At 50.0% G+C, this 71573-nt stretch overlaps 1 long non-coding RNA gene across 1 annotated transcript; it reads left to right on the top strand.

Moving 5' to 3' along the window:
• The first annotated feature begins 28636 nt into the window (after positions 1 to 28636).
• On the top strand, positions 28637 to 56257 carry LOC135978388 (uncharacterized). The gene is made up of 4 exons (XR_010595790.1): positions 28637 to 29477; positions 32124 to 32144; positions 32531 to 32563; positions 54166 to 56257. It is a non-coding gene; the product is annotated as an uncharacterized LOC135978388 (long non-coding RNA).
• Positions 56258 to 71573: the final 15316 nt, after the last annotated feature.

The following is a 71573-nucleotide window of genomic DNA, read 5'->3' as shown; positions in this document are numbered from 1 at the left end:
CTACATTGTGGGGGGGGGATCGATCCAAGATACGCAACTTCAGCTACGCGAATATCTTGGATCGAAGTATCTTGGATCAAATTACCTGGAGTCCAGACAGCGCGGGATCGACGGCCGCGGCTCCCCCGTCGACTGCGCTATCGCCGCTCGCTCTGGTGGAGTTCCGGAGTCGACGGTGAGCGCGTTTGGGGATCGATATATCGCGTCTTAACGAGACGCGATATATCGATCCCGGATAAATCAATTGCTACCCACCAATACGGCGGGTAGTGAAGACGTACCTTTAGGAGAGGAGACTAAAAGAACTGAGCTTGATTTACCTAGCAAAGGAAGGGCTGAGAGGGGATGTGCTAGCTCTGTGTAAATGTACTGGGGAAGAGAACACCAGAGAGGGAGAGGAGGAACTGGAGTTAATGAACAAATTTGTCAAAAGAATAAATGGAGTATAACTGGCCCTGAATGAAATTCAGGCTGGAAACTGAAGCTTTGTGCCCATCTAGAAAGCTGGCTAGATCGTCGGGCTCAACAGGTAGTGATCAACGGCTCCATGTCGGTCCTGGGGCAGGTTTTGTTCAATATCTTCATTAATGGTCTGGAGGATGGCATGGACTGCACTCTCAGCAAGTTTGCAGATGACACTAAACTGGGAGGAGTGGTAGATAAGCTGGAGGGTAGGGATAGGATACAGAGGGACCTAGACAAATTAGAGGATTGGGCCAAAAGAAACCTGATGAGGTTCAACAAGGACAAGTGCAGAGTCCTGCACTTAGGACGGAAGAATCCCATGCACTGCTACAGACTAGGAACTGAGTGGCTAGGCAGCAGTTCTGCAGAAAAGGACCTAAGGGTTACAGTGGACAAAAAGCTGGATATGAGTCAACAGTGTGCCCTTGTTGCCAAGAAGGCTAACGGCATTTTGGGCTGTATAAGTAGGGGCATTGCCAGCAGATCGAGGAACGTGATCGTTCCCCTCTATTCGACATTGGTGAGGCCTCATCTCGAGTACTGTGTCCAGTTTTGGGCCCCACACTACAAGAAGGATGTGGAAAAATTGGAAAGAGTCCAGCGGAGGGCAACAAAAATGATTAGGGGGCTGGAGCACATGACTTATGAGGAAAGGCTGAGGGAACTGGGATTGCTTAGTCTGCAGAAGAGAAGAATGAGGGGGGATTTGATAGCAGCCTTCAACTACCTGAAGGGGGGTTCCAAAGAGGATGGAGCTCGGCTGTTCTCAGTGGTGGCAGATGACAGAACAAGGAGCAATGGTCTCAAGTTGCAGTTGGGGAGGTTTAGGTTGGATATTAGGAAACACTATTTCACTAGGAGGGTGGTGAAGCACTGGAATGGGTTACCTAGGGAGGTGGTGGAATCTCCTTCATTAGAGGTTTTTAAGGTTAGGCTTGACAAAGCCCTGGCTGGGATGATTTAGTTGGGAATTGGTCCTGCTTTGAGCAAGGGGTTGGACTAGATGACCTTCTGAGGTCCCTTCCAACCCTGATATTCTAGGATTCTATGATCAGAGGAGGGAGATTCTGGAGCAGCGTCCCCGCAGGAGTTGTGGGGTAAGCAACAGAATGAGTTGGAAAATGGAATTTGATAAGTTTCTGAGCATGGTTATCATAGAATCATAGAAGATTAGGGTTGGAAGAAACCTCAGGAGGTCATCTAGTCCAACTCCCTGCTCAAAGCAGGACCAACACTAACTAAATCATCCCAGCCAGGGCTTTGTCAAGGCGGAACTTAAAAACCTCTAAGGAAGCAGATTCCACCACCTCCCTTGGTAATCCATTCCAGTGCTTCACCACCTTCCTAGTGAAACAGTGTTTCCTAATATCCAACCTAAACCTCCTCCACTGCAACTTGAGACCATTGCTCCTTGTTCTGTCATCTACCACCCCTGAAAATAGCCTAGTTCCATCCTCTTTGGAACCCCCCCTTCAGATAGTTGAAGGCTGCTATCAAATCCCCCTCACTCTTCTCTTCTGCAGATTAAACAAGCCCAGGTCCCTTAGCCTCTCCTCGTAAGTCATGTGCCCCAGCTCTCTGATTCTTTTTGTTGCCCTCTCCAGGACTCTTTCCAATTTGTCCACATCCTTCTTGTGGTGTGGGGCTGAAAACTGGACACAGTATTCCAGATGAGGCCTCATCAATGCTGAATAGAGGGGAATGATCGCATCCCTCAATCTGCTGGCAATGCTCCTAGTTATACAGCCCAAAATGCTGTTAGCCTTCTTGGCAACAAGGGCACATTGTGGACTCAATTCCAGTTTCTCGTCCACTGTAACCCCTAGGTCCTTTTCTGCTGAACTGCTGTCTAGCCATTCGGTCCCTAGTCTGTAGCAGTGCTTGGTATTCTTCCGTCCTAAGTGCAGGACTCTGCACTTGTCATTGTTGAACCTCATCAGATTTCTTTTGGTCCAATCCTCCAATATCTCTAGGTCCTTCTGTATCCTATCCCTACCCTCCAGAGTATCTACCTATCCCCCCAGGTTAGTGTCATCCATGAACTTGCTGAGTGTGCAATCCAGACCATCATCCATATCATTAATGAGGATACTAAACAAAACCTGCCCCAGGACCAACCCCTGGGGCACTCCACATTTGCTACCGGCTGCCAAATAGACACTACCTGTTAAGCCCGACAATCCAGCCAGCTTTCTATCCACCTTATTGTCCATATATCCAATCCATACTTTTTTAACTTGCTGGCAAGACTACTGTGGGAGACTGTATCAAAAGCTTTGCTAAAGTCAAGCTATATCACGTCCACTGATTTCCCCATATCCACAGAGCCATTTATCTTATCATAGAAGGCAATCAGGTTGACTTGCCTTTGGTGAATCTATGTTGACTGTTCCTGATAACCTTCCTCTCCTCCAAGTGCTTCAAAATTGATTCCTTCAGGACCTACTCCATGATTTTTCCAGGTAGTGAGGTGAGACTGACCACCTGTAGTTCCCCGGGTTCTCCTTCTTCCCTTTTTTAAAGATGGGCACTATAGTTGCCTTTTTCCAATCATTCTAATCACTGAGGAGGAGGCGGTGCCCCTCTGATCACTGATAGCCCAGTTAATAAGTCACTCAGAAGAACTGCAGGCAGCCCAGCTTTGAATCCCTCCTCTCCCCTTTCCTAGGCAAGTGACCTAACTGCAGGGCTGCTGGCTCTTCTAAGGGGGTGCTTTGCAATCTCTCCTGTCGAAGCTATCCTTGTATAAATAATTAAATAGCCATATGCACAGAGTCTGAGACCCAGATGTGCAGCCCTCCCCGGTGAGCATCCTAGTCCCTGGCCTACAGAGCCATTTGCACTTGCTTTCTGGCCCAATTAGTATTAAATATTAGGGTTTTCGGTATTTTTGTAAGTCTTCTCTAAAATATATTAAGTATTTAAGTATACAAGTGTGATATCCATGCTATAGTTAAGGTTCAGGTTTCAGTTACCTGCTGAACCCTGAAAAACTGTTTTGAGCAGTTTCAGAGACTCTGAGGGGCTCTCAGTTCTCTAATAGTCCATTACTTAAGGAGAGTCTGTTTTCAGTTGACAGTTTTAACTTCTGTATCCAGCTTCACTTTCTGAAGCTGTCTCATCGCATAGCAGTAGATCTTGATATTAAACTGTCCATAAGTTGTTTTCTTTTTTAATTTAATGCATTTAACTGAACTGAAATATCCTCCCTTGTGCTGCTTTCACCTATTCCTGGAATGAGAGCAGAAGAATACTGGAGAGTTATACTAATGTAAATCCATACCAAGTGCTGACTACAGGGCGGAGATCAAAATCCCCTTAAAGAATAATAAACACACAGTGTTGTTAAAAAGGCAGCATTAGTGCTAACAGACTCAGTTCTTCAGGTCTGATAGGCTGGCAGTGAACAGTTTCAAGTTTGAAGACTCTTGGACCTGATTCTCATCTTCTCATATACAGCTCTGATAATGGGAATTAGGTGCCCAGGTTCTTTTGAAAATCTTGCTATGCACCGAGCTGCATGTTTAGGCACCTAAATATATTTGAAAATCTGGCTCTTAGGCACTTTTGAAAACTTTACTCAATGTTGAAGACGTTTTTTTCTAGCAATAAAAACACAAGTATTTGCTTTGGTTGTTATAAGAATGGAAGGATTTATTAATCAGCTATAGTTATATGATTGTTCAAAGGGCAAGCAAACAGGTACTGCAGTGACTCTGAAAAGGATTCAGCTGGTGACAGTGGCCAAATAACTTAACATGATCTCCCACTGTAATGCTGTTTCAAAAAGAGCTAATGTGACCCTGGGGTGTAAAACAGGGGGGTAGTGATTTTTACTTCTGTATCCAGCCTTGGAGAGACTGATATTGAAATACTGCATCCAATTCTGGGGTCCACATTTTAAAAAGGATTATGAAAAATTGGAGAGGGCACAGAAAAGAGCTGGAACTATAATTCAAGGGCAGGAGAAAATGACTGAAAAGGACACATTTAAAGAGCTGAATCTGTTGCGCTTATCGAAAAGAAGATTGAGAGGTGATGTGAATACAGTGTGAATACACTGCACAAGAACATTTGTGGGGAGAAAATACTGCGTATTAAAGAGCTCTTTAATCTAGCAGAGAAAGTCCTAACAACGACCAATGACTAGAAGTAAAAGCCAGAACAATTCAGATTAGAAATAATAGCTCACATTTTTAACAGTGAGGGTGATTAACCATTGGAACAAACTACTAAAGGAAGTGGTGGTTTTTCAATCTCTTGATGTCGTCAAATCAAGCCTAGATTCCTTTCTGAAAGACGCTTTAGTCAAACACAAATTATTGGGTTCCATACAGAGCTAACTTGGTGAAATTTAATGGTATGGGATTGATAGAAGGGAGGTCAGAATAGATGATGTAATGTTCTGTTGGGACCTTAACATCTATGAATAGCTCACAGACTGATATATTTTATCACAAGTATAGAAACCACACAATTCAATTACCACACGATAATTATGAAAACACAGTGCTTTTCCCAGCCATCCAACATTAATGTCCGTGAATTTGCTCCAGTGATCCAATGAGGGCTGCAAAACCATGGAGAATTACCCCATCTTGTTCATGGACAAATGCTTGATGAGATAGGCAAAGAATGGGCAAAGTGATCACAACGCTAGCCTCACCGCAGCTGGAAAACCTGAGCTACTTGGTTTGAATATTACCTAGCCTGATCACCTTATGCAACAGCATATATGGAGGGAAGAGCTTTGCACACCTCCATCAACTTCCCTCACTGTGGATTTCCCCACACCAAACTGGTTCACCACCAAGTGGCAGCAATCTGAAGAGATAAGCTCCACACTGCAATTGCCACGCATGTCTCCATGCTAATTGGTGTTCTAGCACTGCAGGTCAAGACAATGTTTGGCTCACAGCTCCAGGAAGGTGACTTTCTGCATCCTAAAGTTTTAGGACCATTGCTGGTCATGCCAAGACTTAAGAGCTATTTGATCCCATGACTGTGCTCACTGGCTAGGCCCAGAAGTGTCACTCCATCGAGAGAAGCTGCTCTAGGAATATATGACAGAGACAGAAAGGCCAGTGCAAATTCAAAGGATGGTTCTTCTTCTACCAATTTAATTTAAAAATCCAATTGCTATCTAAAATTAACCGACAGCTAAGCACAATATTTTATTATTTTTTTATTATATATATTATATATTTATTATATAATGGGGCCTAACTGGTATATAAGGGCAGTCAGCAGCAAACCAGCTGAGCGGCGAACAGCAGAGGCTAACAGAGGAAGTTTGCCTGGGAGCTGTCCGAGAGGAGGTACGCTAAGTGCTGCATTAGGGGGGCTGTGTTGGTGAGTATCTGAGTGTCTGCTGCTGGGACAGTTGGTCAGTTTGACCGTGTGCTTGATTGCTTGCTTGGTTGTTTGAAAAGTGTGAATTGGGAGTGCTTTGTTCCAGGTGGGCCTTGAGGGGGCCTGACTGGTATATAAGGCCAGTCAGCAGCGAACCAGCTGAGCGGCGAACAGCAGAGGCTAAAAGCGGGAGTTTGCCTGGGCAGAGCCCACTGAGGCTTTCATCTATGGGTTTCTCTGAGTAGTTCCTGCAACAGTTGAGGAAGCTCTTAAGAGGACGGTGATATGGAAGGTGAGCGATCAGCTGTTGTCACCTGCACAGGTTGTGCCATGTTTGTCTTTCTTCCACAGGACAGAAGCGACTTTGTCTGTACGAAGGGCAAGCTGGTCTCCATATTGGAAGAGAAGGTTCGAGGCCTGGAGAAACGAGTATCGACTCTGCGTTGCATAAGGGAAAATGAAGATTTCCTGGACAGACGTCAGGAGATGCTTCTACGGCCACAATGTTCTGAAGATTCAGAACAGGCGCAGCAGGGACAGAAGGATTGTGAAGAGGTTTGGCAGCATGTGACCTCCAGAAGAAGAAAGAGGAGCGTCCATGCACCAGCAATGGAGATACAGGTGAGCAATCGTTTCCATGTTCTCTCTACAGGTACTAATGCGGAGAGTGGACTAGATGACCCATCTGAGGGAAGGGAGCAGAAGGAGACTCCACCGATTGGAAGGCAAAAGATGCACTGTCCTAGGGATGGGGGTTCCACGACCACCACTCCCAAGAGGAGGAGGAGGGTGGTGGTGGTCGGGGACTCCCTCCTCAGGGGGACTGAGTCATCTATCTGCCGCCCCGACCGGGAAAACCGAGAGGTCTGCTGCTTGCCAGGAGCTAGGATACACGATGTGACGGAGAGACTGCCGAGACTCATCAAACCTTCGGATCGCTACCCCTTCCTGCTTCTCCACGTGGGCACCAATGATACTGCCAAGAATGACCTTGAGCGGATCACTGCAGACTACGTGGCTCTGGGAAGAAGGATAAAGGAGTTTGAGGCGCAAGTGGCGTTCTCGTCCATCCTCCCTGTGCAAGGAAAAGGCCTGGGTAGAGACCGTCGAATCATGGAACTCAACGAATGGCTACGCAGGTGGTGTTGGAGAGAAGGCTTTGGATTCTTTGACCATGGGATGGTGTTCCAAGAACGAGGAGTGCTAGGCAGAGACGGGCTCCACCTAACGACGAGAGGGAAGAGCATCTTCGCCAGCAGGCTGGCTAACCTAGTGAGGAGGGCTTTAAACTAGGTTCACCGGGGGAAGGAGACCAAAGCCCTGAGGTAAGTGGGGAAATGGGATCCTGGGAGGAAGCACGAGTAGGAGAGCGCAAGAGGGGAGGACTCCTGTCTCATGCTGAGAAAGAGGGACGATCGATGAGTTATCTTAAGTGCCTATACACAAATGCAAGAAGCCTGGGAAACAAGCAGGGAGAACTGGAAGTCCTGGCACAGTCAGGGAACTATGATGCGATTGGAATAACAGAGACTTGGTGGGATAACTCACATGACTGGAGTACTGTCATGGATGGATATAAACTGTTCAGGAAGGACAGGCAGGGCAGAAAAGGTGGGGGAGTTGCGTTGTATGTAAGAGAGGAGTATGACTGCTCAGAGCTCCTGTATGAAACTGCAGAAAAACCTGAGAGTCTCTGGATAAAGTTGAGAAGTGTGAGTAACAAGGGTGATGTCATGGTTGGAGTCTGCTATAGACCACCAGACCAGGGGGATGAGGTGGACGAGGCTTTCTTCTGGCAACTAGCAGAAGTTGCTAGATCGCAGGCCCTGGTTCTCATGGGAGACTTTAATCACCCTGATATCTGCTGGGAGAGCAATACAGCGGTGCACAGGCAATCCAGGAAATTTTTGGAAAGTGTAGGGGACAATTTCCTGGTGCAAGTGCTGGAGGAACCAACTAGGGGCAGAGCTTTTCTTGACCTGCTGCTCACAAACAGGGAAGAATTAGTAGGGGAAGCAAAAGTGGATGGGAACCTGGGAGGCAGTGACCATGAGATGGTCGAGTTCAGGATCCTGACACAAGGAAGAAAGGAGATCAGCACAATACGGACCCTGGACTTCAGAAAAGCAGACTTTGACTCCCTCAGGGAACAGATGGGCAGGATCCCCTGGGAGAATAACATGAAGGGCAAAGGGGTCCAGGAGAGCTGGCTGTATTTTAAAGAATCCTTATTGCGGTCGCAGGAACAAACCATCCCGATGTGTAGAAAGAATAGTAAATATGGCAGGCGACCAGCTTGGCTAAACAGTGAAATCCTTGCTGATCTTAAACGCAAAAAAGAAGCTTACAAGAAGTGGAAGATTGGACAAGTGACCAGGGAGGAGTATAAAAATATTGCTCAGGCATGCAGGAGTGAAATCAGGAAGGCCAAATCACTCTTGGAGTTGCAGTTAGCAAGAGATGTTAAGAGTAACAAGAAGGGTTTCTACAGGTATGTTAGCAACAAGAAGAAAGTCAAGGAAAGTGTGGGCCCCTTACTGAATGAGGGAGGCAACCTAGTGACCGAGGATGTGGAAAAAGCTAATGTACTCAATGATTTTTTTGCCTCTGTCTTCACGAACTAGGTCAGCTCCCAGACTGCTGCACTGGGCAGCACAATATGGGGAGAAGGTGACCAGCCCTCTGTGGAGAAAGAAGTGGTTCAGGACTATTTAGAAAAACTGGACGTGCACAAGTCCATGGGGCCGGATGCGCTGCATCCGAGGGTGCTAAAGGAGTAGGCGGGTGAGATTGCAGAGCCATTAGCCATTATTTTTGAAAACTCATGGCGATCGAGGGATAGAAAGCTGGCTAGATCGTCGGGCTCAACGGGAAGTGATCAATGACTCCATGTCTAGCTGGCAGCCGGTTTCAAGCGGAGTGCCCCAAGGGTCGGTCCTGGGGCCGGTTTTGTTTAATATCTTTATTAATGATCTGGAGGATGGTGTGGACTGCACTCTCAGCAAGTTTGCAGATGACACTAAACTAGGAGGCGTGGTAGATACATTAGAGGGTAGGGATCGGATACAGCGGGACCTAGACAAATTAGAGGATTGGGCCAAAAAAAACCTGATGAGGTTCAACAAGGACAAGAGCAGAGTCCTGCACTTAGGACGGAAGAATCCCACGCACTGCTACAGACTAGGGACCAAATGGCTAGGTAGCAGTTCTGCAGAAAAGGACCTAGGGGTCACAGTGGACGAGAAGCTGGATATGAGTCAACAGTGTGCTCTTGTTGCCAAGAAGGCTAATGGCATTTTGGGATGTATAAGTAGGGGCATTGCCAGCAGATCGAGGAACGTGATCGTTCCCCTTTATTCGACATTGGTGAGGCCTCATCTGGAATACTGTGTCCAGTTTTGGGCCCCACATTACAAGAAGGATGTGGAAAAATTGGAAAGAGTCCAATGGAGGGCAACAAAAATGATTAGGGATCTGGAGCACATGACTTATGAGGAAAGGCTGAGGGAACTGGGATTGTTTAGTCTGCAGAAGAGAAGAATGAGGGGGGATTTGATAGCAGCCTTCAACTACCTGAAGGGGGGTTCCAAAGAGGATGGAGTTCGGCTGTTCTCAGTGGTGGCAGATGACAGAACAAGGAGCAATGGTCTCAAGTTGCAGTGGGGGAGGTCCAGGTTGGATATTAGGAAACACTATTTCACTAGAAGGGTGGTGAAGCACTGGAATGCGTTACCTAGGGAGGTGGTGGAGTCTCCTTTCTTGGAGGTTTTTAAGGCCCGGCTTGACAAAGCCCTGGCTGGGATGATTTAGCTGGGAATTGGTCCTGCTTTGAGCAGGAGGTAGGACTAGATGACCTCTTGAGGTCCCTTCCAACCCTGATATTCTAGGATTCTATATTCATTTTAATATCATAATTAATATGAGAACTTCTAGTACTAATATTCATATTGTAATTTCTTATTCCAAAAATATTGTTCTAGACTTTCAATGGGACTTAGACACTGAAATCACTTAGATACTTTTGAAAATGTTACTCTTAGTGTCTAAAATTAGGCACCTAAATCTTTACTTAGGTATCAAAGTAAGTGGCTTTATTCTCAGAGGTGCTGAGAACCTACAGTCCCCATTGATTTCAGAAGTAATGATGGGAGCTTGGCATCTCCGAAAATCAGCCCACTCATTTAGCCATCACATCTTGAAAGATGTCCTGACCAGACAAGAGGAAGCAACCAGACAAGATCACTGTGACAAACGTGAGACCTTGCAAGCATGGAAACTTCAAAGACTGTTCTACTGAGATGTGATAGCCACTGTGGGCACAGGGGATGTTCACAGACTGCTGTATCAATAATCGGTATATGCAGCTGTGTGTTTCTGGCTCGCTGAGTGAGTTTTCAGCAGAATCTGGACTCACTGCGGGGTGGGGAGGGTAATGAATGCAAGTCCCAATGCCAGTTACTCAGACACCCAGCACCTTTGAAGCTTTGGTCCTGGGGAGAAGTAGCACTGATTGGTTTTACCTGGTCCTGGAGGCCTGACGACAAAGGCCCCAAATAGTATAAGGATTCAGCCTGATCTGACTTAGGTCAGACTCACTCTGGACCAGTGTATGGACCTACCAGGACTCCCTGTGGATGATGGGTGACACTGGCTAAGGTTAATATCTGTGCTGTCTATTGTTTTAGGATAGGTTTTCTTTGACATACACTTGTACTAAATCAAGATACTGTGTTCTGTGAAAGCTGGCTAGTCACTGGTAACCCTGTCATTATCCCTGGGGGAGAGCAGAACTGCAGGTGCTAACCTAAAGTCAGACCTGCTAGGGTAGTCACAGGGAATTGCCGGGGGACTGCAGCCCTAAAATTGTGGTCTGGAGGGAGAGGGACAGGGGTTATAGAATCATAGAATATCAGGATTGGAAGGACCTCAGGAGGTCATCTAGTCCAACCCCCTGCTCAAAGCAGGACCAACCCCAACTAAATCATCCTGCTCATAGTGGGATGATGGCTGGAGGCCAGGAAGGGGGAACAGGTGCAGTTAACCCCAAAACTGGGACAATCTCCATTGGGTTCAGCTGAATCCTGGGCAATGCCTGGGATGATGAGAACCTGAAGTTCCTAATATCACCCATGCTCTAGCACATCATTTTTCCTTCCCACACAGGAGCACTCCACATTACGCTTCCTCTTTTTCTTGTTTTGCCTTCCGTCTCATGAGAGTCTAGCTTAGGCAGCCAGAAAAACTCCACCTTTGCAACTCTGCTGTACTGAAAGAGACAACCTGAGAGCCATGCTTTCACCCCAGCCAGTAACAGCTAAATCTCAGGTTAATAAGTAGAGCTGCGTGAAACCTTTTGTCTGAACCTCTTTTTCCAGTAAAAAATGCAGATTTAGGCTGACTAAAACATTTTGCGAATTCATGTTAATTTTGCAGAATTATTTTGGTGAAAAACAAACCAACAAACATGCAGAAAAAAGGAAATTGTTTTGTTTTGACATTGTTGAATGGAAACATTTGATTTCTCAATTCAAAATGACTTTTTTTTTAAATTTTCTTCAATTTTATTTAAAATATATAAAAACATTTTAAAAGCTCCAAAACAAAATGAAATGTTACATTTCATGTCAAACACTTCATGTCACTGAAAAATTTTTTTTATAGGCCAAAATTTTGAATTTTTTTTCATTCAGGGTTACCTAAAACATTCCCCCCCGCCAAATTTTTTGGAACTGCCAGCAAAATTAAAAGTCAGTTCTTTGCACTGCTCTACTAATAAAACTCTTGGAATTTGCAGCTGCTAAATGGCAAATAATAGGGACAGAAGCTGGGCCTTCTTATATTTCTTCTCCTGTGTGTGTCTGCTTTGTTTTGTCTGGTCTTTAAAAGAAACAGGACTGGAATTCAACACCCCCAAAGCAACCATCTTACTGTATCTACCTCATGTCCCCAACAAGGTCATTCAATCCTTCTTCAGCACCAGAGCCCAAGGATAGTCCAGCCAGGAACAAACATTTCTAGAGTGTCTAGATGACCATTTACACCCCTGCTATAGCTGGCAAACAAGTCACTTGTCTGATATGGCCAAAATCTCTAGTTTAGACAAAGGTGAGGAGATTTTCCACTAAAGAAAATGCTGTACAGAGAAAGGGAGTATGGGAAGCAGCCACAATGAAAGTCTTATTTAGTTCTTTCAGTTGTAAATGCTTTAAGAGTTTTCCTTCCCCTTCTCCTTCCCCTGTGTTTTTAATAGAAGGTTAAAAGGATTTATGTTCTCTCCCCGCCCTTTAATGGAAAAGGGGCAGTGATCAGTAATAATTCTGACACAAACCCGCTTACCATAAGTAAGTGTTTAGTGCTGCAACTATATACAAGAGCCTTCAATCTCCTCAACCATTGCTGGCCCCAACATACACCCTCTATCAATGCAACAGGGAAAATGAATCTCACAGCTTTGTTGACAAAGATTTTTTATATGAGCTACATTTTCCTCACCGGGAATCATAGGTAGTGTTTCAAATAATGGCAATTTCAGCATCCTTTTAATATTCTCATCATTAAAACCAGCCACCTGCTTGAGCCAGTGCTAAAACTGTCCAATTTCATGGCATAACGTGATTTTTTTTCTGGAGCAGAGGGAGGGAAATAACCATTAGATACTTTTCAGTTTCTTAGATGAGCCATTTTAAAGGCTTTTAATCTGTAAATTGATGATAATTACTCCCTGACCTCCTTTGTAGGACACTTTGAGTATGTCTACACTGCAATAAATAATTCCCGGCACCAAGTCTGAGAGCCATGGTCAATTGACTAGGGCTCGGACTGTGGAGCTAAATACTGCTGTGTAAACATTTGGGATCAGACTAGACCCCAGGCTCTGAGACCCTCCCTCCTTGTGGGCTTTCACAGCCTGGATTCCAGACGAAGCCAAAACGTCTGCCCTGCAATTTGTAATCCTGGAGATAGAGCCCTGTGAGCTGATTTGTGCCTCCTGCTGCCCTGCCGTGGGTCTTTTGTTGCCGTGTAAATGTTCCCTTTGAGATCTAGTGATGGGAATTGCTATATAAGAACTATTTCCTCTTTTGTGTAGGTGTGACACTCTGTATCTCGGGGGAACACCCTGCAACCCCATGTTCATCCTTGTAATATAATTGCGTGGTATCCAATGCAAAGTTTGTCATGTCGGGTGTCTTCAGAAGGTTTATGATGCACTGAGCATTGTTGTTACAATAATGTTATAGGTAGTAATTTCATCTATATAGTTGTGAGGCTGAAAATGTGTCCTCATGGCTTAAAACAAGCCCAGGCAAAACTCTCCAGGAACAGAGGGGCAGTTCACACCTCATCGAGGCATATATGGGATGAACCCAGCCCAGCCTCACAGGAACAAAGGACACTGGCCTAGGCAGCAACAAAGGATCTGTTGGACTCTCAAGTGAGTCACCCCCTTTCCCTTCCTTTGGTCAGTTTGGGACTACGATGAGGTAATGCTCACCTGACTCTGAAGGGGGGGTGGGGGCAAAGCCAAGGGCTGGTCTACACTGGGGGGGGATCGATCCAAGATACGGAACTTCAGCTACGCGAATAGCATAGCTGAAGTCGAAGTATCTTGGATCGAATTACCTGGGGTCCAGACGGCGCGGGATCGACGGCCGCGGCTCCCCCGTCGACTGCGCTACCGCCGCTCGCTCTGGTGGAGTTCCGGAGTCCACGGTGAGCGCGTTCGGGGATCGATATATCGCGTCTTAACGAGATGTGATATATCGATCCCAGATAAATCGATTGCTACCCACCAATACAGCGGGTAGTGAAGACGTACCCCCAGAGGGAAGAAAGAACATGATAATGAGGTGCTTTTGCATCAGTACCCTGTACAATTCCTTACAGAAATAGAACTGTTAAATAACAAGTCGAAGTTATTGATAAATATATTCAAGACCACCAAGATCATGAAATTCTTAACATTTGACAGATTTCCCCCCCTTAACTATAATGATCTTGTCAGGATTTTTACCTTGAAATTAATTATATTTATTCTCACTTTTGCCTTCAACATAGAGGGTTTTTTTTTGCCTGTGTACTATGAAGACATAGCAAAATAGATTTAAAAAATAGAATTATGACTAGAAATAGATATAACAACAGTGAACATATTAAAGTCAGTAAACATCAACAGCCTTCGAGTTGAATTCAATACATTACCTTGACGCTGAATGATTGCAGATCAGTGTTTCTCCCTTTCTTTCAGTCCATGGATCACTTCACCAGAGAATCCCTCATGGACCAGCCTCTCTCTAAAGCTACTGGTCCCAAGTGCTTGGGTCATCAACTGTTTTATTCTTGGATTCTGGAGAATCACTAGTGTATTGGAATATAAAAATGAAACTAAGTTATGACTTACATAACTAAGGTCTGACTCTTTGCCTAATTGTACTGCCACTAGTTCTCACATTTTTATCATAGTGTTTACAGCAATGAAGCCCATTTCTGCTGGGTTCATTCAGTGTCTGAAGTAGCATGTTACCATCAATGTGCAGCAATTCCTGCTTACTAATTAATCATTGAATAATTGAATAACCAATACTTCAGTGATTAATAGGGGTCATGAGCTATACTGGTGAATGAATAGTATCTTTGCTATAAAACGTCAGTGTTCGGCATTCAGATTTTGTTTTATATCTTTCATGCAAACATTTGTAAATAAAAATACAATTTTATATATTTTAAATAAATGGGATGGAGGACTCACCACATTCACAAATTAAAGAGGGAAGCAAATATTCTTTTTTTCATACAAAAAGCCATTTTTGGGGATAAACAGTATCAATTCCTGATTTTCTGTTCCTCCTTTGCACTTTGGTGCACCCAGTGAGCATTGTGCTATGGCTGATGTTTATGTTTAAGAATCGTTGGCAGACTGGTCATTTGAAATGAAAAGGTGCCTGGGCTCAAGCAATTTTTTTAATTTCATAACTGATGCGGCCAGCCTAGAGGTGCTGGGGCTCAATCCTGGCAAGCCCTGGCACAAATGAATCCCTGGGAGAGACCCCACTGCACCTGGGTTCCACAGCCCACTGGCAACATGAGCTGGAGGCTCCTTCATGGAGCCCTGAGGTGTTCACAGACAGCAGTGGCCTGCCTCTCACACATCCCTGCCCCTTCTGCAGCTGGGGTTCAGCACCTCGACCATCCCCTTCAGATCTGGCTTCTCTTCTCCCCTCCCCTGGTTATTTATGGTCACCCTGCCCAAAGCCTCAGGAAGCCCAGGGACCTCTTCATAAGCTTGGCCTGGCATTGGCCCAGCTCAGCCTATGCAGCTCTCTCCTTTTCCTCATTCCCTCACAAGTCCAGGCAGAGCTCCCCAGGCAGCATCCAGTCACTCCCCAGACATCTCCTCAGAGCAGCAGGCATAATTCATGGTTCTCTGCCTGATGACCCCACTGGCACTCTCTGGCTTAGCCCTATCCTTCTTGTGTTCTCCCCAGTAATTAGTTGATCTCTGTTCCTTTTTTCTCACCCTTCCCTTCCTCTGGGGGGGGGGGGAGTGGGCACTGCTGTCTGGCAGGCTCAGGCCAAGGGAGGGGAAGAATGAAGGCCCCAGGAAGAGACCTAGCCTGGGAGGGATTTTTCAATCTGTGCTGCATCATTTTTCCTTCAGAGTCCAGCTCCTGCCCCTCAGCAAGTGAGCCAGGGCAGCCATGGGCAAGGGGAGCCCTGGCAGTACGGCTCCAATGGACTGATGCTGCTATGGAGCTAGGATGGGCATCAGGGAGCAGAGTCAGTGTAGAACATACGAACGTAAGAACGGCCATACTGGGTCAGACCAAGGGTCCATCCAGCCCAGCATCCTGCCTGCTGATAGTGGCCAATGCCAGGTGCCCCAGAGGGAGTGAACCTAATAGGCAATGATCAAGTGATCAAGCCCAGGGGCTCTGCACAGATGGCTAGGATCAGTGCAGGTGCCTGAGGCTTTCACTGGTTTGTGGATAGGTCCTGCAGCCTTTTCACAAAGGGCCAACCCTGCCCACTCCCCCCATGCGATGATGTGGGGAAAGGTCTAGGAGGAGCCCAAACAGACCTGCTCTGCGCCACAAAGTGAACAACAGAGCGAGCTAACACAATGTCACCGGCTCCTGCGATTTTATTGGGAGTCTCGTGATACTTGGTGTTTGACAGAGAACCCCAGCTCCTGGAGTCAGGTGACTAGGTGAGAGATTCAGTTTTTATTTAAACAAAAAAAGTCAGTTTTTAAGCCCTCCTGGTTGCAGACAGAAGCTTGAAAGTGAGTGCGGCCAGAAGTCTTGGGAGAAAATGTGTTTTGTTTCGGTTTTTTTAAATAAATTTCATGGTGTTTTGGGGGCCAGGTTCATGACTTTCTAACATTTGGGGTCAGCAATCCTGGTAACATGATGCCAACCATAACTGATCCTGGTCCAAATAGCCAGTCCACCATATCATCTATTTACCAGTTGGCTTGCCTGGTTTCTCCTGCCAGGGGGCAAATGCAAGGGGTCTCCTCAGGGGATGGATGTGGCTGGGAACATCAGGGGCTGGATAGGGGACGGAGTGGAGGAGTAGGAGTTCAAAAATCCCCAAGCAGACCAGAAGGCATGATTTATTTTTTATCTTTTGGGGGCCAGGCTCATGATTTTCTGTGCTCCTATGCTTGTGGTTGGCTATACTGGTATTTCAAATCCCTCTTCTACAACCAGAATGCTGCTGAGTATCTTCCTATGGGGGTAGGCAGGGTGGTAGGAGGATTTGGGGCTGTCAGCCGGACAGAGGGGAGGGGAGTGGAGGGGAGGAGACTGTGCAAAGCAGAGGGAAATTGTCCTTTTGAGAAATTGCTGATTTCTGCCTGTCTGTCTTGTTAGTGATTGCAAGGGGCGCAGTATGGCAGTGAAGCCGTTTCATTACAATAGCTAGAATGACTAGACCAACTCACCACAGGCTGCTTGCCCCACACAGCATCCCGCATGGGCACGTACAATTTATGGCTTCAACTTTGTTTTTAATTGTATAAAATGGCAGCAAAATTTCAGACTGTCCTAGTGGAGCAGACCTAGGTGCCCTCATTTTAGCGTCTCCCCCACAGCCTCCCAGAGCCTCCCAGCAGGGTCAGCTGTAAGCTAGGTTTGAAGAGATAGCCAGGTCACCTCAGGGCCATTAACTGCCTGATCTGACGCCCAAAAGAAGCCAGTCCCAACGCCTCGGCATTTACTGTCCTAGGGACTCTGTGCCCATGGCAAGGAGTGAAACGGCACAGGAGGCAGGTGTGAGAGCACCAGGCTCTGCTGCAAGGGCTGCTCTGTGCTGCAGACTCAGCCTTGTGAGAGGAGCTGGTCTCAGTGTGATGGAGGGGTAGGGTTACCATACGTCCGGATTTTCCCGGACACGTCCGGCTTTTTGGGCTCCAAATTCCCGTCCGGGGGGAAATCCCCAAAAGCCAGACATGTCTGGGAAAATCGGGACATGCGGGCCGGCGGTCAGCGGTGCCGGGCCGGGGGCTCGGGGGCTCGGGAGCCAGTGGTGCCGGGCCGGGGACTCGGGGGCCGGCGGCTCGGGGGACGGAGGTCGGCCGGGCCGGGCCGGGGGCTCGGGGGCCGGCGGTGCCGGGCCGGGGGGCCGGCGGTCGGCGGTGCCGGGCCGGGGGCTCGGGGGCCGGCGGTGCCGGGCCGGGGGCTCGGGGGCCGGCGGTCGGCGAGGCTGGGCCGCGGGTGCTCGGCCGGGGGCCCAGGGGCCGGCAGTGCTGGGCGGGCCGGAGGTGCTCGGCCGGGGGCCGGGCCGGGGACTGGCAGTGCTGGGCGGGCCGACCCGGTCTAGGGTTACCATATTTTGAGCCTCCAAAAGGAGGACACTCCACGGGGCCCCACCCATGCCCCCCGCCCCAACTCCGCCCCTTCTCCAAAGTCCCCGCCCCAACTCCGCCCCCTCCCCTGCTTCCCACGAATATTTGATTCGCGGGAAGCCTGAAGCAGGTAAGGAGGGTGTGGGGGGAGGAGGCGCGTCTCCAGCCTGGGTCGGCTAGGGTTACCATTCGTCCGGATTTACCCGGACATGTCCTCCTTTTTGTGCTAAAAATAGCGTCCGGGGGGAATTTGTAAATCACTCAAAATGTCCGGGATTTCCCCCCCCCCCCGGCAGAGCAGAGCGAGCGGCTGGGAGGGCTGCAGGAAAGTCACGGGCTGGACTCCGGAGCAGCTGTAGAGGAGCTCCTCCTCCTCCCTCCCTCCCTGCATTCTGAGCCGGCAGCTCCTCCCCGGCAGCCCCGCGCCCGGCTCCAGCAGCACTGTGCAGGGCCAGGGACCGTGTTGTGTGTTGTGCTGGGGAGCGCAGCCACATGTCCGGCTCGCACAGAGCCCAACACCCTGTTCTGAGCAGCAGGGTAAGGGGGCCAGGGGGCAGGAGAAGGGGCAGGGAGGTTCTGGAGGGGGCAGTCAAGAAACGGGGGGGGGGGGTCGGGAGTTCGGGGGGGGCTTTTTGGGGGGAGTGGAGAAAGTTTTGGGCAGTCAGGGTACAGGTAGGGGCTAGGGTCCTGGGGGGCAGTTGGGGGGGGTCTTAGGAAGGAGCAGTTAGGGGATAAGGAACAGGGAGGCTTAGGTAGGAGGTGGGGTTCTGGAGGGCAGTTAGGAGCAGGGGTCCCAGGAGGGGGCAGTCAGGGGACAAGGAGCGGGAGGGGTGGGGGGTTGGGAGTTCTGGGGGGGAGCTGTCAGGGAGCAGGAGTGGGGAGAGGGATCAGAGCAGTCAGGGGACAGGGAGCAGAGGGGTTTAGATGGGTTGGGAGTTCTGGGGGGGCTGTCAGGGGTGGGGAGTGGTTGGATGGGGCGTGGGAGTCCCAGGGGTCTGTCTGGGGGTGGGGGTGTGGATAAGGGTTGGGGCAGTCAGGGGACAAGAGGCAGGGAGGCTTAGATAGGGGGTGGAGTCCTGGGGTGCAGTTAGGGGCAGAGGTCCCAGGAGGGGGCAGTCAGGGGACAAGGAACGGGGGGAGGGTTGAGGGTTCTGGGGGGGTGGGAAGTGGGAGGGGCGGGGCTAGGGCGGGGCTCCTCCCGTCCTCTTTTTTGCTTGCTGAAATATGGTAACCCTATGGAGGGGGAATGGGGAGAGCTGGGGAAGGGGATCTGGTAGCTGGGCCAGGGGAAGGGGAGTGAGCCCCCTGCCCCAGGACTGTGTGAGCAATAGGCCCTGGCTGGGTGAAGGAAACCCACTCACAGGAAGGAGCCATGCAGCTTTTTGCCCCTCTCCATGTTAGCTCCACCCCAGCCTCTTGCCTACCCCTTCTATCTTTGCACCTTCCTCCATGCCTGGAACGCCCACCCTGACCTACTGCCCCAGGCCTGCAGACTTCTCCTCCTCCTCCTTGCTTACACCCATTAGTGAGCCCCTAAACCCAGCCCAGCCTGGAAGCTCCCAGGACAGGGACCATACGACATGCCCAGGGCACTGAGGGGGCTACAGAAATAACATGGGAGTAACCCCAGTAATTCTTCAGACAGAGCGAAGGGGTAAATAAACCAAGACCCAGAGAGTGTGGGGGTGGGGGAGAGACAGAAGGGCTGAAAGCGGAGCTGGGGGAAATAATGTACTGCATGTGTTGTATCCAGTGAGCTCAGCTTCTGTTCCAGTTTCTCAGCTGCCCACAAACTGACCACAATTTTTTCAGATTTATTTGTTATTCAAAAATATTTGCTAAATACATTTGTCAAATACATTGATCTGCATGGGTTAGTTCTGATTGGACACACAGGTCACATGGGATTGTTTCTGAGTCCTGAATGGATGAATTTAATTCTTATAAACAGGATTTGGGTGCAAATATTTGTGATTCAGGCTTTGGTGGGTTTCCTTGCATTGTGAGAGTTATGCATATGCTTGTTAGATTAGGGCCTTAATTTTCAAACATTGCTTCCCATGAATATTTTATAACATTCAGCAGAAATCCCTGGTTTGCATGGCCATTCCTACCAGGAAGCGCCTTCGACTGATTATACCTGGGGCGAATAGAGAAGGGGCAGGATCACAGCTGAAGGGAGTTCATGGGAGCCAGGCACCTCACTCACACAGGCACTCTTGAAAATACCACTCGGCTTCTGTCTGAATCTTTAAGTGCCTAAATAGCTTTACAAACCTGGGACAGAGACTAAGGGCAGAGTTTGGAAGGTCTGTGGGCACCTAAAGATGCAGTTGGGTGTCTAGTGGGATTTTCAACAGCATCGAGGTGCCTAACTCCCATTGGAAGCTCAGTGCCCAGACACCTTTGAAAATCCCACTAGATACCTATCTGCATCTTTAGACATCAAAACACCTTTGAAACTTTGGGCCCAAGTGACTTGCCTAAGGCCACCCAGGGCGTCTGTAGCAGGGCAAGGAATTGTGCAGCCTGACACTGGAACTTCTTTCAGAGCTGCACCTGAAGCATCTCAGAGCCCCTGAGCTCTGTCAGCACAGGCAGTGGAGTGTTTAATTATCATTTCCTATCAGTGTTTTCTGGAGCACATGGGCTCAGCCTTGCTATTACCCCAACTCAGGGCCTCTCTGTCAGATAAGAGTTCAATGATGTGCAATAAAAAAGGAGACTCTGACCCCCAGAGGCTCCCACTGGACATCGCTCCCCTCTGCAGCTCAATCAACTGATGCTTATTGTTACCCTTTGTCCCTGATGCTCGTCACTTGCCCCTTTCTGCTGCTGTTACCCAAGGTCATCATCTCAGCTGGATTGTAAATGATGGGGGAGGGGAGAATGCCCTGAGTAATGATCGGGAACAGTTGGACAGTAACTAGGGTGTCTTGATAGCTTTTCCCCTTAATTTTTAAATAGGATTTTTCTCTCCCATTCTCACCTCTTTCCTTGGAAACAATAATATGGCCACATAAAAGAACAGCTGATAAAATCACATTGTTAGTTTCTCTTTGCTCCTTCCTCTTCAGGAACTTGGGGTTTGCCACATTCAAAGTGAAAGCTGCACCTGAGTCTTATCTGAGCCTGGATTGGGCTGGGCTGTGAACGTCAGACTCTGGACCACCGTGTCCCTGCAGAATCACTCGGGTCAGCGCAAGGGCTGTTGTTACTTTCTGACATTTTCATTTTCAGGGACAGGGTGGCGGAAACCCAGAGGAGATTTCACAGAGGAGACAGAACTTTGTGAGCTCAGCTCAGTGCCCCCCTGTAACAATAGCCCAGGGGTTGCTAGGACCCTAACAATGCACATAGCAATACACAGGTGATGAGCTGTGCGCTAGGGTCAGTTCCAAGGCCCAGAGAGTCTCAGATACGTCAGAGCCCACTGATAAGAAATGTCATAAGAACATAAAACTGGCCACTTTGGGTCAGACCGGTGGTCCATCTAGCCCAGTATCCTGTCTTCCAACAGTGGCCAATGCCAGGTGTCCCAGAGCGAATGAACAGAACAGGTAATCATCAAGTGATCCATCCCCTGTTGCCCATTCCCAGCCTCTGGCAAACAGAGGCTAGGGACACTTCAAGAGCATGGTTTTGTATCCCTGCCCACCCTGGCTAATAGCCATTGATGGATCTATCCTCCATTAACTTATCTAGTTCTTTTCTGAACCCTGTTATAGTCTTGGCCTTTACAATATCCTCTGGCAAGGAGTTCCACAGGTTGATTGTGCATTGTGTGAAGAAATACTTCCTTATATTAGTTTTAAACCTGCTGCCTATTAATTTCATTTGGTGACCACTAGTTCCAAATGTGGGATTGGAAGGGCCCTGGAGATGTCAACAAGTCCCAGGGCCGCCCAGAGGATTCAGGGAGCCTTGGGCAAAGCGGGGGAGCTGCAGCACTTGTACTCACCCGGCGGCGGTCCGGGTCTTCAGTGGCATTTCGGCGGCGGGGGGCCCTTCAGTCGCTCCGCGTCTTCGGCAGCACTGAAGGACCCCCCACCGCCGAAATGCCACCAAAGACCTGGACCACCACCGGGCCAGGGCTCGCGGGGCCCTTGCAGGGCCTGGGGCAAATTGCCCCACTTCTCCCCCACCCCGGGTGGCCCTGCCAAGTCCAGCCCCCTGCACTGAGGCAAGGTCCAATAAACTGACAGGGGTTCACCCTTGTCTCTGGGTGCAGTGGGGGAGGGGCATCCTCAGACAAGGCTTTGTGCAGACCTCATTTTGCTGCTCACAGGAGGCAATGCTGGGTAAGCCGAGGGCAGCAGAGAACAGCAGGAGGGAAGGGAGAGGGACTCAGCAGGGAGCCCAGCAGGGACATGGGGTGCTGGGCACACAGGTACTATTGCTGAGATGTAACGTGTTTGTCTATAATGCAGCTGCCACATTCAATAGGAGCAAGGCAGAGTATAGCACAGGGGAAGAGGGGTATGTGTGTGTGTGGTGGGGGGGGAGGGGGCAGCCAGAGTTGGTGTGCCAGGCTGGGCTGTCACCATGTGCATTTTCGGTGAGACCTTGCTAGAAAGGGATTAGGCAGAGGCAGCAGGCCCAGTAGTTAGAGCAGGAGATCTCTGGGAAGGATCCACTGCTGCAGGAAATCTGTGGGGGCGTGGGGGTGGCTGAAGGCAGAAGCCAGCAGAGCCATGTGCCAGGAATCTGCCCAGGCAATAACTCCAGGCCTGCCTGGCTCTGGGGCATGTCTACACTGGCTGTACTGCCGAGTTTGGCCAGCCAGGCTGGGGGGAAGCAGCCAGGCCTACGGCCCTTCTCTGGGTGGGGAGGAGAGGGGGCAGTGGCTGCAGGCAGGAGAGGGGGTGGCTGAAGAATCCACATGTGACACAAAGGTATTATATCTCTCCCCTCCCCGAAATCCCACTGCCTCCTGCTTCTCATTTAGGTGTTGGCCCTCACTCATTTGCTGGCCCCAAATACAGTGTGTGTGTGTGTGTGGTGTGCGTATGTCATGTGAGGAGGGCAAGGGTTGTACTGGTACCGCGGGGCTGTATGGGACCCCAATGTCTCTGGGCCCCCTAGAGCACACACTGGTCAGTAACCCTGGCCCAGATCAGCAGCCTCTTGTATCGCCTCTTGTGTCACCCTCTTGTAATGTCAGAGGCGGCAGCTCCCCTCCCGTGAGAACGGCTTCGGGATGCTGGGGGAGGGGAAGGGGAGCTCTTCCTGTGGCAGCCCTGATCAACTGTTCAGCCCCAGGATGTGGGAAGAGCAGCGTGGTGGAGGGATGGAGCTTCCTGTATTATCAAGGGACAGGTTCCAGACTGTCCAGAATCACATCACCGTGAGAACATCGTGTGCTAGTTGCTGACACGGCCTGGCTGTGGATTGGAGCTGCGCAGGGAGCCCCATGTACCTGTATGCAAGGGAGCGCCTGTGGGGGGCAGCTGCTGCAATGGGTAGGCTGGGAGGCTGTGGGCTGAGGAGATGGTTCAGCCTCGTCTATGCAGCAAGATGAGCAGCAGCCCCTCCTGCCAAGTGGAGATGCAGCGGATAGTAGCAGAGAATGCTTTCCCCAGGAGAGATGACACCAGCTCCCTGACGGGAACAAATTGTACCAACAAAAGGGCCACAGGGCGGCTTTTTCTGGCATACCTATGTGGGCTGGGGGTGAGGCGGGTTCAAACTCCTAAGCAAGCTAGCTTTGCCAACACAACATTTATCTGTAGACCAAGCCACAATCTCTCGGGGCCTCCATAACACTGACACTGTCCATTGTAAGGGACTCGGTACAGTGGTGAGGCCCTTTCAGAACAAGAACGACTAGGCCAGCTCAACGCAGGCTGCCCCCCCACACACACACTCACAGAGTCCCACATGGGCACTTGCAATTTTTGTCCTCAATTTTTTTTTAAATCGTATAAAATTCAGAGAATTGCAGCAGGATTTCAGAATGTCCTGGGGCCTAGGGCCCCTCATTTTAGCACCTCCCACACAATCTCCAAGAGCATCCCAGTGGCATCAGCTCCAAGTCAGGGGGATTCCCAGATTCCCTCAGGGCCACTCCCAAAGGAAGCCAGTCCCGGGGGCCCAGTGAGTGCGACGTGGCCAGTGAGTGTTAGGGAACGTCCTGCCATTTACTGCCCTAGGGACTCTTTGCTCATGAGGAGGAGTGAAACAGCCACAGGGAGCAGGACTGAGACCACCAAAGCGTTGCTGTACCCATCATGGAATCATAGAATATCAGGGTTGGAAGAGACCTCAGGAAGTCATCTAGTCCAACCCCCTGCTCAAAATAGGACCAACACCAAATAAATCATCCCAGCCAAGGCTTTGTCAAGCTGGGCCTTAAAAGGATGGTGTCATGAATATAAAGGGAAGGGTGACCACCTTTCTGTATACAGTGCTATGGGGTCCCTCCTGGCCAGAGGCACAAAATCCTCTTACCTGTAAAGGGTTAAGAAGCTCAAGCTGGCACCTGACCAAAAGGATCAATAAAGGGACAAGATACTTTCAAATCTGGGTGGGGGGGAAGGCTTTGTCTGTCTGTTCTGTGTGCTTGCTGGAGTCAGATCAAGGAAGCAAGCAATCCAACTCCTATAGAGTTAGTAAGTATTTAGCAAGGAAATGTGTTAGTTTACTTTTATTTTGGCTTGTGTTTTCCTTTGTGTAAGAGGAGGTTTATGCCTGGTTTTGCATCTGAAGAAGTGAGGTTCTTACCCACGAAAGCTTATGCTCCCAATACTTCTGTTAGTCTCAAAGGTGCCACAGGACCCTCTGTTGCTTTTTACAGATTCAGACTAACACGGCTACCCCTCTGATACTATGCCTGGTTTTGTAACTTTAAGGTTTTGCTTAGAGGGGAGATCCTCTGTGTTCTTGAGTCTTTTGTTATTCTGTAAAGTACTTACCATCCTGATTTTACAGAGGTAATTCTTTTACCTTTTCTTTAATTAAAATCCTTCTTTTAAGAACCTGATTGATTTTTCATTGTTTTAAGATCCTAGGGTTTGGGTCTGTGTTCACCTGTACCAATTGGTGAGGATATATTCTCAAGCCTGCCCAGGAAAAGGGGTGTAGGGGCTTGGGGAGATATTTGGGGAAGGTAGGTCTCCAAGTGGCCCTCCCTAAATCTTTGTTTAAATCACTTGGTGGTGGCAGCGTTACCTAATCCAAGGTACAAGGAAGGATTTGTGCCTTGGGGAGTTTTTAACCTAAGCTGGTAGAAATAAGCTTAGGGGGTCTTCATGCGGGTCCCCATGTCTGTCCCCTAGAGTTCAGCGTGGGGAGGGAACCCTGACAGATGGAGATTCCACCATCTCCCTAGATAACCCAGTCCAGTGCTTCACCACCCTCCTAGTGAAATAGTGTTTCCTAATATCCAACCCAGACCTCCCCCACTGCAACTTGAGACCATTGCTTCTTGTTCTGTCATCTGCCACCATTGAGAACAGCCTAGCTCCATTCTCTATGGAACCCCCCTTCAGATAGTTGAAGGCTGCTATCAAATCCCCCCTCACTCTTCTCTTCTGCAGACTAAACAAGCCCAGTTCCCTCAGCCTCTCCTCATAAGTCATGTGCACTAGCACCCTAATCATTTTCATTGCCCTCCGCTGGACTGTCTCCAATTTGTCCACATCTCTTCTGTAGTGGAGGGACCAAAACTGGACACAATACTCCAGGTGCGGCGTCACCAGTGTCGAATAGATGGTCTGCTCTGTGCTGCAGACTCAGCCGTGTGAGGGGAGTTGGTCCCAGCACAATAGAGAGGGGATGGGGAATGGGGAGAGCTGGGGAAGGGAATCTGGTAGCTGGGCCAGGGGAAGGGGATAGAGGAAAGAACCCAGGAAGCTTTTTGCCCCTCACCCTATGTGTTAGTCCATGCCAGCCTCTTGCCTGCCCCTGCCCAATGTCCTTCTATCTTTGCATCTTCCTCCATGCCTGGAACACCCACCCTGACCTACTGCCCTGGGCCTGCAGACGTCTCCTCCTCCTCCCTGCTTACACCCATTAGTGAGCCCCTAAACCCAGCCCAGCCTGGAAGCTCCCAGGGCAGGAACCATAGAACATGCCCAGGGCACTGAGGGGGCTACAGAAATAACATGGGAGTAACCCTAGTAATTCCTCAGGCAGAGCTAAGGGGTAAATACAAGTCAGGAGACCAAGACCCAGAGAGTGTATGTGTGTGGGGGGGGGGCAGGGGGGATTGTGGGGGAGGGACAGAAGGGCTGAAAAGCAGAGCTGGGGGAATAATGTGCAGCATGTGATGTGTCCAGTGAGCTCAACCTCCATTCTGGTTTGTCAGCTGCCCAAGAACTGATCATAAATAGTTGCTAAATACGTTTGTCAAATACATTGATCTATGTTGTTACTTTCTGACAATTTCATTTTCAGGGGCAGGATAGCAAAACCCAGAGGAGATGTCACAGAGGAGACAGAACTCTGTGAGCTCAGCTCAGTGGCCCCCATAACAATAACCCAGGGGTCTCTAGGACCCTAACAACACACACTGCAATACACAGGGTGATGAGATGTGCCCTAGGGACAAACCCAGCAGCCAATGGGAATCTCACCATTGATTGCAATTGGTCAGGCTCCAAGTCCCAGAGCGTCTCAAACAGAGCAGAGCTCATGGATAGAAATCTCCAGGGCCTATCCAGCCTGACAAGTCACCAAGTCCAGCCCCCTGCGCTAAAGCAGGGTCCAGTAAACCTGACTGGCAGGGCTTCACCCTGGTCTCTGGGTGGGGCAGAGGCATACTCAGACCATGCTTCATGCAGACCTCGTTTTGCTTCTAACCCGAGGCGATGCTGGGCAAGCCAAGGGCAGCAGAGAACAGTGGAAGGGAAGGGAGAGGGGCTGAGTGGGGAGCCCAGCAGGGACACGTGGTGCTGGGCACACAGGCGATATTGCTAAGCTGTAACGTGTGTCTATAACGCAACTGCCACATTCAATAGGAGCGAGGCCGAGCAGTGTGTGGGGGAAGGGGTGGCAGCCAGAGTGGGTGTGCCAGGCTGGGCTGTCACCATGTGTGTTGTCTGTGTAACTTTGCTAGAAAGGATTAGGCAGAGGCAGCAGGCCCAGTGGTAACAGCAGGAGATCTCTGGCCCTATTTACAGCTGAGCTAATGGCTCCCTGCCCTTTACTGGTCCCCCCGATATGCTGAGCTGGATGGGCCTGTCTCCAGTAATTCCCTCTAATACCTTCCCTCTGCCCAACCCCGCTCCCTTGTCCACATCTGTACTGGTGGCCCCTCTCTGGGAAGTTCAGGAGGGGTGGGTGGTGCTGTATTACTCTGAGGTGGGTTAGTGATGAAGGAGCGATGAAGGCCACAGTATAGTCAGCACATTTGTTTATTCCCCTGTTCGCTGTTAATGGTTATCAGTATCAGTGATGGTGTGTTAGTGCCTAGGAACCCCAGTCACAGATGTGTAACAAGAGACTCCCTGGCCCAGAGAGCTCACAATCTACACAACAGACACAACAGGAGTGAGGCCTGGTCTACACTACGAGTTTAGGTCGAATTTAGTAGCATTAAATTGAATTAAGCCTGGACACGTTCACACGGCTAAGTCCCTTTTTTCGACTTAAAGGGCCCTTTAAACCGATTTCTTTACTCCACCTCCAACGAGGGGATTAGCAATAAAATCGGCCTTAGCAGGTCGGAATTGGGGTAGTGTGAACGGAATTCGACGTTATTGGCCTCCAGGAGCTATCCCACAGTGCTTCATTGTGACTGTCTGGACAGCACTCTCAACTCAGATGCACTGACCAGGTAGATAGGAAAAGCCCCGCGAATGTTTGAATTTCATTTCCTGTTTGCCCAGTGTGGAGAGCACAGGTGACCATGCAGAGCTCATCAGCACAGGTAACCATGGATGGAGTCCTAGGATCGCAAAAGAGCTCCATCATGGACTGAACGGGAGGTACGGGATCTGCTCGCCATATGGGGAGATGAATCAGTGCTAGCTGAACTCCGTAGCAGTAAACGAAATGGCAAAATATTAGAAAAGGTCTCCAAGGCCATGAAGGACAGAGGCCATAACAGGGATGCACAGCAGTGCCGCGTGAAAATTAAGGAGCTAAGACAAGCCTACCACAAAGCCAGAGAGGCAAACAGAAGGTCCGGGGCAGAGCCGCAAACATGCCGCTTCTACGCAGAGCTGCATGCCATGCTAGGGGGTGCAGCCACCACTACCCCAACCATGTGCTTTGACTCCTTCAATGGAGAAACACACAGGTAAGCAGGTTCGGGCTATGAGGAAGATGAGGATGAAGATAATGTAGATAGCTCACAGCAGCAAGGAAGCGGAGAAACCGGTTTCCCCAACAGCCAGGATATGTTTATCACCCTGGACCTGGAACCAGTAACCCCCGAACTCACCCAAGGCGTGGTCCCAGACCCTGAGGGCACACAGGGGACCTCTGGTGAGTGTACCTTTGTAAATATTACACATGGTTTAAAAGCAAGCGTGTTTAATGATTAATGATTAATTTGCCCTGGCAATCGCGGCCAGTACAGCTACTGGAAAAGTCTGTTAACGTGTATGAGGATGGAGCGGAAATCCTCCAGGGACATCTCCAGAAAGCTCTCCTTCATGTACTCCCAAAGCCTTTGCAAAAGGTTTTTTGGGGAGGGCTGCCTTATCCCGTCCGCCATGGTAGGACACTTTACCACGCCAGGCCAGTAGCACATAGTCTGGAATCATTGCATAACAAAGCATGGCAGCATATGTTCTCGGTGTTTGCTGGCATGCAAACATCCATTCCTTATCGCTCTTTGTTATCCTCAGGAGAGTGATATCATTCACGGTCACCTGGTTGAAATGGGGCGATTTTATTAAGGGGACATTCAGAGGTGCCCGTTCCTGCTCTGCTGAACAGAAATGTTCCCCACTGTTAGCCACGCCGTGGGGGGGAGGGGTGAAGTGATCATCCCAGAGATTTGGGGGGGGGTGTTAGTTGGGTTTGTGCTGCATGTTAACCCGGAAACCGCAGCCCCTTTTAAATGGCCAACCCAACGGGTGCTTGGTATGGGAAAGGAGGGTGCTACTGTTTGAAACCATTCCCACATGTTAAGAAGGTTAAAAAAGCCAAAAGACTGTGGCTTACCATGGCTGCCTGCAAGCCGAAATCTGTTGCCTGGCACTGCGTGAGTGATCTCTCACACCAAACCGGCAGGCCCTCAATATAAGAGGAAAAATGTGACCTTGTAACGAAAGTACATGTGCTGTGTAATGTGAACAGCAAAATTTAACGTGAAAGAGTGTACCCATTGTTCTCTAAAATGTGTCTTTTTTAACCACCTCTCCCTTCTCCTCCACCAGCTGCAAATGTTTCTCCTTCACAGAGGCTAGTGAAGATTAGAAGGAGAAAACGGCAGACTCGGGATGATATGTTCTCGGAGCTCCAGATGTCCTCCCACGCTGACAGAGCACAGCAGAACGCATGGAGGCAGTCAATGTCAGACTACAGAAAAGCACAATATGAACGAGAGGAGAGGTGGCGGGCTGAATCGCGGGATGAACAGAGCAAGTGGCGGGCTGAAGATGATAGGTGGCGTCAGCTTGCAGACAGAAGGCAAGAGTCAATGCTCCGTCTACTGGAGCATCAAACTGATGTGCTCCAGCGTATGGTTGAGCTGCAGGAAAGGCAGCAGGAGCAGAGACCGCCGCTACAGCCCCTGTGTAACCAACAGCCCACCTCCCCAAGTTCCATAGCCTCCTCAACCAGACGCCCAAGAACACGGTGGGGGGGGGGGCCTCCGGCCACCCAGTCACTCCACCCCAGATGATTGCCCGAGCATCAGAAGGTTGGCCTTCAATAAGAGTTAAAGTTTTAAACTATAGTGTGTCCTTTTCCTTCCCTACTCCCCCACCCATCCCGGGCTACCTTGGCAATTATCCCCCTAGTTGTGTGATGAATTCATAAAGAATGCATGAATGTGAAGTAACCATGACTTTATTGCCTCTGCATGTGCTGCTCGAGGGTGGGAGGGGAGGGTGGGGTGGTTGGTTTACAGGGAAGTAGAGTGAACCGGGTGGGGTGGGGGCGGACGGTTCATCAAGGAGAAACAAACAGAAGTTTCACTCCGTAGTCTGGCCAGTCACAAAACTCATTTTCAAAGCTTCTCTGATGCGCACCGCGCCCTGCTGTGCTCTTCTAACCATCCTGGTGTCTGGCTGCACGTAATCAGCAGCCAGGCGATTTGCCTCAATCTCTCACTCCGACATAAATGTCTCCCCCTTACTCTCACAGATATTGTGGAGTGCACAGCAAGCAGCAATAACAATGGGGATATTCTTTTCGCTGAGGTCTGAGCGAGTCAGTAAGCTGCGCCAGCGCGCTTTTAAACATCCAAATGCACATTCTGGAAAAGACCTTTCCAACACTCAGCTGGACAGCATAGCAGAGTTCATCAAACAACTGGGGTTAAAACCAGGAAAAAGGGGGAGGGAAGGGAATGTCTGTGGGGAACATGGCAAGGAGCTCACATGGTTCTGTAAGGAGATTGCCAAAGCTCTTTGTGAAGATTGCAAAGGATCCCCGACTCACCGCTCTCACGCTGTGATTCCCATGGCAAAGGCTGCTCATGGGTCCAAGGTAGGGGTGTTTTGCTAGCTAATTAAATCACTTCAAGGCCCTGTGTCACCCCCTCTCTGGACTGACGCCAGTCTGCTGTGGGTGGGCCTAACCCCAGGATCCCATGTGCTTCTGGGCCTCTCAGACACACTCCCAGCTGCAGACCCCATGTCTGCCACCCTGCTTTGTGGAGTGCTCCTGCACAGCCCAGCTGCCTTAACCCCACGAACCAGTGCTGCTGCCCTGCCAAGCTCCAAGTCACATACACACGCTCCACACACTGTGCAGATTTCCAGCTTGCTGTGCGCACGCTGAGTTCTCAACTGACCCTTTCAGGGACAATGTGTCAGCCGAGTCGAGAACACTGGCCTAGGAAAGGGATTTCTGAACCATGGGCCTTTGTACCAAAAAAAAAAAAAAAAAAAAGCCGCAATCGCGATCTGCGGCGGCAATTCGGCGGGAGGTCCTTCACTCCCAGGCAGAGTGACGGACCCTCCACCGAATTGCCGCCGAATACCTGGAACTGCCGCCCCTGTCCGGAACGGCCGCCCCAAGCACCTGCTTGAGAAGCTGGTGCCTGGAGCCGGCCCTGATTCAGATGTACCAATAGTCAAAAAGGCTATTAGCTGTAATCTGTGCAATTTAAATGAACAAGTCTACAATCCATGATCCCATGGTCCTACACCACTCCGAGCCTAAGACGGGTTGACATATTTTAAGGACAATGAAGCCATCAAAGCCAGATGGAAGGAGCATTTTGAGTCACTCCTGAATCGTGAGTCAACCGTCTCTAATGCCACCATCGAATCTATACCTCAGTGACATGAAAGAGAATCTCTTGCTGATCCTCCTGCCCTCGAAGAAGTAACATGATCCATCATGCAAATGAAGAACAGCAAGGCAGCAGGGCCAGATGCTGATGACATCCTCGTGCACACTAAGACTGACCTTCAGTCCACACTGGATTTTTTTGCACAAGCTCATCGAAGCCTAGGACTCTGACTCAATATTCGGAAGACTAAAGTGCTCCATCAGCCTGCCTCAGGCCTTTTACATAACCCATAAGACAAATATGACTCCTACACTCCTTTAGGGATGCAAACCCAACTGTCTGGAGAGGTACCACCGACAATGCTTCTGGAAGATCCTTCGCATCAAATGGGAAGATTGCTACGCTAACGCCAGCATCCTCACTGAAGCCAATGTCACCAGCACTAAGCAATGATTCTCATGAACCAGCTTCATTGGGCTGAACATTGTGTGCGGATGCCATACTCTCGCCTCCCAAAACAAGCCATCTACTCTCAGATCACCCATGGTCAGAGATCCCGTGGTGGTCAGAGGAAACGCTACAAATAGACACTGAAAATGTATCTCAAGAAAACTGATGTGGACATCACAAGCTGGGAGGAGCAAGCCACCAACTGACCTCAGTGGTCAGCCTCCATCAGGTAGTGGCCCGCTTCGAGGAGAAGCGCCTTTCCCTCAAAGCTGAAGGAAGGAAAAAGAACTTTCTCACAATGGGGAGCTGACCCGCTAGGAAATGTCTGTACCTACTGCGGGCAGATCTGTGGTTCCAGGATTGGACTCCTGAGATATCTCAGGACCCATAAGTAAATCTGTGGTAGAGATCATCCGCGAACCAAGGAACTGCCGATGATGATGATTTCAGCTGAAAAATGTTGCCCAACTCTAGTGATAAAAAACGTCACAAGCGAGCATGCCCAAAACAGGAAACAAACAAACAAAAACTGCCTGTGTTTGACTTTGCAAACATAACAAAATGGATGAAGGTAGCAGGGGTGGGGAGAGAACCACTGTACTAAAATTTTTAACAGCTATTACACATTATTAATTCCTCTTTTTTGTCTTTTAGAAGAAATTCTTGCTGAACTTGGTAAGTTCAATTTTTCCTATTCCTTGTTTCTGGAGTCCCCTGAAACCTCTCCCACTAAGGGATGAGGCTTTCCTGACCTGTGCATCCCCCCAAAAAAACAACAGTCCTACATCTCCTTCCTTTCCTCATCTTTCCCCTCCCAATTCTGCCAGATCATCACACCTCTCTGCCCCCAAGTTCTATCCTCATCCCACATAGCCGACTCCTCCCTGCCTTCACTTGACCCCACTTGACCCCACGGTGCATTTGAGACAGGTGTGTTTTAAACCACTAACTGTAAATCTGTCCCTCTCTTTCACAAGCACAACACATTGTGTTCAACCGTTGGAATATCACCATAACCATGGCAGAACGAAAGCTCATAATTTGCCTTTTTCTCCTTCTAGCAACCTTGCGATCTGAAATGAAGAAAGACAAAGGTAATTTCTGGGACCAGTGGGGTGTATTCAAAAGACTAGCAAAGGGGAAATAAACACAGCTTCTGCTCTTCCTTTAAGATGAAAGAAGAAGGGCTGAAACACTGTTTTTTAGAATGTGATTGTTCAATATATTAGCAATTCAGGTCCTGCCTAGGACCATGGAGGGCAGAGGGAGGCAGGGAGCGGAGCAGAGCAAAGAGGAAACCAGCAAACTGAAAAGGCCAGAGGCTGTCTGGGCAGCAGGCTATTGCTGCTTTGCCGGCTACTGCTGGAGGAATCCTGGCTGCAGGGGCTTGGAACACCTCTAAGTTTTCCTGCTGTCATTTCCCCCATCGCCATGTGGCTGGGCAAGGAGGTTACATGGGGCTGGTTCCCCTGTGGTCAGGGGGACTCTGGTTGGGTCTCAGCCCTGGCACCAGGTGCTTTTGTTGCTTCTCAAGCTCTTCTCTCCCACCAGAGACATGAAGAGCCTGATCGAACATTGTGCCAGCAAAATCAGCTGCCTCAATTGTTCTCCAACCATGTCGTCCGCTCCCTACTCAAATCCCTCCCCTGGCTCCTCTTCTACTTCTGCAGCAAATTGTAGCTTCTCCTCAATGCCAAGGATCAGCACCCAGGAGCTGGATATTTTGTAAGAGGGGCTGCTCTCCTGTCCTGGCATCTGTGGGGTGTCCCACAACCTCAGCCAGAGGTGGATGAATTTCAGGTTCAGAGATGGGCTCCCAGGATGATCAGGGTCATGGAGGGCCTGCCGTAAGAGAGGAGACTAAAAAAACTGAGCTTGTTTTGGGTAGCAAAGGGAAGGCTGAGAGGGGATGTGATTGCTCTTTGCGAATGCATCAGGGGAGTAAACAACATGGAGAGAGATGAACTGTTGAAGCTAACAATCAAATCGACCAAGAAGAAATGGGGATTATCTGGCCTTGAATTCAATTCAGGCTGGGAACTAAAGGTTTCTACCCATCAGAGGAGTGAGGTTCTGGAGCAGACTGCCAGGAAGTGTTGTGAGAGAAAACAACAGGTATTTAAAGGTATTTTCAGGTATTTAAAAGGGTGTCATAAGGAGGAGGGAGAAAACTTGTTCACCTTAGACTCTAAGGATAGAACAAGAAGCAATGGGTTTAAACTGCAGCAAGGGAGGTCTAGGTTGGACACGAGGAAAAAGTTCCTAACGGTCAGGGTGGTTAAACACTGGAATAAATTGCCGAGGGAGGTTGTGGAATCTCCATCTCTGGAGATATTTAAGAGTAGGTTAGATAAATGTCTATCAGGGATGGTCTAGACAGTATTTGGTCCTGCCATGCGGGCAGGGGACTGGACTCTATGACCTCTCGAGGTCCCTTCCAGTCCTAGAATCTATGAATCTATGAAACAGAACTAATGTTAAAATGGAACTTGCTAAGTTTTTTAATAGGATTTTATGAAGGGGCTGTGATGGGGATCCCAGGATGTCACCTGGACTGGGGGACTGCTGAGCCCTCTGTCCCACCACTGGGTGGTTGTTGGCAAGCTACAGACCTCTGGCAGGTTCTGCATTTACACGGATATCCACAGGAAGGGACACACCTAGCTGAGTTACATGAATGCTTCTCCCAGCCACTCATGAATCGTCAGCAGAGAGGCTCCAGCCAATCCTCACAGCTCCCCAGCCTAGGACCCCAGAGCTGAAGTGTCTTGCGCTGGTCAGAAGCCTGAGCAATGTAAGTTCATTACCCAGTCTGCCCCTCCCTCAATGTGGAGAGGACACACACTAACCTTTGTATCCTGAGCTGAGATTTTCCAAGCACTTCAACTATTTTATGTAAAATATAAAACAGATTTAATAACTACAGAAAGATAGATTTTAAGTTATTATAAGTAGCAGACATAGAGATCAAAGTTGGTTACCTAAGAAAGAAAAGTAAATTTGCAATCTGAGTTCTATAAACTAAACAGGATTTGAATCAAGCAGTGTCTCACCCTGACAGATGGTACAAACAGGTCACAGATCTTCAATACAGTGGCTGGGTCTCTCCTCCAGCACCGGACCACCCTCCACAGTTCAAAGTCTTTGTCCGCTAGATGTTTCTTCCAGGTGTTGAGTTGTGGCAGGAGTGAAGCCAATCACGATGTCACATCCCTTCTTTTATAGTTTCTTCCAGTTTGCTGCAAAGATCTATGCTTGCGAGGTGGGGGTCTGCCTCCATTGGTCAAGTAATCTCCATTGTCTACGTGACCTCTCTGAGAAATCTTCTGGGATGGCTGCTGGGAAAGTGAATTCCCTTTAATGGCCCATCAGCACATCTGGCTACTCCATTGTTGCACCTGAAAGGCTGGTTGTGGATGTTTCCAACCTCACAACATATTTCAGTAACACACACCTAGCAAAACTTCATAACTTCACATACAATCATAGCACATACAATCCAACAGGATATTAATGTTAAACAGATCAAGAATTTTAAAATGATACTTTACAATGGATACTTTGTAGGAAACATCTCATAATTATATGATGGGGTGAATATAGGGATTTCAGGGGGCTGCTTTGAGGTACAAAGTGCCACAGGAGCTGTCTGTGAGAGCAGGGGACTGGAGTAAGTGCAGGCTTCACTAGGGAAAAGGTCCAGGTGTATATCAAGGTAGGCTGCATGGATGTAGCTAACAGTGAAGTCTGATAATGGAGCAGCAACTCTGCTGTAGTTAGGATTGAGACTCGCAGTTTAAAAGATAACTTTTCTCACTGAGCTAAAACTGATTGAAAACTGCTCTGCCTGATGGGAATGGTATGTTGTGGACATGGTGGGACACAGCTTAAAAGGGGCAGAACTAAGGATGTTTTGAACAGGTGGCATGTAACTTAACTTTGTATTTCCTGGATTTCAGAGGTGTTAGCGCAGTGTACAGTCCAGCCCAAGGTGTGCACCATCATCTCTGACACAGCTGTCATTTCAAATAGCAGCAAAGCAGGGTACAATGGATTTACTGAGTACATGTTGTCGTTTTCAGTCAGACAGTGGAAGAGAGAAAATTTTCCATCGAATGGAGGAAATCTGTTTCCCTGCTGTATATTCAAAGCAACGTGCTGTAATTTCAGACAAGAAAGTTTACTTCACACCTTTTGAAATTCAGGAGAATAGCAATGGTTGAGCATCAGAGAGCACAGTTATTTTATAACAGTGCCATTGCTTAGTCAAAGAGCTGAGGTATTCAGATGTAACAAAGGTCAAAAAGTCTATCAGCTACAACCTCTCCAACTTAACGCCTCTGCTCCCTGGTCTGTGCAGGCAGACTGGTTGGTGAATGACAGAGTCAGAGAAAGAGCTGTTGAAATAATTGATTTTTTTGTTTGTCTGGTAGTTATAAAAACTTCAAAACTATTTCATTGTGATTTGGGGCTTTTGAAAACATTGTTTAAATTAAAAGCTAAGTCAGTTTGGAAATGAAGGGCTAGATTTAAAGAGGTGGTCAGTGATAGCAGGGGACTGGCTCAATGATTCAGGTGGTTCCTTCCAGTCCTATGTTGTTAGGTTTCACAAGGTGCCTTAGGCCAGATCTACACCACAAACATCTCGGTATAACTACGTCACTCAGGGATGTGAAAAATTATACCGACCTAACCCTGGTGTAGACAGCGCTTTGTTGACGAGAGAGCTTCTTCATCTCTGCAGTGCTGTACATGTAGACAAGCCATGACGCGTCATTCTAAAAACTAAGGAGCACCTCCTTAGTTTTTCGAATGATGCGTCATGGCTTGTCTACATGTACAGCACTGCAGAGATGATGTCCCTCTGATCACCGATAGCCCAGTTATTAAGTCACTCAGACGAACTGCGGCGGCCCAGCTTTGAATCCCTGCTCTCCCCTTTCCTAGGTGAGTGCCCTAACTGCAGGGCTGCTGGCTATTCTAAGTGGGTCTCTCTCAATCTCTCTGTCGAAGCTGTTCTAGGTGGTATAAATCATTAAATAGTCTTAGGCACAGAGACTGAAACCCAGGAGCTCACCCCTCCCCAGTGACCCTCCTAATCCCTACCCTACAGAGCCTACACTTGCTTTCTGGGCCAATGAGTATTAAATATTAAGGTACATAAGTATTTTCATAAATATTCTCTAAGGTATATGAAGTATTAAACATATAAAGGTGACAGCCCTGCCAGAGTTAAGGTTTAGATCAGGCCTGTGTTTGAAGCTGGTCTTTCCTAACTGCTCTAAAATCAGCGTGGTTCCTTGGATTGCCCTGACATATGATGTGGCTCCTGGGAACACAGGTTTCTATTACTGATCCATATTTGACCATTTGACTTTGCAAAAATACAAAAAAGGACAGGGGAGAAAAAATACCTCTATTATGAAACATCTTAACAACTATCATCATTTTCATACATTATTTATTTTTCTTTATTTGTCTTTTAGAGGAAATTCTTGCTAAATCTGGTAAGTTCCATTTTCCCTCTTCCTTCTACCTGGAGTACAGAGAAACACCTCCCACTAAGGGATGGGAGTTGTATGATCTTTTGAAAATTGTTTTTAATGTGGAACCTTAACATTTTATTTCTACACATTTAAGAATCTGATTAAAAAACTAGAAATAAATAAGTTAAAAGGTCTTGTTAGAAATGTTTGCTGACACCTCTTCTTGCTGACACCTCCACAAGCTGTTTTGTTTTCAAATATAGCAATATTTGAAATGTATTCATTGTTATGTTTTTTAAATGTGTGAGAGATTGAAGAGATGAATGAAAAGCATAGTTCCACTTTTTCTACAATGAACTGGAAAAAGTATAGCTATATATATAGCACCACTTAAGAGCTTAAAATAAGAGTCTAGCTAAGGCTTGGTCTACACATGAAAATTCTATCAGTGGAGCTACATTGGTCAGGGGTATGAAAGTCTTCCAGGCCAGTGGAAGAGTGCTTCCATCACCTTAGCTAACATCATTCCCCCTTGTGCTCCGGGGGGAAAGGGGGCTGCACACTCCGGCAGATCAAAGCAAGTTCGATATAACGCGGTTTCACCTATAACGCGGTAAGATTTTTTTCGCTCCCGAGGACAGCATTATATCGAGGTAGAGGTGTATCTGACTGATTTGCAGAATATTGGCTAAATCAGCTAGGGAGAGAAACCTTTCTCTAGACATTGCCCTTCCAGAGATCTGCTTTGTTGGTGGAAGAAACTGTTGTTCTGAGATTATTTATTATTATACCCAGGGATTTCAAAGGAGTTTGAATCCTCCTTTTATCTCTGGCACTAAGTTCACTTTGAAGCTCAGAAGCAAACTCTGAGTGCACCTCAGACTGCTGTAGGAAACAAACAGGATGGTGGGGAAAAGGTCTGGGATAAGTTTAAAGAATTATCATTAGTGCAGCCCTGTGGGTTTGGGTGAAATATAACACACCCAGAGCCTTCTGCACTCAGGCCCAGATCCACAAAGGAACTTGGGCACTATGCCTAACTTTCAGCTAGCCCCTCCCCTCCCCCCCCGTGGCATCTACAAAGCCTCAGTCAGGCACCTAGGCCCCTGATACCATGTGTGGGGAGACGTGAGGCCTATGAATGTGATTCACACAAACTAGGCAATGAGAGATGCTCAGAAGTGGAGTGTGACCCTTGCTGGAGAAACACAGCCCAGCCCTGGACAGTGCTGCAGCGGCGTGGCTCCAGCAGGGCCTGAGCTCCCGCCGCTCGGCCGCAACTCGCAATCCCGCCCCTTACCTCGCGGCTCTGAGCGGGAGGAGCTCAGGCCCCGCCCGAGCCATGCCGCTGCAGCGCTGTCCAGGGCTGCTCCTGGATGCGGCGCGCCGTGGCGCTGGGGGATGGGGGAAGGCAGAGGCGGGGGGGAGCCTATGACGTTCTCGTGGGGGCCCCTGCGGGGCCTGGGGCAAATTGCCCCACTTGCCCCCCCAGGCAGCCCTGGCTATAGGAAAGAGAAGACGTGAGGGAGGAAGAGGACACAGGAAGTGAGGGGCAAAGTCTCACATCCCAGGTGGTGGTGGGTTTTAGCCAGACCCAATGGAGGTAGTGATGTCATCTGGGTCCCACATTCTGGCCTGGTCTGGTCAGGTGCCTTTCAGGCTCAGGATGACAAAGATCCAACGGTGTCATGGGGGATCCCGGGGTTCCAGGGGACAGTGGGGGTGGCAGCCATGATGATGCAGCTCACTCCATTCAGTCACCCCTCCCCCCATCAGCAGTGAGTCTCAGACTCTCCTGCCACAGGCTTTTCTTTCAAGAACCCCAAAGGGAAGGGAGAGGTGGAATAGCTCTGTTCACTCATTATATTGTCCACCAATTACACCCAGTTTCTGACACACCAATTTTGGTCTCCTTAGTACCAGTCCCACACGTCGCTTGTTCACCAGGCATGAGCTTAACTCAATCCTTGAGTTATAGCAGGAGGTCTCTTTGTCTGGGCTATTTCAGTCTGTTTCACTCCCCTTTCAACCCCTTTCCTCTCAACTAGGGTGACCAGATGTCCCGATTTTATAGGGACAGTCCTGATTTTTGGGACATTTTCTTATATAGGCTCCTATTACCCCCCACCCCTGGTCCCGTTTTTCACATTTGCTCTCTGGTCACCCTACTTTCAACATTTATTACCATGGGTTACTGTGACTTTTGATGAGCTCTCACTCACGTCTGCCAGCGGCGCTCACAGTCAGGGTCAGCCTGTAGGGACAGTTATCACAACGGGGGTTGAAGGGAGGGGGGGTTTCTGCCTTCACCCCTTGGTGAGAAGACGAATATGGGGAATGAAGGGACGGCAAGGGGGACCCACCTGTCACTGAAAGGGGGGTTCATGACAAGTACAGTTATAATAGTTTTCAGTCTTATAACACATTTACGATCTTTTCAACTTAAAATTACCTATCCCCTCCCCATTCTCTGCCCCCTATTTCAGCTCCTACTGTCCTCTACTGCAGTCCTTCCCCTTCCCCCCACTCCCTACCCCCCCCTTCAGCTGCTGTCCCCCTTCCTGTCCCGAGGTTTTTTAACCCATTCCCTTGAATTCCCCACAGTGCATGTGACTCTGGATCCAGACACAGCTCATCCTGAACTCATCCTGTCTGAGGATCGGCGGGGTGGGAGATGGGGAGACACACGGCAGGACCTGCCCAACAATCCTGAGCGATTTGATCGTTGGCACTGTGTGCTGGGCTCTCCAGGGTTCACCACGGGGAGTTGGTACTGGGAGGTGGAGGTGGGGGATGAGGAATTCTGGGCCATCGGGGTGGCCAGGGAGTCTGTTTGGAGGAAAGGCTGGATCGGCATTTCCCCTGAGGAGGGGATCTGGGCCATGAATTGGTGGGGATGGGTGTCTAAGGTTCAACCTGCCCCTCAGAGCACCCTGCCCCAGAGCAGCTGGCACCGGCAGGTTCGGGTCTGTCTGGACTATGAACAGGGGCAGGTGGCATTTTTCAGTGCTGATAATGAGGCCCCGATCTTCACTTTCACTGAGGCCTCCTTCGCTGGGGAGAGAATCCGTCCTTTCTTTCAGATGAACTCCCAGCTCAGACGGTGTCCCTGAGATGGAGGGACGGGGGTGACATTCACCCAGGGCCGTCCTTAGGCATACTCAGCATACACAGCTGTGTAGGGCACCGGAAAATTCGGGGCACCTCCTGGGTCTTAGTGTCCACCCCCCACCTTCCTATCCCTGTTCTGACCCTTCCTGCAGGCTCCCACAGCTGGCTGCTGCAGCGTGGTGTCTCTTACTCCGGAAGGGATCTAGTAACTTAAAAGTGAAAAAGCCTCCAGCCTGCCAATCCTATTAGCACAACATTGAAACTGTTAAAGAGCCATTCGAGTGGTAATGAAGCCATTTAACAGGCATTTGCCAACCCCTAGGTATATGCTGTCAGGGTACGTCTATACTTACTTCCTGGTCCGGATGTAAGCGATCGATCTTCTGGGATCGATCCCGGAAGTGCTTGCCGTCGACGCCGGTACTCCAGCTCGGCGAGAGGAGTACGTGGCATCGACAGGGGAGCCTGCCTGCCGCGTCTGGACCCGCGGTAAGTTCGGACTAAGGTACTTCGAATTCAGCTACGTTATTAGCGTACCTTAGTCCGAAGTGGGGGGGTTAGTGTGGACCAGGTCTCAGTTTCTGAATTTACTGACAAAAACAGTTGTGCATTACTGTAATATTTACTCAGAATATGTTAGTCTACGGGACCTTATTTTTAAAGCAAATTTTAAACTATTTCATTAGAAGATTGCTGAAGATTATGAAATCACATCTCTAAAAAATCCTTGCATAGAGTTTTAGATCCCCGATCTGAGTATTCACCTTTAGCCTCACATGCTTGGCTCTTCAGACATATAGTTTTTAAAATAAATCCTTCAAAAGACCACTCTTATCTAAAATACATATTTTAATTTTAGTTACTATAGTACAAAAAACTTGCTTCCAAAGTCTCCCTGTCCTTTCTGTCCATCCCTTTCTCCCTTCACCCCCCTGTTGAAGAGAGGCTAGCCCTTAAAGGGACAACGCTTTCCTTCCAGATAGCTGGACAAACAAGTTTCCCTTTCTTTACCTCTGAACTATTTGATGAACTAGTTTTAAGAGAACCCTCCAGCACAATCAGTACCTTAGTAAGATTTAAAATCCTTTGTTATGCCTAAAATCTTTGGAAACATAAAGTTGGTGAAATTTCATAAACATGTCTGGTTATGGAGATAACACAAAATAAATTAGTGTTCCCTTTTTCTAAAAGCAATGAACATTGTTATGAACATACTAAACCTCTGTGACTGATTAATTTAAAATAATGTCTTTGTTTCAGTCAATTAAAAATGTAGTAATCTAGAACGATTACTTTATGATCTGTTGAACCGTAATATCCTGTTGGATTGTCTCTGCTATCATTGTGTGTGAAGTTATGAGGTATTGCCTTTTGTGTTACTGAAATATGTCATGGGGTTGGGAGATGCCCAAAGCCAGCCTTTCAGTAGGGACAAAGGAGCAGCCATCAGTGGCCAGACAGGAGTTAAGGGCTCATCAACACTCAATCCACTATCCCAGAGACTTTTCGGAGAAGGCACGTATGCCATGGGGATACGCTAACCCACGTCACAGCAAGAATCTTTCGAGCAGCCGGAAAAAAGTATAAAAGAGGAAGAGTGACATCATTACTTGGCCTCTCTCCCCGCTCAGCTCAACACCTGGAAGATTGTCTGAAAGACAAAGGCTTTGTCAACACCACTTCTGTTGGTAAAATTTCTGTCGGTCAGGGGTGCGAAAAAAGAAAGCCCTGACAGACAACTGTCACAGACAGAAGTGCTGATATGGACAGCGCTATGTTGGCAGTAGAGGCTCTCCTGCAGAAATAGCTAACGCCGCTCATTGGGGGTGGTTTAATCATGCCAGCAGGAGAACTCTCTCCTATCAGCAAAGCGTGGCTACATGGGAGACCTTACAGCGGCACATCTGTAGCGGTACAGCTGTGCCGCTGTAAGGTCCGTAGTGTAGCCGAAGACTTTGAAGGAGGGAGTTTGGTCCCAAGCTGGAAAGGGGTTCAGTCTGTGTATTGGAGAACTGGAAGCTGCTTGTACCAGCTCTTAGGGTGAGACACTGCTTGATTCAAATCTTGCTTAGCCTCTTTAAGTTAGAATTAAGACCTCTGCATCTGCTACTTATAATCACTTAAATCAACTGTTCTGTAGTTAATAAACCTGTTTGATATGTTACCTCAAACAGTGTGTTTTGTTTGAAGTGCTTGGGGAATTGCAGCTCAGACTACAAAGGCTGATGTGTGTCCATTCCACACTGAGGGTGTGGTGAACTAGGTAATGAGCTTACACTGGCTAGGCTGCTGACAAGTGCACAATGGTACAATCCTGGGGTGCAAGGCTGGGGAGCTGGGGGGAATTGACTGGAGCCTCCCTACTATGGCTCATGAGTGGCTGGGAGAGTATTCATGTAATGCAGTTGGGTGTTGTTGTAGGAGCAGCAGTGATCTGTATGCTATGTATAACCTGTATGCTCAAAAGGTCTGTTACACTTTCCCCCACCCCTCCCTCCTGGAATGCTTGTGGGATGAATGGATTGGTTGAACAGCTGGAAGATCAGGAGAGCTCCCAGGTAGACTCATAGACTTTAAGGTCAGAAGGGACCAGTATGATCATCTAGTCTGACCTCCCGCATGATGCAGGCCACAAAAGCTGACCCACCCCCTTTCCCTTGACTCAGCTGTTGAAGTCCCCGAATCCTGTGATTTAAGGACTTCAAGTCGCAGAGAATCCTCCAGCTAGCGACCCCCGCCCCATGCTGCGGAGGAAGGCGAAAAACCTCCAGGGCCTCTGCCAATCTACCCTGGAGGAAAATTCCTTCCCGACCCCAAATATGGCAATCAGTAGAACCCCAAGCATGCAGGCAAGATTCTCTAGCCAGACTCTCATTGACCATTGATACTATTTACCAGTGATGGCACGCTGTTGATTAATTGACTAAAATCATGTTATCCCATCAAACCATCCCCTCCATAAACTTATCAAGCTTAATCTTAAAGCCAAAGAGGTCTTTCTCCCCCACTGTTTCCCTCGGAAGGCTGTTCCAAAATTTCACCCCTCTGATGGTTAGAAACCTTTGTCTAATTTCAAGCCTAAACTTCCCCACCACCAGTTTATATCCATTCCTTCTCGTGTCCACATTAGTACTGAGCTGAAATAATTCCTCTCCCTCCCTGGAATTTATCCCTCTGATATATTTAAAGAGAGCAATCATATCCCCCCTCAGCCTTCTTTTGGTTAGGGTAAACAAACCGAGCTCCTCGAGTCTCCTTTCATACGACAGGTTTCCATTCCTCTGATCATCCTAGTGGCCCTTCTCTGTACCCATTCCAGTTTGAGTTCCCTTTTAAACATGGGAGACAAGAACTTGCACACAGTACTCCAAATGAGGTCTCACCAGTGCCTTGTATAACGGAAGCAGCACCTCCTTATCCCTACCAGATATACCTCGCCTAATGCATCTCAAGACTGCATTAGCTTTTTTCACGGCCACGTCACATTGCCGACTCATAGTCATCCTGCGGTCAACCAGGACTCCGAGGTCTTTCTCCTCCTCCGTTACTTCCAACCGATGCGTCCCCAGCTTATAACTAAAATTCTTGTTAGTCATCCCTAAATGCATCACCTTACACTTTTCACTATTAAATTTCATCCTATTTCTATTACTCCAATTTACAAGGTCATCCAAGTCTCCCTGCAGAATATCCCAATCCTTCTCCGAATTGGCAATACCTCCCAACTTTGTGTCATCCGCAAACTTTATCAGCCCACTCCTACATTTGGTTCCGAGGTCAGTAATAAATAGATTAAATAAAATGGGACCCAAAACCGAACCTTGAGGAACTCCACTGGTGACCTCCCTCCAACCTGACAGTTCACCTTTCAGTATGACCCACTGCAGTCTCCCCTTTAACCAGTTCCTTATCCACCTCTGGATTTTCATATCGATCTCCATCTTTTCCAATTTAACCAATAATTCCTCGTGCGGTACCGTATCAAACGCTTTACTGAAATCGAGGTATATTAGGTCCACTGCATTTTCCTTATCTAAAAAGTCTGTTACTTTCTCAAAGAAGGAGATCAGGCTGGTTTGGCACGATCTGCCTTTCGTAAAACCATGTTGTAATTTGTCGCAATTGCCATTGACCTCAAGGTCCTTAACTACTTTCTCCTTCAAAATTTTTTCCAGGACCTTACATACTACAGATGTTAAACTAACAGGCCTGTAGTTACCCAGGTCACTTTTTTTCCCTTTCTTGAAAATAGGAACCACATTAGCTATTCTCCAGTCCAACGGTACCACCCCCGAGTTTGGTCTAAATCTCTTTCCTACTAACCGTTTTCCCTTTCTCGGGATACAGGCCTCCGACAGCTCCTGCAACTTCAACTTAAAATAATCCCAGGCGCCATCCGCCTTTAGATCCATAAATATGTTAGCCCAATCCACTTCCCTTACCAGTCCCCTTAATTTATTAAAATTAGCCTTTTTGAAATTGTAAACCCTAGTCTCTGATATAATTCTGTTAATCTTTCCATTTAGTTTAAATCGAATTAGCTCATGATCACTCAAGCCAAGGTTGTCCCCTACAACCATTTCCTCAACGAGGTCCTCACTACTCACCAAAACCAAATCTAAAATGGCCTCCCCCCTCGTCGGTTCAGCTACTACTTGATGAAGGAATTCATCAGCTAGCACGTCTAGCAACATCTGAGCCCTATTATTGTTGCTAGCATTTGTCCCCCAATCTATATCCGGGAAGTTAAAGTCTCCCATGATTACACAGTTCCTATTAGTATTTACTTCCCTAAAAACATTAAATAGTTCTCTGTCCATATCCAGGGTAGTCCCGGCGGTCTATAGCACACCCCAAGCACTATCCCGGGGAGGCTCTAGTAGTTCTTTTACCCAGTGTGAGTATTGCCCAGACAGACTCCGTCTTATCCATTCCATCAGTTATTATTTCTTTACAGTTTACCTCATACAATGCTACCCCCCCACACCTTTACCTTTGTTCCTATCGTTCCTAAACAGCACATACCCTTCCATATCTGTACTCCAGTCATGACTACTGTTCCACCAGGTTTCGGTTATTCCTACGATATCCGGTTTCATTTCTCGGACCAGGAGCTCCAATTCCTCCATTTTGTTACCTAGGCTTCTCACATTGGTGTATAAACATCTTAATGTATGCCGTTTAGCCTGTCTCCCATCAGTTATGCAATTTGGTACGGACCCCTTGCTGTTCATCCCCCCTCTCCTTCTTATAGCCGGGGGGAAGGGTTTGGACATATCTGTTCTTATCTCATCACCCTCCTTTTCAATGTTGGAATCTGGCGTGGAGATTAACTGGACATCTCCCAACCGTCTCCCCCAGATTCCTAGTTTAAAGCTCTTTTGATGAGATGAGCCAGCGTCCCTCCCAGAAGTCTATTTCCTTCCCTACTCAGGTGAAGTCCATCCCGTGAGAACAGTTGTCTGTCCCCGAAAGCCTCCCAGTGACCATACATCCCAAAGCCCTCCTTATAGCACTACTCCCTTAGCCAGCTATTTATCCTCACAATCCTGTCAGCCCTTTGCTGCCCTTCTCTAGGAACAGGCAGAATCCCACTGAAGATGATCTGAGCCTCGATTTCCTTGAGCGTCTTCCCCAGTCTGGCATAATCTCCCTTGATTCTCTCTAACGAGAACCTAGCTGTGTCATTTGTTCCTACGTGAAGGATTATCAAGGGGTTCTTACCTGCTCCTTTTAGGATCCTTTTCAACCGCAGGTCCACATCCCGTATCTTAGCACCCGGTAGACAGCACACCCTTCTGTTCTCTGGGTCCGCCCTGGTCACAGGCCTTTCTAACCTCCTCAGTAAGGAGTCCCCAATCACGTAAACCTGCCTTTGCCTGGCGACAGTGCGATCTACTAATCTATCCTCTGTTCCCTCTAGTCGTAACCCGTGTCCGTTCCTATTTTCCTTTATACTCCCCCTTGTGCCATCCTGTATCCTCCCGGGGCCCAGATTTGGTGCTGTCTCCATCAACTCCTCCCCTCTCTCTATTGGGCTAGCTGCTCTTCTCTTCTTCCTCACCCTCCCACCTTCAGTTACCACCTGCTGCCCCCCCTCCTCGCTATCCAAACACCCAAACCTGTTCCTGAGTTCTATTTCCCCTTCACTAGCCCTCCTTTTCCTTGGCCTGCTTCTCATGGTCACATGCTTCCACTGCCCTTGTTCTCCCTCAGATATTCCCCCCTCACAGACCTTAGCCCCTGCTTCCACCTGAACCCCTGAGCATTCCCCTTCAGCCCCTCCTTGCCTTTCCTCCATCAGCTGCTCGAACCCCCTTCTAAACTCTACCCGGGTATCTACCTGCATCTCCAACCCTCGGATCTTTTCTTCCAGCAGCTCTATTAGACGGCACTTCATACAGACATACCTCTGTTTAGGCTTCCCCCTTCTAGTACCATGTACATACCGCAGCTTCCACATGCAATCATCTGCATTGTGTCCCCTGCTGCTTGGCTCATGGCCGCTGTAGTCTCTGCCCAGTGCACCTGGGGAAACAGAGCACACGGGACACCGCGCCCTCCTGCCTCCCCTTCTGCCTCCCCCTGCAAACTCCCACTCAAACTCCCCAGTTAGCAGCCCTGTTCACTGCCTCCTGTGCCACTGCCTGGCTGGGCGGCTGCTTTTATAGGCCCCCTAATCAGCCAAGCTCCGCCCCCTACTCAGGGCTCGGCTGCCCTCCCAGCACAGTGCCCCTACAGGCCTCTACACACACAAGCACTACAAAGACAGACACAAGTACAGATACCTTCTCCTCCAATGAGACTCCCACTCAAACTCCCCTGTTAGCAGCCTCCTGTGCCGCTGCTCACAGCTGTGCCACTGCCTGGCTGGGCGGCCGCTTTTATAGGCCCCCTAATCAGTCGAGCCTCCGCCCCCAAGCTCCACAAGGTGTCTGGGACTCTAATTAGGCAGCGTTCACACACCCAATGCATGGACACTGCATGGACACTGGCTGAGGTGGAGTGTGACCAACCAGATGCAGCCAAGTCATCTCTAGTCACAGGCCATGAGGAGCAGGTCCTTAAAAGGGGAAGGGGCCATGTGCTCAGCAGTGCACTCACAAGCTTGTACCTCCCGTGAAGGCCCTTCGCCCGGACCGCCTGGCCAGTGGTTCACCGCATTGCATTCCATCATGCCTCGGGAAGACTTACCTTCATCGCACAATCCATCGCTATGCTGTGGGACACTTACGTTGAAGGATCCTGACATCTCCAGTGCCATGTCTGTCCTGGGAGCATGAGTATGCAAGTGTGAATGTGACACCACCCTCTATTTTGAGCTTAGCTATCAATATAATAAACGTACTGCTTTCTGCCAAACTCTGGTGGGTCATTAGTCCTCCCTAAGCTCACTAGCTGACCCAATTTCGGGTAACAGGTGTGTCCCTGCCTGTGGATGGCTGTGTGAGTGCAGGGCCTGTCCGAGGCTTGTAGCTTGACATTAGCACCGCAGTGTGAGGGACGGCCCAGGCAGGTGGGGTTGGAGGGCTCAGCAGTCCCACAGTCCACGTTACACCTCAGGGACCCCGTTACAACCTCCCACCATGGGTGTGGGGGGAGGCATTGAGCAATGCTTCAGCTGCTGCCTCTGCAATTGGCTCACAGTTGCTAGCATTCACTCGCTGCTGTCACCCACCACTGCTGTTGTTCACTCTGCTGCTCCACCCATTTTTGTCATGGCCCGCTGCTGCCACCACTTTCTCCGCTGCCACATTCAGAGGTTCTGTCACTTACCCAGCTCTCAGGGATTTCAGCCAGTAGTGGGGAACCTCCCTGCTGGTGCAGGCTGGACAGTCCCTTTCACTGTAACATGGCCCCACACCAGGTCTAAGGCTCAGCACCTACAGCTGGTTAGCAGTGATTGCAGGGGTAGTGACCACGGAACAAAACAAGGGCTCACCACTGAGACTAACCAGCTCTGTCTTTAAACAAGGGAGAGACCACTCTTAGCCAGAGCCCACACCACCAGAAAAGAATTCCCGCCTCCACCCTTGTCTCTCTTTCACTGGGATTTGGCAACTCTACCCCCTGCTTAGCAAGTGAGAATCCCTGCGTGACCCACTCAGTCAGGGGCCTGCAAATCACAGTTCTGATGCCCTTTGCTCACACACTCAGGATAACAACATTTCATTGCCCTTCCACTCAAATACTAGAGTGATTTGTAACCCAAAACCAGCCAAAACTGATCATTTTGGCAGAGCAGCTCCCTCTGCTGCATGCCTAGGCAGTGTAGGTGTGTCTGTGCAAATACAATCTGCTCCTGAAGTCTTTTCCCCCCAGGAGCAGTCAATGGGCAGATGATGGCGGGCCAAATCCGGACCACCAGATGTTTTTGAACAGACCCAAAATCTTATAATTATCATTGTTGTTATAATGTCTTTATTATTTTCTCCGGAGTCTGGACCTTGACTATACCTTGACCAAGAAATTTGGCCCTTGACAAAAAATAATTGACTACTCCTGTTCCAGCTCATCACTAGAAATCAGAGAAGAGCTCATTCATTCAGACTCTGCTTACATCACCATTCTCACTTTTGCTATCACACTTGCTGGTGTGCAGTCTGGGTCTAACTGAAGCTGTGTTGATCAGTCAGTGTCTCTTATAACTAGCTAGGGTGACCAGATCACCAAAGACAAATATCGGGACGCGGGGGGGGGTGTGACGTGGGGGGGATGTGGGGGGGGGCGGGGCCAAAAAAAAAAAAACCCTTCCTCCGCAAGCGCTGGAGGGAGGCCCGGGAGACTCAGGGGAAGCGCGGGGCCGGGGTAGTGAGAGTCCGGCCTGGCCCCGAGCAGGCAGGACTCAGTTGGGTGGTAGGGCGAGGAGGGGGGCGGCCCGCGGGGCCAGGCGGTGGCTGTTCTCACCCCCGGCCAGCGGGACTCGGGAGCAGCCGCTGCTGCAGCTCCCACTGCCGCGGGGGAGGAAGCAGCCATGGCGCTCCGCGGCTCTGGCGCCTCCGAAGCCCCCGAGCCCGGGCCTGCTGCGGGAACCCAGCAGCGCGCACGCTGGGCCCAGCCCCTGGCCAGTCGCGTCTGGGCTGCTGCCCAGCTGGTGCTATCCCGCGGCGGCCCCGGAGTGGGGGCAGCAGGCCCCAGCCCCCCCGTCCCGCTCGGGTCCCGCAGGGGAACGAACGGGGCTGGGCTGCCGATGCCTCCGCCCCGGGGCCGCCGCGGGATAGCACCAGCTGGGCAGCAGCCCAGACGCGACTGGCCAGGGGCTGGGCCCAGCGTGCGCGCTGCTGGGTCCCCGCAGCAGGCCCCGGCTCGGGGGGTTCGGGGGCGCCACAGCCGCCGAGCGCCATGGCCGCTTCCTCCCCCGCGGCAGTAGGAGCTGCAGCAGCAGCTGCTCCTGTGTCCCGCTGCCCAGGGGGGGAGAACAACAGCCGCCGCCTGGCCCCGCGGGCCGCCCCCCTCCTCTCCCTACCACCCGACTGAGTCCTGCCTGCTCGGGGCCAGGCCGGACTCTTACTCACCCTGGTCCCGCGCTTCCCCTGAGTCTCCCGGGCCTCCCTCCAGCGCTTGCGTAGGGGGGAGGAATGGTGAGCCCGGGGAAGAGGCGGGGATTCGGGGAGGGAGCCAATCAGGGGAGGAGGGGGCGGAGTCGGGGCGGGGGGGGGTGCGAGCACTTCCGGGCTCCAGGCTCCGGGGCATTTCCTTGTTTGTCCGGTTGTCCCGACCGCATGTCGGTCGGGACGCGGGACAAACAAGGAAATATCGGGACGGTCCCGATAAAATCGGGACGTCTGGTCACCCTATAACTAGCCCATCTCCTATTAGTTCATCTTTAAATGTTCCATATTTCCAACGTTCAGCCAGACTATGAACTGCAGTAATGAAAATCTCAGCTGTTTCCTCTGGTTCCTGGCACCTGCTATTCAAACTGGCCTTTTCCTAGATAACATTCTATGTGCCCAGGAAATGGGCCTTAAACACCTCTTTCCCTTTGGCGTAGTCTTTCCTCTCCTCAGAGTGAGGAGTCTGGCACACAGGATGTCATCAGCAGCATCACCCATGGCAAATGGCCAGGCATTTACCTGGTATTCTTGGGCTTCCTCTATTAAACCAGCAGTCGTCTGGAATTGCTCAAATCTCTGCTTCCAGCAAGACCAGCTGCCTGATTTGCCACAATCACATTTCTGTCGCAGAGCCGTTTGCACTAGGGACTGCAGTGCTGCGCTGAGACACGACTCTGCCTCCTCCTGCTGCAGCTCCTACAGCTCTCCACCCTGAGTCGCCACTGTCCCCACTCACTCACCACTCTGGCCATTTTCTTCCTTTACTCCTGCTTTGGAGAGCAGATTTCACTCACTTCTGACACACTGGGGCAGGACTGTCAGCCTCAGAGATCAAAAATCATGAGTCAGATCCTAAAAAACCATCAGATTGGCCCCACAAACCATGAGAGTTAAAAAACATCAACAAACAATGTTTCCAATCTGTCTGTTGACTTTTTCACTCCCCTCTGCTCCTCTGGCGATGTGTGTGTGATAATCCAGGCTGAAAAGCCAACCTTTACTACACACATGCCTCTCCTTGGAGGCTCAAAAGGAGACTCGCTGGATGCTGGAAGGACACAAACATATGGAAGGAGAATCAGAATGGAGAAGCTTCAAAGTCTTTCTTTTATCTGACCAAGTCCTAAGTGGCAAGAGACTGCGCCAAGGACCCCAAAACTGGGGGTGTGATTGGACTCTGCTCATGCTCCATGAGCTTGAAACACCCCTGGGAATACAGAGCCAGGGCCGGCTCTAGGCACCAGCATTCCAAGCATGTGCTTGGGGCGGCACTTTTCAAGGGGCGGCATTCCGGGGGTTTTTGTGTAGATTTTTTTTTTTTTTTTTTTTTTGCTTCGGCGGTGGCTCTCCGGTTGTTTTGTTTTTTTTTTTGCTTGGGGCAGCAAAAAACCTGGAGCCGGCCCTGACAGCAGCCTTAGCGGGTAGCCAGGAAGGAGCACTCACTAGGATCTGTGATACCAGTTCCAGTTATGATGGTAATATAGGTGAGTGATTTGTATCATGACACTATTCATAGTCTGCAAACAGCCGAGTGTAATCCCAGAAATCTCAGTGTGGAGCCTGGTCTGGTCACATGAAGACACTGCCCCTGGCACCAGTAAAATGACATTGACTAGAAAGGGGTGGAGGATGACTGGAAAAAATAGAAAAACAATCATAGAATCAGAGACGATTAGGGTTAGAAGAGACCTCAGGAGGTCATCTAGTCCAACCCCCTGCTCAAAGCAGGACCAACACCAACTAAATCGACTAAATAGTCCTTAACCTGTTCTTTCACCACTGAGGGCTGCTCACCTCCTCCTCATACTGTTTTGCCCAGGATAGCTGTCTGGGAGCTGACCTTGTCTGCTAAGACCAAGTCAAAAAAAACATTGAGTTCTTCAGCTTTTTCCACATCATCTGTCACTAGGTTGCCTCCACCATTCATTAAGGGTCCCACACTTTCCCTGACCTTTTTCATGTTGCTAATATACCTGTAGAAATCCTTCTTGTTACCCTTCACATCTCATGATAGCTGCAACTCCAGTTGTGTTTTGGCCTTTCTGATTACATCCCTGCATGCTCGAGCAATATTTTTTATACTCCTGCCTGTCTAGGTTGGATATTAGGAAACACTATTTCACTAGGAAGTTGGTGAAGCACTGGAATGGGTTACCTAGGGACGTGGTGGAATCTCCATCCTTAGAAGTTTTTAAGGCCCAGCTTGACAAAGCCCTGGCTCCGATGATTTAGTTGGTGTTGGTCCTGCTTTGAGCAGGGGGTTGGACTAGATGACCTACTGAGGTCTCTTCCAACCCCAATCTTCTATGATTCTATGAACAGGAGACACAGTCTGTTTTTAATTGTGATGGGAATTCAGATGTCTAGATGACTAGACTGAGAAATGAGGAATTGTGTCCCACACAGAAAGATCCCAGGTCACAAAGCTGGGGTCAGCAGTCTGGATCTTTCTGGAAGGACCTGACACAACTCACATCCTTCTGATGAAAACACCCCCTGTTGTCCCAGGTTCACAGTCCCCACCCAACCTGCCTCCAGAAACCCTCTCTGGCTCCTCATCTCTCTCCCTTCCCTGCTACTGGAAACTGTACCAGGGCAATGTACACCACACACAGCTTCCCCTCTGCTGTCTGTCCAAGACCCCAGACACGGGCAACTCCAGACACCTGTTGTCCCTTCCAATCCCATCCTGAACACAGCCTACAATGACAGTTCTCTCTGTTCTCAGCTCCACACCCCAGTCTCTGCAATGTGGGCCTGTGCCATGCACTGAGCAGGCCTGTTCCCAGCGCCTGGCACACACTCAAGCCGTCATACCTAGTGCTGCCTGGCAGCAGCTTCATAGGTCCAGAGATTTGAAGGCCAGAGGGGAACATTAGAACATTGACTTTGACCCCCTGTATAGCACAGGTCAGAGAATTTCTCCCAGTTACCCCTATATTGACCCAATGACTTATGTTTGGCGAAAGCACCTTCCAGCAGGGCTTCCAGGTTGGATCTGGAGGAATCAGAATCTGGGTAATCAAATGCTTCCATTGGCCGGTTGTTCTAGTGGTTAATCACCCCCCACTGTCATAATGTTGGGCCTTATTTCCATAGGTGCCAACTGCATGGGTGCTCCAGAGCTGGAGAACTCAGTGAAAAAAATTAGCGGGTGCTTAACACCCACCAGCAATAGAGCTGCAGCCCCAGCCAGGGATAAGTAGCCCCACCCCCACCGATCAGCTGGTAGATGGCTGCATTAATCACCTATTAGCTGTTCAACTTTTGTAGCCCCCCTGGGCTTGCTGCAGCAAAGGCTGACCCAGGCCTGAGTCAGACTTCGGTGGAGGGTGGGGCTCCTCCTCCAGCAGCCTCAGGGAGCTGCTCCACTGCTCCAACTAGGGTTAGAGGTGGGTAAGGGGGGAGCACCAGGCTCCCTCTGCTCTGCAAAAACCCAGTCTGATCAGCAGTGGTGAGACCCTGCTCCCCTGGGTCGCCCCGCCTGCTACCTAGATCTCCTGGGCAAGCTCCAGCTCCCAGCCAGTGCCAACTGCAGGCACCACTAGGTGAGTCCTGTTTCAGGCAGAGGGAGCCTGGCGGGGGTGGTGATGCTGCAGTGTTGGGGGGGGATGGGGAGTTCCACCATGGGTGCAGTTTGGGGGTGGGGGGCATGCAGACTCACTGCCACTGCCTTTCCCCAATTCTGTGCGTGCCAAGCTGCTCTGCTCAGAGCTGGTAGCTAAAGTGGCAGATCATTCCCCTCCCACAGGTGCCCTCCAATCATGCCCCCTCACTAACACCACTTCCTCAGGAAACAAGGGAAATTAACTGCCTGAAAACGTGGTTAATGCAGGTCTTGTTTACACTATAGCGTCTTTGCCAGTATAGCTATGCCAGTCAGCCTTACCCCTGCTGAGTACCCTCTTCAACTCAAGAAGTGTGTTTCAGATTCCTGCTGGCACTGCCAGTCTGACGTGCCTTCTCTGGCTTGTCAGATTGGGTTTATATCTGTTATTGAACCACAGCCACTCATTAGGCTCTTCCCAGGCTGGTGAACTGCTGGGGTTCATTAACTGATTTCCTTAGGGTTGCTCCTGATTTACACGGCTACAAGTGAGAAGAGAATCAGGCATAGGCACTGACTCCATTGGTGCTCCAGGGCTCAAGCACCCATGGAAAAAAATAGCAGGGGTGGTCAACACCCACCAGTCACAGCTGGGCTACCATTCAGCTGTTTGGCAGCTGGCATGGGGCCTCGGAGGAGAGGGCAGAGCAGAGGCAGGAAGAGGCAGAGTGATGGCGGGGCCTCGAGGGAGGAGGTGGAGTGGGGGGGCCTTGGGGTGCAGTGAGGATGGAGCACCCACCAGGAAAAATAAAAGTCAGTGTATATGCTTATTTCTCATTTGAATTAGTCTGGCTCTAACTTCCAGCCATTGGTTTTTGTTCTGGTGGTCTCTGCTGGGCTAAAGAGCCTTTTAGTACCCGGGAGTCTCTCCCTGGGATGGTATTTATGCTCTGTAATCAAGTCACTTCTGATCTTCTTTTTGTGATATTCAATAGATTCAGCTCTGTAAATCTCTCCCCATCAGACATTTTCTCCAGCCCCTTGGATCGTATTTGTGGCTCTTTCCTGCACCTTTCCAATTTCCAATGGCCTGTGTCAAACACCGACGCTGCAGCAGTCCCGGGAGGAGGAGCCATGGGCCGATCACCTGTGCCCCCTGCCGCAGCATCCGGGCTCCTGGCCCATCTCAGGCCCCGGGCAGCGCACCAGGAAGGAGGAGGAAGCCCCGCCTGCTAATGCAGCAGCCCCCAGCCGCAGCCCCAGCCCCAGCCCGGCGGGCTCCAGTCCTGCGGGGACTGAACACCATGGCCAGGAAGGTGACCGGCATCATGGGCATCCTGCTGCTGTGCCTGCCGGTGGGACCTGCGGGAGCCGCCAGGCTTCAAGGTGAGCGGGGGCCACCCAACGTGTGGAGAACACAGGGGCAGCCAGAGCCCCAGGGCCAGGCAGAGCCGGGAGCCAGGGGCAGCCAGAGCCCCAAGGCCACGCCAGGCGCCTGCAGCTCCAGAGATGCCCAGTGCAGAGGAGCTGTCCCGTCCCCCTGGCAGCAGCCAAGTGAACTCAAAGACTCAGTTCCCTGGCAGACAGCGAGCCCCCGCGTAACGCTGAGCTCAGGGCTCGTGGGGCGGTCCCTGCAAGCTCCCTTCCTTGCAAATGTTTTTATTTTCTCATTAAAAAAATACATGGCTAGAAAACCGTAGCGGGTTTAGATACAGTTCCCCGCTCTAGGAGCAGCTCTAAGGGCTTGATTTTTCCAGAGTTGAGTGCCCACTGTCGTATTGAAGTCAGTGGGAACTGTGGACTTTGCCAGCACTTGGGCAGAGCCAGCCCTGTCTGAAAGAAAAATGGGCTGGTTTTCTTCTTGCAGAAAATTTTGATATTTTTTCCTGCAAAAATTCAAAACCTGATAATTTTCAGCTGAAACCCCTCCCAAAATTTGATCCACGCCCAAAATCATCTGTTTTGGGGCCAAAATCTTTTGAGTTTGCAGTATTTGAGTTTTTCCACAGAAAGCAGATCCTTTTTGTGAAAAATGTTTATTAGTTGAAAACCTGTTTCCATCAAAAAACAGTTTTTTTGGATAACTTTTGACCCTCCCCCCGACTGATTTCACTGATATGTTGCCTTTTTTTAAGATTTGTTAGTTCCATACAGCTGTTAAGAGAGGCAAGGGAGCACATTGCCAGCCATGTATTTTAGAACTAGTAATTTCCTAGTAATTATTACCCCCTTGACAACATTGTGCTTTTGTTTACCAATCCAACCTCCCATCAAACATGTGCAAACACATAATGGGCCAGATTCTCAGCGGGTGTAAATCATGCTAATGCCATGGAAATGAAGAGATGTTGATTTACGCCTGGATCATATTCACTGTACTTTATGTAGTTTTGAATGGCTTATGTCTCCTGCAGTTGATTCCTCACTGGGCCTTTGTTCTTTAACAAACTGCATTAATAATGATCAATATTTTATTTTGTAGCTAGGGCTTTGGGGAACTTTTCCCGAGGTTTCCCCACTGTTAGTGGCTTTCGAATTTCTGAGTACTGCTGTGGTTTTGGTGTTGCTGGGGGAATATGAATTTGTTTTTCAGACCTGCACCTACTTTCCTTGTGCACCTCCCAAAGCCAAAGGGAATTAGAGTGCCCAGGGAATGCAGGATCTGGTCTAGAGATAGCTCCAGCCCAGCCTCACAGGAACAATGGAAACTGGCTTAGGCAGGCAGCAACAAAATAATCTGTTATTAGACCCTCGAGGGAGTCACCCTGTTCCTTTAGGCAGGTTGGGACTGCGATGAGGTAATGCTCACCTGACTCTGAAGGGGACGGGGAGCAAAGTCAGAAGGAAAGAAAGGCCATGCTCTCTCTCTTCCACCTACATCTACAGACACCACTACCATCAAGCAACTGAAATGTTGATCAAAGGGGAGAGCCTGACTGAAAAGTAATCAGCCAGCCTGTGGTGAGAAGCATTTTTAAGGACATTGAAAGTGTTAAGATCAGCGTTTTGCTTTTATTTCATTTGACCAAATCTGACTTGTTATGCTTTGACTTATAATCACTTATAGTTAATAAATCTGTTTGTTTATTCTACGTGAAGCAGTGTGTTTGGTTTGAAGTGTGTCGGAGGCTCCCCTTGTGATAGCAAGCCTGGTGCATATCAATTTCTTTGTTAAATTGACGAACTTATATAACCTTGCAGCATCCAGTGGGCATAACTGGACACTGCAAGATGGAGGTTTCTAGGGTTGCGTCTGGGACCGGAGATATTGGCTGGTGTCATTCGCTTGCGAGTAGCTGGGAGCAGCTTACATGCGAGAGGCTGTGGGTGAAAAGCCCAGGAGTGGGGTTTTCACAGCAGAGCAGGGTAAGGCTGGCTCCCAGAGTCAAGGATTGGAGTGGCCTAGTATATCACTGGTCCAGATAACACCAGAAGGGAACGTCACAGCGACACGAACATTCCAGTCATACACATCATCCCACTGGGTTTCCCCATTTCCCCTCCCCAGGGAGAATTTCCAACTTCTCTTCCTTATTGCCCAGATTCCAGTGCCAAGAGCAGTGTTGCTTCCCTTCATGAGTGATATCTTGCAGGGCACATGCTCCGCAGCACAGCATTCCCCTGAGTCCACACTTGTGTTACTGCAGAATGGGTTATCTGTAAGCCAGGGAGAGACTCCATCTCATGTCTCCCTTTCTTCCCTCCATTGGAAAGTACCGGGAAAGAAAGAGAACCATGCTGCCCAGGAACCCTCACACCTTCCCTATCGGCTCTGCAGCATCAGAACAGCAGAGCCTGGATTGGAGCAAGGGAAAGGCCTGTTTTCCACAGAATCTTTCCCTCAGGCCCAGAGCATTTAGAGCAGAAATCCCTGTGGGAGTTAATGTTGCTCTAAAAAGAGCTGCCAAGGAGTGTGCAGCTTCTTAACAACACCACACAAAGTGATCTGTTTGTAGAGATGCATAAAGCCCTGCACTGATTTCTCTGAGCGGATTCCCCCAAGCAGTTGCGGGGGGCAGGACCTTATTCCTTACCTCTGGTGACAGGGCTGTGTGAGAGCTTGTAGAGCCAGAGGCAGCTTTCTAGAGGGTTAATTCAGAAATTCCCTATGGAACCTAGGGGCTGTGGCCTACGGCAGGAAGGAGCCAGGGGGTTGTTGGAGTGACTCTAGGAGGAATGCTATGGGATGGTTCTCTGATCACCTCTTCACTCTGCTTCTTCCCACACCCACTTTTGGGGTAAGTCCCTCACCCTCCTCCTTAGTGCGTGTGGGCTGGAAACCAGATATGGCAGTAGAGAGGTTACCCACTCAGCCAATGCACAGGGGGATCCATTGCAGCTCACGTCCTCCTGCTTGTCACAGCCCAGAGGAATGCATGACACTGAGCCTGGACTCTGTGACTGCATTAGTCAGCAACAGGTGAGTGTGGCAGAGGACACACAACATGTCTACAAATAGCTTTTTCTGGACTGCTGAGCTGGGGGGCGGGGGGGAGAGGGGAGAGGCCAGATTCCATCTGGCTCCTTAGGACTCTGAGGAAACTCTGGGATCTGGAGAGAGGTCTCTGGAGTCTCGGGATGTGCAGGTTTGGAGACATGTGGCTCCTACCTAGTCTAATATAACCTGCGGTGCTCCCCCACAAGAGCCATGTTAACAGGCAACACTGCAAGTGACCCCCATGCCTCTCTATTTCCTTGGCCACATGTATCGTGTTCTTTTTCTGGTGGCTAGTCCAGAAAAAGAGGACAAGAGCTCACTACTGCTACCACCTCAGGGATTTGTTGGGTTGAGATCGGCTGGTAGAAGCACGCAATAGCGACAGGATCTGGGAATTCAAGCCCCTAGAGTTACCTCTTCCCTTTATAGTCCTGCCCTTTCATCACACACGGCTATTTCAAAGTTTAGTGTGATAGTAGAGACCCGTTTTCAACCCTTCACCACACAAGACAAAGCCCGCATCATTAACTCTTTATTTCTACTCTCCTGGCTTTTCCTCCCTACTGCTGCCAGCTACCTTCGAGTTCTCCCTCTTCTCTCCCCGGCTCTGCTCACTTGATTGCAGCAGCTCAGCGGATGGTCCAGCTTTGCTCTTTCATTTCCATTCTTCTTCACTTCTTTGGGTGGCTGCATTTGCCATTGAGCAACCTGTGGAAATACCTGAGTCTTCTGTCTAGGCACGCAGGCCCAGCAGCTAAAGCCAAAGCCCCACTGAGAGCAGTGGGAAATTAGCTTGGAGTGTCAGGAGTGGAGGCTTGGCCCATGGACACCCCAGGCACTGCAGCTGCTGCCATCTACACAGTGAATCCTTCAACCCATCGCCAAACAGCTCTTCCACATTCTGCAAACTGGCCTCACTGGCTGACTAGTTAGGAGAACAGAAACCCTTTGTTAGAGCAGGAGAGTCTCTTCAATGCAGCGCTCTTTCCATGGCTCCCAGAGGGTCACAGTGAAACACCTGCAAGTCTCTAGGAGTCTCTCAAGGAGTTCCCTGCTCAGTCACTTGGCATCCACTAGCAATGGTCTCTGACAGCAGCATTGCAAAGGGGAGCTCAGCAGATGGTCCCTTCTATGGCTTCCTGAGTGGGAGGGGGGTTGGTCTTGTCATTTAAGGCCTAGCTGTCCAAGTCAGGGCTCCTGGGTTCTCTGGCTTTGGAAGTGGGTGGTATCTAGTGGTTGGAGCTGGACTGGTATCAGTACCATGCTTCGTTCCTGCCTCTGGCATGACCTTGTGTGTGACCTTGCAGCCAATTGCTTTCCATCCCAGTGCGCCAGCTTAGAGAGACAATACGGACCCCCCTCAGAGGGGCTGGCAGGGGTCACTACCGTAATGACTCAAACTGGGGTGAGTTGTGCTCTTAGCAGTGAAGCACCCAGATTCAGTCCCCATGGATGCCCAAGGTGTCTATATGTGGCCATGGTTGACTCACCTAGCATTACAGGCTGTTTAGCCCGGTCCTGGCCATGCGTGGTGCATCTGCTCCTGGCCCTCTCTGGCACACAGCACCATCACACACAAGAACATGGCCCACCAAGGACAATCTATCAGCTCCAGGGCCGGCTCTGGCTTTTTTGCAACCCCAAGCAAAAAACAAAAAAACCTGCGGGGGGGTGTGGGCGGAGTAGCGAAGCAAAAAAAAAAAAAAAAACCACACCTGCGGACCGGCCAAGCGCGCACGCCCCCACACACACCCCTGCAGGGTGGCCAGAGCGGCAAAGCACACACACACACACACAAAAACCACCTGTGGGGTGGCCGGAGCAGCAAAGCAGAAAAAAAAAACCCCAAAACGGCAGGGCAGCCGGAGCCAGGGTGCAGGAGGATTCCCTGTGCTGCAGACGTGCAGCAGAGTGCACGCTTGGTCTAGCGGGGAGGGGAAGGAGAGGGAGTGGGGGGGAGAGACAGAAGTGGGGCGGCCAGGGCTTCAGCGGGGCACTCACCACGCGGCCCTTCCTGCCGCGCCACCTGCCGGGAGGGCTCTGCGCCACTCCAGTCGGCTGGGAGGGAAGGACGCGGGCTGCCCTGCCGAGTTTGCTGCAGGGCACTCCCCTCCTCCACGCCGCCGCCCCCTACAGGGTGGCTGGAGCGGCAAACCAAAACGAAAAAGAAAAAAAAAAAGGCGGACGGAATGCCGCCCCTTAGAATCTGCTGCCCCAAGCACGAGCTTGCTCGGCTGGTGCCTGGAGCTGGCCCTGATCAGCTCCCATCTGGTGTTCAGCTCCAAGATGGATGGGGAGCCCTAGTCAGACCACAGAAAGACTGGATGGTGTGCTTTGGTGAAAACTGCTGGAGCTTCAGGCTCTGCTCCCACCTCTAACAGTAAGGGCTTCAAAATTGGTCCCTGATCCCAGGTAAACACAGTAGCTGAGCTGAGGCCAGGGTGGGTGGAATTACTGCTGGGACTGATCCTAAGAGAAGAGCACATTTCTCCTCTGCTCTAGGGAGATTCCCATAGGAAAAGCCGCTGGGCTGGGGGTGGGGGAAATACAAGCACTACCCCTCTCACCCTTGAATAGCCGGCAACTAGGACTTTGGGAGGCAAGGTACTGGTGTATCTTGCTGGAGAGCAGAAAAGGGCATTGGAGAAATTGTACAAAAGTCAATGTCACAGCTGGGTCAAGGGCAGCCAGACCTACTGGTCAGAGCCAGAGTCCACACTCACATGACAGGAGTCGAGAGTCAGCTCGGTCAGGATACTGGAAGATCAGAAGCAAAAGAAACTTGTGATCACAATGTGGTGTTTAGATGCTGCTTGTAATTATTAGAACTGGGAGCACTGGCTGTTGGGGGGTCTGAAAGGACAGGAAACAGGAAGGAGGGGGCGGAGTTGAGGAGGCTGGGAGAGTTACAGAGGGTGCAGCTTCAGCTTGGAGAAGAGACTTGCACTGTAAATAAAGTTCTGTTGAAGTTGTTAATACTTTGCCTGGTGGATAATACACACAACCACAAATCAGATGCCAGGAAATCAAGCCAGGGGAGCGGCAGCAAAAAGGGGCAGCGCACGGTCCAGAACAGGGAGCAGTCCTGGTGTTCAGTCAGCTTCCTGTTCCTGCTGCTGCCTTAAGCAGGGCCAGGGGCCAATTAGCTTCTCTGGGACTCCTCCAATAGGACCTCAGGAGTGGAGCCTTAAACTGGGGCTGAACTTCATGGGTCCTCGCTAAGCAATTTTCAGCAGGCTGCCAGGTGGAGTGCTGGAGTGTGGCTGCTCCTGTGAGCTGTTATCACTCAAGAAAGAGATCTTGGAGTCATTGTGGATAGTTCTCTGAAAACATCCACTCAGTGTGCAGTGGCAGTCAACAAATTTGAACAAAATGTTGGGAATCATTAAGAAAGGGATAGATAAGACAGAAAATATCATATTGCCTCTCTATAAATTCATGGTACTCCCACTGTGTGCAGATGTGGTCTCCCCGTCTTTGAAAGATATAATGGAATTGGGTTCAGAAAAGGGCAACAAAAATTATTAGGGGTATGGAACAGCGGCCAAATGAGGAAAGATTAAGAAGACAGGGACTTTTCAGCTTAGAAAAGAGACGACTAAGGGGGGATATGATAGAGGTCTATAAAATGATGACTGGTGTGGAGAAAGTAAATAAGGAAGTGTTATTTACTCCTTCTCATCATTCAAGAACTGGGGGTCACCAAATGAAATTAATAAGCAGCAGGTTTAAAACTAAAAAAAGGAAGTATTTGTTTGTTTACACAACGCACAGTCAACCTGTGGAACTCCTTGCCAGAGGATGTTGTGAAGACCAAGACTATAACAGGGTTCAACAAAGAATTAGGTAAGTTCATAGAGGATAGGTCCATCAATGGCTAGAGCGAGGACAGGTCTCTGTTGGACAAAGGACAACGCCCTGCTCCTTACAATCCTCTGTGTCCATGGGAGAGAAGAGATGAATCCCTCCTTGAGAATCTCAGCAGCTTCCTAGGAAGGAGCCAGTGCTCTTCTCTGAGGACCTTCTCCTGGACCTCACAGGGGTCTGATGCTCTCACTCTGCAAGCCTGCCTGGAGCCTTGGAGTTAGTGCTCAACAGAACCAGGCAGAGACCTGTTGTCAAGCACCAGCGCCTTCCCTCTGTCCCTGAAGGAGGAAGGGCCCCAACACTGCTCTGCACTGACTGCCCTGACCACGGTGGCCCAATGGCTCTCAGGCAGCAGGACACAATAGAAACATGGATCATCCAGTCGCTCATTTCCGGGCCTCCCCATGGCTAAGGTAAAAGTCCTGCTGCCCCTGCCCATTCTGCTCATCTCCAAGATGTGCTGGAGTTTGTCTGTGCTGGGGGTTGCTGTCAGCAAGCTCTTCAGCATGTCATCCATGTCTCTGGGCAGGCCTTCTTCAGAGCCTGTCAGCGGAGGGAGACCATGGGTCAGGGTTATGGAACCTGGAGCTACACCGGCCAGGATGATAGCTGGCTCTGCAGTCCTTGCCCAGAGCAGCTCTCTGCAGAGGGCCTGGTGCACAGCATGATAGGGAACAGCCAAGCTGCTAGGGATGGGAGCTGGGCTTCCTGGCAGAGTCCAGGAACCAAAGCACACCATCTGCAAGGAAGGGATTCCCCACAGAGGGGCAACATAATCTCCCACACAGAGATTATAAAGAAACCCTTCGGTGCAGGGCAGCGGGGCCTAGTGGCCAGAGTCTATAAAGCCGCCCTTCGGTGCGGGGCAGTGGGGCCTAACGGCCAGAGTCTATAATGGTGGGGCACCCACCAAGGGTTGTGGTGGCCCCGGAAGCGGGGCCTGGGCCCCCAACTCCACCAGACACCAACCCAGGGCCCTAACAGTAGCATAGCGACTTGCCACTGACTCAGCCTACCGAAACATGCTGAGGTTTCCTGGGTGGGAGGTACCACTCCGTCACCCTCCCTGAGTCACTTCCTACCAGAGTCTGTATTGGGATCTCCCATGAGATGCTGGGTTCTCTGTGGTCAGTGGGTCTGGTCACCTCCGGTGGCTCCTCCAGTCGCCGGGGTGCAGGTGGGCCCAGGGAGGCTCTGAATCCTGGCGCAGTCAGGGGCTGTGGCTGGCCCTTCGCAGGAGCTTCCCAGACAGGTCATTCCCCTGCAGCCTCCAGCCCAGAATAAGCTGGGCTTCCTCCCTTTCTACTGCTAGAGCACTTGGAGCACACCCAGTCTCGCCGGGGAGGCGGGACTTCCGCTGTCAATAATAGGGGCTTAACCCTGTCTGGGCTAGTGCGGGGTAAGCAGACCCTGTCACAGGGTCTGAAAACCCACCATGGACTGCTCCATCCTTGTGTTTGTCCCTACTTCAGTCTGCTTCATCTCTGGGCCAACCATTTCGTCCTTCACCCCTTGCAGCACTCGACAGGGTGTGTTGGTGGAGGGTCTGCAAGGTTCACGGCCATCCCTGCCACCTCCACCTTGCCTGCCGCATGTGGGTTTGTGTCAGAGGACACCTCCTTTCTTTCTACCTTCTTGGGGCTTTGGCCCCTCGTTTTGCCACTCAGCAATTTCCTAAGCGGGCCCTGTCTTTTGATATGGCCTGTTTCTCTGCACCCAAAACAAAGAACTCTTGTCCCCATCTTGGTATTAGGCCATGCTTGTACACTTTCTCATGCCCTTCTCCCTGGGCTAACCTTCTCGGCACAGCCCAGGCGCGCTCTCCTTCTCTGCTCTTTTTGTCCATTGGCATAGCAGACCCTGGGTTGATTTCCCTTTGCAGGATCTCTCACAGGTATTGCTGCTGCTGTGCATGCACTTCCTTCTGCTTTTTCTAGGAGCTGCTGGAGAAACCCCTAGAACTGCTTTGGCTGCTTAACCAGTCCCTGGAACTGAAGTGGGAAATCCAGTGACCAGCTTGGTCCTTCGATACACCCACTTCGGTGGACAGACCCTTCCTTCAACAACCAAGACTTCCATCAGCCCTCAGGGATCACAGGGGGAATTCAATCCTCCTGACTATGCCAATCATAAACAAATCTACTCATTGTTACATGCTCCCGGGCCGGGGCGGCTCTAGGCACCAGCAAAGCAAGCAGGTGCTTGGGGCAGCCCATTTGCAGGGGCGGCAGGGAGCCAGCCTGGGAGCTGAGAACCAGCAGGGGGCCCTGGGAGCTGTAGTTCCTTGGTTAGCTCCCTGCCTATAGAGCCAGCCCAGGAGCAGGGAAAGAACTACATTTCCCAGCATTCCCTTGGCCACTACCAACAGGAAAGAGGGGGAGGGAGTGAGGAAGCTGAGACCTCATACTGCAGCCTGCTATGAATGGAGAGCTGCACTGGGAGTAGGGATACCATATTTTAACATTCAAAAAATAGGACACTCCACGGGGAGGGAAGGTAGCCCCACCCTGCCACCATCCACTCCCTCCAACTGCCCCCCCAGAAACCCCAACCCATCCGACCCTTGCCCCAACTGCCCCCCAGGACCTCACCCCCTATCTAAACCCCACTGGTCCTTGTCCCCTGATTGCCCCCTCCCGGGACCCTACCCCCTATCTAAGCCTCCCTTCTCCTTGTCCCCAACTGCCCCCTCCTGAGACCCCCCCAACTTCCCCTCTAGGACCCCACCCCCTACCTGTCCCCTGACAAACCCCTGGGACTCCCATGCCTATCCAACTGCTGCCTGTCCCCCTGACTGCCCCTCCAAACCCCTGACCCATCTAACCCCCCCTTCTCCCTGCCCCTGACTGCCCCCCCAAACCTCCAACCCATCCAACCCCCCCCGCTCACTGTCCCTTGACTGCCCCCCCCAGAGCCCCCTACCCCTTCTCCAACCCCCCAGCCCCCTTACCGTGCCACTCAGACCAGTATGTCTGGCTTAGCGCAGCGCCAGACACGCTGCTGCATACATGCTGCCGTGCTCCCCTGTGGAGCTACAGCCCTCCTGTCCCCAGCACCTGCCTTCCAGATTTGAATACCTCAAAATTCAGGAGTGCTCAAGCTCAGTTTGGGCAGCTGTTACTTCATTTCTCCCAAATCAAATATACTGATCCACTGTAACTTGCTGTAGAGAAAGTAGGATAAAATTGAGCAAGAAATGCTTCCCAGTGGTTATTAGGACTGGAATTGCTATTTTCAACAGCCATTGCCTTTTGTTTGTTTGTTTGTTTGTTTGTTTAAAAGGAAGACAGTGATATTGCATTGGCAAATTCCCCATAGAATCAAAGAGTGGAACAAAAGAATAATAAAGGCACCTCAACTTTTCCTCATTTATGTAGGACAGTCTTATAATATGCATCCAGATATCCTCCAATCACACAAGCTGAAAATTGTTCCACTTTACTGCAGTTCTGTAACCATATGGGAACCAATCCTGTCTGTGTTCTGTGCACATCCAAAATTCCTGCTGAATGACCTGCCCTGGGAGCGAGTTACCAATGACCCAGGGCTGTGGCGGAAGGAAGATGCAGGTGCGGGGGGAGAGCCCAGGGCTGGGGCGGCAGGAGGTGTGTGGGGGGCAATGGTGGAGGGGTAGGGGGGAGCCCAGAGCTGGGGTGGCAGGGTGTGTGGTGGGGGAGAGCCCAGGGCTGGGGCGGCACGGGGGTGCGGCGAGGAGCACAGGGCTGGGGGGGGGGGCAGCTCCTGTGCTCCATCTCTTCCTGTATCTGCTTAGCCCCTTCTCCCAGCCCCCATCGCTGCTAGGCTGAGTTCCCCCTCTCCTGCACTACACTGCCGCTCTGTGGAGTCCCTTCCGCTCACCCTGTGCCTCCTCTCCTCCACTCCCTCCCCTGCTTTCCCATGGGTCAGTCCTGGGGCTGGTTTTAGTCAACATCTTCATTAATGATCTGGATGATGGCATGGATTGCACCCTCATCAAGTTCGCAGATGACACTAAGCTTGGGGGAGAGGTAGATACCCTGGAGGGTAGGGATAGGGTCCAGAGTGACCTACACAAACTGGATTGGGCCAAAAAAAATCTGATGAGGTTGTGCAGAGTCCTGCATTTTGGACGGAAGAATCCCATGCCCCGCTACAGGCTGGGGACTGACTGGCTAAGCAGCAGTTCTGCAGAAAGGGACCTGAGGATTACAATGCACAAGCAGCTGGATTTGAGTCAGCAGTGTGCCCTTGTTGCCAAGAAGGCTAACGGCATATTGGGCTGCATTAGTAGGAGCATTGCCAGCAGATCGAGGGAGGTGATCATTCCCCTCTATTCGGCACTGGTGAGGCCACGCCTGGAGTATTGTGTCCAGTTTGGGGCCCCTCACTACAGAAAGGATGTGGACAAATTGGAGAGAGTCCAGCGGAGGGGAAGGAAAATGATTAGGGGGCTGGGGCATATGACATATGAGGATTGGCTGAGGGAACTGGGCTTATTTAGTCTACAGAAGAGAAGAGTGAGGGGGGATTTGATAGCTGCTTTCAACTACCTGAAAGGGGGGTTCCAAAGAGGATGGAGCTCGGCTGTTCTCAGTGGTGGCAGATGACAGAACAAGGAGCAATGGTCTCAAGTTGCAGTGGGGGAGGTCTAGGTTGGATATTAGGAAACACAATTTCCTAATAGGAGGGTGGTGAAGCACTGGACTGGGTTCTCTAGGGAGGTGGTGGAATCTCCATGCTTAGAGATTTTTAAGGTCAGGCTTCACAAAGCCCTGGCTGGGATGATTTAGTTGGGGATTGGTCCTGCCATGAGCAGGGGGTTAGACTAGATACCTCCTGAGGTCCCTTCCAACCCGGATATTCTATGATTCTATCAGTCCTTTGTCCATCCCCTCAGTAGGCACCGACTTCCCCTCTGGCCAGTGGGTGCTCAACTCCCGCTCTGCCTCAGGCCCCGCCCCCACTCCACCCCTTCCCCAAAGCTCCGCCCCACCTTTTCCCGCCCCTGCTCTGCCCCGGCCGCACCCCCAAATCAACCTCTTCCTCTAACCCCCGGCCCCCTCTCTTCTTGCCCCTGCTCCACCCCCGTCCCGCTTCTATCCCACCCCTTTCCCCAACCCCCACCCCGCCTCTTCCCCATCTCCTCCCCCAAGTATGCCATGTCCCCGCTCCTCCCCTACCCTCCCGGACCATCCTGAATTCCATGAAAGAGCTGTTTTGCAGTGGGCAGGAAGTGCTGGGAGGGAGCGGGAGGACTTGCTCAGTGGGGCCGCTGGCGGGCGAGATGCACTGCGGGCAGGGCAGAGCTTCGCTGCCAGTGGGTGCTAAACACCCACTAATTTTTCCTTCTGGGTGCTCTAGGCTCCCAGATTCTTTTCCTGCTCATTAGATCGCACATGACAGGTTGGTGTCTCCTTTTCCTAGGGCAGGGGTGACCAACCTGTGCCTCCGGAGCCACATGCGGTTCTTCAGAGGTTACTTTGTGGCTCCGTGCATAGGCGCTGACTCCGAGGCTGGAGCTACAGCTGCTAACTTTCCAATATGCTGCGGGGTGCTCACTGCTCAACCCCCTGCTCTGCCCCAGGTCCTGCCACCACCCCACCCCTTCCCCCAAGGCCCCAACCCCTTCCCCCGAGCCTGCCATGCCCTCGCTCCTCCCCCCTCCTCACCAGAGCCTCCTGTGCACTGCAAAACAGCTGATTGTTGCGGGTGATTGGCGGGGCTGGCGGTGGGCGGGAGGTGCTGGGGGCTGGAGGGGGTTAGTGGATGGGGGGCTGCTGACATATTCCTGTGGCTCTTTGGCAATGTTCATTGGTAAATTCTGGCTCCTTCTCAGGCTCAGGTTGGCCACCCCTGTCCTAGGGACTGGTGGGGGCCAGCGTTGCAACAGTCAGTTCTCAACATCCCGTTTTGATTTGAATGTGGGCATCTTTCAGTTCCCCTTCTGCGTTAGCCTTCCACGTTCTCTGGAGGCAGATTTCCATTATTTGATCTTTCAGCAGACGAGTATGGGTGAATTTCCATGGATAGAACCTAAAGGGAAGATAACAAAACTCGTGTAGAATTTAGATTGATATCTCCATAAATAGTATTTTCCTTGGAGTTGCCTCAATACACTCCTTGCCTTCAAGTTGTGAATCTAAACCTTTTGTCTCATGTAATGATTGGCTAATGTATGTGTATTGAGACAATATCTATCTCAGAATTTACATGACTGAAACACACATAAATGAGATCAAATAATGCAGAAGAAAGAAATCTTAAGCTATTGAAAGTGATACGGCTCCACTCCCATCCCCTGGCTGTCATCTTGGCAGTTCTCTCAGAAATAATCTCATGGAGATAGACTTCAAAACTCTCTACAAATTCTACTATGCCCCCATTGGGCTATATACAATAGATGTGTAAATTCCCCCCTGCAATTCCTTTCCAGGAACGGGGTTTAACTAAACTGTAGCCTACATTTGTCATGGGTCTCGGTGTGATTTCTTTGTTATTGTGTTGGTGGCCCAACTTCTGACTGGATGTTATAAATAGTATGGGAAGTTCTACATTTAAAGTTTACTGGTTATTTTCCCCATGCTACTAAAATCAGTCAACATATTTGCAGCTGCTAATCCATCCTTCCAGACCCTCAAACCTTCTGGATGACAATCTTTTGTTCCTTTTCCTGGGTTCTCTGGGAACAGAGGTTTATTGGTTTTCAGCTTGGCCCTATCTGTTCCCAGAGTCCCAACATTCTGTGCACAAAGGAGTGGGGTTAATAATGAAGCAGTTTTGCAACTAGACTCAGGCAATGACCAAAGAAAATAGAAACTGACCTTTGTTGTTTCAATGTCTGCCCAATGGCAGAGGAGGTGTGAGATCCATGGGGTGAGAGTCAGGCTAGGAAATGTAGCCAGCGACTGTGCTAGGATGGGAGGAATTACAGATCTGGTGGATGGAGGTTTCCTGTTAGAGAACAAAAGGGGAGAACCTGTGATGTGCTCTGTCCAAGGAAGGTTATGAGAAAGAGGGAACAGGGATCCTGGTGCCTCTCCCCAAGGAAACCTCAGACAAAGCATCTCCTCTTGGAGAGGAGCAGCAACCTTCACACTAGCAGTTACAGCCAACTTTAGCTTCATAAATTCATAGTTTCAACGGCTCTAAGGCCAGCCCTGATCATCTAGTCTGACCCCCTGCATAACTCAGGCCCTAGAACGTCCCCAGAAGAATTCCTGTTTCACCATGGTCCCATGTGTCTTCACCTTCAGCTGGGGTAGAGTTCAGGGGTAGAGTGTTTGACTGCAGATCGAGTGGTCCTTGGTTCACATCCTAGTGCCCCCTTTGAAGTCTTTGTTAATAAGCAGCAGGTTTCACACAAACAAAAGGAAGTATTTTTTCAAACGACGCACAGTTAACCAGTGGAACTCTTTGCTGGAGGACGTTGTGAAGGCCAAGACTATAACAGCTTTCAAAAATGACCTCGATAAATTTATGCAGGAGAGGTCTATTAATGGCTATTAGCCTGGATGGATAGGGATGGTGTCCCTAACCTCTGTTTGCGAGGAGCCGGAAATGAGCAACAGGAATGGATCACTTGACGATTCCCTGTTCATTCATAGAATCATAGAATATCAGGGTTGGAAGGGACCTCAGGAGGTCATCTAGTCCAACCCCCTGCTCAAAGCAGGACCAATTCCCAACTAAATCATTCATTCCCTCTGGGGCACTGGCTACTGTCGGAAGACAGGATACTGGACTAGATGGACCTTTGGTTTGACCCAGTCTGGGCGGTCTTGTGTTGCTTATGTTCTTGGTTGTATGAACCAGTGCTGGCTATTAGAGGCGCAGATGGATTCAAAAGACCAGTCTCTTGGATCTGTGAATCCTGGGCAAACTAATTCCCTTCCTTTAGAGAATGACAGAAAAACCCATTTCCTCCTTCTTTCTACTCCAGGCTTCGTTCCTTTTTCCAAAGACTCGCCTCTAGGTTGCAGAGAGAGATCTACGTGCACAAAGTGTTCGTCCAACCTGCAGCAATTGAGGCATGCTCTGTCCTCAGCCAGCAAGAACAGGCCTTGCCAGAGAAGCCCCAGAGAAGCAAATTCTCATGGACCATCCTATCAGGCATGAAAAGACTCTGTGTCTGTAGCCAATCTGACACCTCGATGGCAGATAGCGATGAGGAGAGAACAGTTTCCTCACCAAGAAGGTGGACGCACTTGTCCCTGAAGAAGAAAGCAGCTGAGACCCAGGTGGAGTCAGAGGAGGTGAAGCTGCAGGAGAGTACAGAAAAAGTCAAACTGGGAATTTGGCTTTGCACTTTTCTCTCTGTCTCTCCCAAGCTCTGATCCTGTTGCCCATCCCCACAGACCTGAGTGCCTCCCCCGTGAATTAGATTGGCCTAGGGAGATCTCTGGCAGAATTCATTTCTACGTCCCCTGGGTAGGAGGCTCTTGGCATCATTTACTCCCCCTGATTAATGAAGCTCCACCGCCCTCCTGGGAGGTAGGAATTCTACCCATTGGACACCTGGGGAAACTGAAGCCCAGAGAGCTCCGTGACTTGCCCCAGCCTGCACGGTGGGGCAGGGTTACCATCGAACCCAGGAGAACACCCTGGCCAGGGCTCCTAGAACCAACGCTGCCTATTGGGGAGTCTGACTGTGTTGCCCTTCAGTTGTTGCTGCTAGGAATTCTCAGCCAGGCTGTGACGAGGCGATTCTGGCGGGACCCAACGGAGAGTGCGAGTTCAGGACAAATCGCTTCAAGCGGGGCACTTACAGCCCAGGGCTGGGGTCTTCCCACCTCTAAGGCAAACCAAACCAGCCAGACAGAGAGGACTTTGGTTTTTCTCCACTGGCTAACCACAAGTCACACCAGCAATTCCCTTAGACACTCCAGTTTCCCAGTATCACTACCAGTGCCACTCGTTATGGGGATGAATGGTTATGAAAACCAATACCCCTGTCATAACTATAAAGGGAAGGGTAACAGCTGTCCTGTGTACAGTACTATAAAATCCCTCCTGGCCAGAGACTCCAAAATCCTTTTCCCTGTAAAGGGTTAAGAAGCTCAGGTAACCTGGCTGGCATCTGACCTAAAGGACCAATAAGGGGACAAGATACTTTCAAATCTTGGGGGGGGGGGGAAGGTTGTTGTTTGTGTTCTTTGTTTGGGAGTGTGTTCGTTCTCGGGACTGAGAGGGACCAGACATCAATCCAGGTTCTCCACATCTTTCTAAACAAGTCTCTCCTATTTCAAACTTGTAAGTAAATAGCCAGGCAAGGCGTGTTAGTTTTCCTTTGTTTTCTCAACTTGTAAATGTACCTTTTACTAGAGTGGTTATCTTTGTTTGCTGTACTTTGAACCTAAAACTAGAGGGGAGTCCTCTGAGCTCTTTAAGTTTGATTACCCTGTAAGGTTAATTTCCATACTGATTTTACAGAGATAATTTTTACCTTTTTCTTTAATTAAAAACCTTCTTTTTAAGAACCTGATTGATTTTTCCTTGTTTTAAGATCCAAGGGGTTTGGATCTTGATTCACCAGGAGTTGGTGGGAGGAAGGAGGGGAATGGTTAATTTCTCCTTGTTTTAGATCCAAGGGGATTGGATCTGTGTTCACCAGGAGTTGGTGGGAGGAAGGAGGGGGGATGGTTAATTTCTCCTTGTTTTAAAATCCAAGGGGTTTGGATCTGTATTCACCAGGGAATTGGTGAAGGTTTTTCAAGGCTTCTCAGAAAGGGAAAAATTGAAATGGTGGCAGCGGAACTAGAGCTAAGCTGGTAGTTAAGCTTAGAAGTTTTCATGCAGGCCCCTACATTTGTACCCTAAAGTTCAAAGTGGGGATCCAGCCTTGACATGGTGGTAGAGTGGTGGGATCATTTTAAACCCAAAAGCCAGTGAGATTTTTTTTTCCTTCTAGCTGCTTGGAAAGCCGAGCTGGAGGTAGATAGATGCATATCTTATCTCTCCTTGCCTGAAGGCAGAGGTGTTAAGTTTTTTTAACAGGTCCTTTGTTAAGAGAAGTGTTCAAATGGGCAAACAAAGGGAAAGGGAATTTAGAAGCTGAATTGTTTTTTTTTTCTTTTTACATCCTCGGGAGTAGCTAGTTAGAAAGTCTCTGTTAACTCAGCA

Source organism: Chrysemys picta, unplaced genomic scaffold, assembly GCF_011386835.1.
Source record: "Chrysemys picta bellii isolate R12L10 unplaced genomic scaffold, ASM1138683v2 scaf238, whole genome shotgun sequence".
Taxonomy (NCBI): Eukaryota; Metazoa; Chordata; order Testudines; family Emydidae; genus Chrysemys; species Chrysemys picta.
The sequence above is the reverse complement of the archived record's forward strand: the minus strand, read 5'-3'. Positions and strand labels throughout refer to the sequence as shown.